General features: G+C 50.3%; 14 protein-coding genes across 14 annotated transcripts; 7 read left to right on the forward strand and 7 right to left on the reverse strand.

Moving 5' to 3' along the window:
* Positions 1-13,407: 13,407 nt before the first annotated feature.
* EsH8_XI_000083 (uncharacterized protein) lies at positions 13,408-15,890 on the forward strand (the record flags this gene model as incomplete). The annotated part of the gene is made up of 5 exons (XM_083273991.1): positions 13,408-13,565; positions 14,020-14,289; positions 14,385-14,773; positions 15,069-15,123; positions 15,602-15,890. 5 exons carry the CDS (start codon positions 13,408-13,410, stop codon positions 15,888-15,890), a joined length of 1,161 nt encoding a protein of 386 aa, XP_083120327.1.
* A 622-nt stretch (positions 15,891-16,512) lies between these two features.
* On the forward strand, positions 16,513-16,959 carry EsH8_XI_000084 (uncharacterized protein; the record flags this gene model as incomplete). Its single annotated transcript, XM_083273992.1, has 1 exon — positions 16,513-16,959. The coding sequence occupies one exon, from the start codon at positions 16,513-16,515 to the stop codon at positions 16,957-16,959; it is 447 nt and encodes a 148-aa protein (XP_083120328.1).
* A 564-nt stretch (positions 16,960-17,523) lies between these two features.
* Positions 17,524-18,469, reverse strand: EsH8_XI_000085 (uncharacterized protein; the record flags this gene model as incomplete). The annotated part of the gene is made up of 4 exons (XM_083273993.1): positions 17,524-17,528; positions 17,584-18,002; positions 18,070-18,203; positions 18,254-18,469. The coding sequence occupies 4 exons, from the start codon at positions 18,467-18,469 to the stop codon at positions 17,524-17,526; spliced, it is 774 nt and encodes a 257-aa protein (XP_083120329.1).
* Positions 18,470-19,039: 570 nt separating this feature from the next.
* EsH8_XI_000086 (uncharacterized protein) lies at positions 19,040-20,523 on the forward strand (the record flags this gene model as incomplete). The annotated part of the gene is made up of 5 exons (XM_083273994.1): positions 19,040-19,111; positions 19,209-19,556; positions 19,615-19,792; positions 19,867-20,117; positions 20,215-20,523. The coding sequence occupies 5 exons, from the start codon at positions 19,040-19,042 to the stop codon at positions 20,521-20,523; spliced, it is 1,158 nt and encodes a 385-aa protein (XP_083120330.1).
* Positions 20,524-21,946: 1,423 nt separating this feature from the next.
* On the forward strand, positions 21,947-22,575 carry EsH8_XI_000087 (uncharacterized protein; the record flags this gene model as incomplete). Its single annotated transcript, XM_083273995.1, has 2 exons — positions 21,947-22,289; positions 22,379-22,575. The coding sequence occupies 2 exons, from the start codon at positions 21,947-21,949 to the stop codon at positions 22,573-22,575; spliced, it is 540 nt and encodes a 179-aa protein (XP_083120331.1).
* A 295-nt stretch (positions 22,576-22,870) lies between these two features.
* EsH8_XI_000088 (uncharacterized protein) lies at positions 22,871-23,317 on the reverse strand (the record flags this gene model as incomplete). The annotated part of the gene is made up of 1 exon (XM_083273996.1): positions 22,871-23,317. One exon carries the CDS (start codon positions 23,315-23,317, stop codon positions 22,871-22,873), a length of 447 nt encoding a protein of 148 aa, XP_083120332.1.
* Positions 23,318-26,771: 3,454 nt separating this feature from the next.
* EsH8_XI_000089 (tyrosinase family protein) lies at positions 26,772-29,501 on the forward strand (the record flags this gene model as incomplete). The annotated part of the gene is made up of 8 exons (XM_083273997.1): positions 26,772-26,846; positions 26,976-27,394; positions 27,492-27,711; positions 27,761-27,817; positions 27,873-28,253; positions 28,331-28,479; positions 28,554-29,283; positions 29,346-29,501. 8 exons carry the CDS (start codon positions 26,772-26,774, stop codon positions 29,499-29,501), a joined length of 2,187 nt encoding a protein of 728 aa, XP_083120333.1.
* Positions 29,502-32,117: 2,616 nt separating this feature from the next.
* EsH8_XI_000090 (uncharacterized protein) lies at positions 32,118-33,334 on the reverse strand (the record flags this gene model as incomplete). The annotated part of the gene is made up of 2 exons (XM_083273998.1): positions 32,118-32,229; positions 32,280-33,334. The coding sequence occupies 2 exons, from the start codon at positions 33,332-33,334 to the stop codon at positions 32,118-32,120; spliced, it is 1,167 nt and encodes a 388-aa protein (XP_083120334.1).
* Positions 33,335-34,860: 1,526 nt separating this feature from the next.
* Positions 34,861-37,133, forward strand: EsH8_XI_000091 (uncharacterized protein; the record flags this gene model as incomplete). The annotated part of the gene is made up of 3 exons (XM_083273999.1): positions 34,861-35,535; positions 35,623-36,482; positions 36,563-37,133. The coding sequence occupies 3 exons, from the start codon at positions 34,861-34,863 to the stop codon at positions 37,131-37,133; spliced, it is 2,106 nt and encodes a 701-aa protein (XP_083120335.1).
* A 3,356-nt stretch (positions 37,134-40,489) lies between these two features.
* EsH8_XI_000092 (uncharacterized protein) lies at positions 40,490-45,603 on the reverse strand (the record flags this gene model as incomplete). Its single annotated transcript, XM_083274000.1, has 8 exons — positions 40,490-40,775; positions 40,831-41,653; positions 41,762-41,817; positions 43,505-43,899; positions 43,959-44,025; positions 44,085-44,245; positions 45,393-45,421; positions 45,486-45,603. 8 exons carry the CDS (start codon positions 45,601-45,603, stop codon positions 40,490-40,492), a joined length of 1,935 nt encoding a protein of 644 aa, XP_083120336.1.
* Positions 45,604-46,425: 822 nt separating this feature from the next.
* Positions 46,426-48,153, reverse strand: EsH8_XI_000093 (uncharacterized protein; the record flags this gene model as incomplete). Its single annotated transcript, XM_083274001.1, has 4 exons — positions 46,426-47,224; positions 47,323-47,429; positions 47,508-47,882; positions 47,989-48,153. 4 exons carry the CDS (start codon positions 48,151-48,153, stop codon positions 46,426-46,428), a joined length of 1,446 nt encoding a protein of 481 aa, XP_083120337.1.
* An 861-nt stretch (positions 48,154-49,014) lies between these two features.
* On the forward strand, positions 49,015-50,744 carry EsH8_XI_000094 (FAD-dependent oxidoreductase; the record flags this gene model as incomplete). Its single annotated transcript, XM_083274002.1, has 5 exons — positions 49,015-49,247; positions 49,446-49,672; positions 49,758-50,017; positions 50,108-50,415; positions 50,495-50,744. 5 exons carry the CDS (start codon positions 49,015-49,017, stop codon positions 50,742-50,744), a joined length of 1,278 nt encoding a protein of 425 aa, XP_083120338.1.
* A 679-nt stretch (positions 50,745-51,423) lies between these two features.
* EsH8_XI_000095 (uncharacterized protein) lies at positions 51,424-52,727 on the reverse strand (the record flags this gene model as incomplete). Its single annotated transcript, XM_083274003.1, has 3 exons — positions 51,424-51,737; positions 51,832-52,261; positions 52,344-52,727. 3 exons carry the CDS (start codon positions 52,725-52,727, stop codon positions 51,424-51,426), a joined length of 1,128 nt encoding a protein of 375 aa, XP_083120339.1.
* Positions 52,728-53,675: 948 nt separating this feature from the next.
* Positions 53,676-55,310, reverse strand: EsH8_XI_000096 (sulfurtransferase; the record flags this gene model as incomplete). The annotated part of the gene is made up of 2 exons (XM_083274004.1): positions 53,676-54,471; positions 55,126-55,310. The coding sequence occupies 2 exons, from the start codon at positions 55,308-55,310 to the stop codon at positions 53,676-53,678; spliced, it is 981 nt and encodes a 326-aa protein (XP_083120340.1).
* Between the last annotated feature and the right edge of the window lie 1,079 nt (positions 55,311-56,389).

Below are 56,389 nucleotides of genomic sequence, written 5' to 3' on the forward strand. Positions count from 1 at the left end.
AGTAACTGCTAGTTAAGCTTCGTGAAAACGAGGCAGACTTCACCAATGACTCAGCCCGTTAGTTACGGCCCATTAAGATCAAGCGTAGAACAGCCTGCTGTCTCGGCCTGACCCGGCTTATCAAGACAGATTCAGGAGAACAACTAAGTTAGATTGCCTTGTCTGAGAATATGACTGATGAATGGGGGAATGCTGGGCCTGCCAAATGTTGTAATGTTTTCTCACTTTCGCAAGGAAGATATATAAAGCAATGGAGTTCATCCGGAAGTGAGTGTGGCTGCCTACACCTTCCACATCACATACCTAAGAAGTAAAATTCACTGATTCGGTTATCAACATGCATCGGTTTACCATTCTGTGCGCCCTCGGCGCCGTCATTTCCCTAGCTTACGCTGGTGACTTCTCTAAGTCTTGCAGTAACATTTCATATCAAACAACATCCATAAGCGCTAGTTGCGACGACAGCTTTGGTGACTCTGATGGTACCAGTATCGACTTGACTGGATGTCTAGCAAATGTTGGCGGGAGACTTGTGGTAGGTGGCCCTGTTCCCTATTCAAGTTGCGTCTAGTTCGTACACTAATACCCTAGTTTCAGTGCCGACCATCCAGGTATGAACATGTCCCAGACAAGATGAAGAATTTACTGACAATAATGTTTCTCAGTCCTTCGTTCAAGTTCTGCGACTGTGGTCTTGCGGCTGACCGTAGCGTACTCAATTGTCAATGCACTGACAGCACGGGCACTAAGAAACCCACTTCTATCGATCTCGGTAAGTAGGACCAGCAGGCATGCTACTGCAATAATTGCCTAGATGCTGACATTTTTGACAAGACTCATGCTTGACCAACAATGATGGCGGCCTTCAATGCCCTTAAATAGAGTGTGTCACTGTTGGAATCGAAACCGGCATAATGACGGACTTCGTCCGAATAAATCCGGACCCGACAGGTCTCGGGCTAATCGGTGGCAATTGCCGACGCTACCTGCAATTACCCCGCCAGAGGCGCCCTGGCTCACCAGCCCTTATAGTAGTTAACTTTAGCGCAATATAACTACAATAACAACAAGAACCACACATTTTAGCAGGTACTCAACATTTGCGAAAGGATTTTTGTAGATAGATTTACTTAGCTGGCATTATCTAAAGCAAATTGAGTAGAATTTGACGCCAGAAAGGTTCGTTCTTAATGGAACAGTGTTCCCAGATCACCTCTTGACCTATCAAGCCGTTGTCGCGGGCTCGTGTGCTCAAACCGGCCTCCCATGACCCGGAGAAACCCTGACCATCTAAAGACTGCGGTAACTAACCCTAACCCGTAGCTCATAACCAAACCAAGGTCGGGAGTTGCCGCCAGTTTATTCAACCATACCCTCGGAACGCTATCAGCTACAGACACGGACGAGTTAGCGCTTTGCGGCCTTTTTCACGGGCTAGCCGCGGAAGTGTACGCTGAGAAACAAAGGTTTCATGATGGAGCTGTCATTGAAACGTTCCAACCACGATAGGATTTGTCTTGGAGGGTTGGACTCACATCGAAGTCTCTTGTAATTCGGCATCTTGTGCTTTGTGTTGAGCCAATATGACCCAACCCAATTCTGCAAGCTTTAGTCAGCCTACTAAACTGTGCCCCTTCCTTCGCCCCAAGCACATATGTCCTGTCATTTGTCCTCGACCGAGCGACATCCCGACTTTCTCAATCACCGTCTCACATGTCACTGAACCACAAAGCCATCATTTGAAAAGCATTCATCATGGGAAGAAGGGTGAACCCCCGCACCTTCGTCGAAGAGGCCCCAAGCCACGATGGCAGGCCCTACTGCGCGGCCTGGGAGATGACGGAAACGGACCCCGACACCCAGACGCCGCCGGACGCTTCCAACCGACCCAAGTGATCCATCCAGCTCTATGACACCACGCCCGAGGCCTATCGCATGGCGCTGTGCGCGGCGCACCACTGCACCGAGGTCGCCGCGCGACTTCTTCATCCCCCCGGCCTGTAGGACCGCCGCATCCTCCTAATCAACAAGCCCGATGCCGCTAGAGAGGCGAGTTCGCTGGAGAAGGACGAGAAGGACGACAACGACGGCGTTTTCCTTGTTGTGCTTTTCGGTCTGAAACCCGAGGCCGCGGCCGAGGGCCTATAGTGCTATAAGCAACTAACCTACCTACTATAATTACCTACCTACTACACCTACTACACCTATCTACCTACTACTACCCACCACTAAGAATGTAACACCTATATATCTTGTTAGTTAGGAACTCTACTCAACACTACACCCCTATAAAAGGTAGATCAAAATAGCCTAGCGAATAAGCTCTAGATAGTAAATCTAACCCTAATCTAACCCCAACCCTAACCAGGCCACGACAAACGTCTCCTAAGCCGAAAATACAGGGAGGGCTGTGGGCGTTGGAGGATCATCTTTCACAGGGCATTTCAGATACATTCTTTATTCGTGCCTAAGATAGTCTGGCAGATGGTCCCTCCAACCTATACCGTGTATCCGCCGGCATGCAGTAAGGAAACAACACAAGGACGGTTGCGAAAGCCTAATTCAACGTGTCGTTGCCAAAGACGCTAAAGCCCAGCCACTTCCTGCTGTTTTCCAGGACAGTTAATAAGACTAATGCCTCGACGATTCCATCTTAGCTTGCTTAAACTATTTCTTAAAAGCCGTTGCTTAGTAGATTGAACTGCAACTTGTGGCTATCCCCGCTACTGCTCTCAATGTCTCAACATTTGACCAGCTCAAGTCACCATATTTGCAGGCGCTTTAGCCGACCAGGTGCAGGGGGCTTTTGAAGCTCTCTGCCAAGGCATACAAGTCAGTAGGCAAAGTCGGTCAGATAGTACAACTGTCGCGGTGCTGGTGGTCAGATGACCGCAATGGCTGCCAGTGGCGGGGACGTTACGTGACTGAGAATTGGGCCAAAGGCTTGCCAGCCGGCTTAGGTCCGATTGATAAGTTTTGCTCTGCTTCACCTTGAAGTCTTTGCAAATGCTTCAATACAGCAGTGTGCCAATCTGGCCAGATTCGCCTCGTGAGACAACAAATGACCCACAAACGAAATTCGTAGCTGAAAATATTTGCAATATTTGTATGAAAGGGTTTTTCTTTTCTGCTTTGGGGTGCTAACGAGGTTGCCTTTAAAATCATTGCCTATTTAGATTTCTAGTAGTCCGGATTAGCACAACTCTTTCAGGCCGTGTATTGAGAAAGCAATCCATAGAGCCTAACCGCAAGCATTTATCCAGCGTAAAGCTGGGTTGTGTGAGTGATTGTTACTTTTGCACTGTAGACCTCAAATGTGTTGTTCTTTAGCACTTTTTTTTTCTTTTGCTACAACTAACCGAGCCAGTCATGCAGAAGGGCCTATGTCATGCCAGCAACAATGGAATTTTCAATTTATCCACTGTTTAAGTTTTCCTAAACTAAAAAACCGTTCAAGAAATTAATGATAATAATCGAGGTGTGTGTCGGATTACTCGGCCAGAATACAGGCAGACGGTTAGCAGCAGCGGAAGCTGGAGATTCCACCTCCAGGCTTCCAACAGCAACATCTTGACTGCTGCCACTGCTGCTGTCTTCCTACTTCCACTTCCATGTGCCCATTTACACTTTCTGAATATACCATGTATTGATGTTTGGCAAGCCCTTTATTCGTCTCACAGGAACCCGGGATATCCAGACCTGATACTTCTCAAGGGCAACGAGACTCACGCCGAGCCTCGCCCGCCTCGTAGATGCCCACATGTCCGTCAAGGACATGTTTGACCAACCGCTCTGGAAATGGTGTAAATTCGCTCGATGCTTATCTAACACCCCATTATGCGAGTCTGCCCATTTCAGAACTGTCGCATGCTCGAGGACACTCTATGTGGCGGAATAGTGTGAGGTAGACGGCTTGTCTTATTAACTATAGATTGGGGGCGAAGGTCTATTTGTACTTCGCCTGGGACCATTGCTGTGGGGCGAATTGGTCGGCCCGGATAAGTGGGTCTCTACGGCCGGCTGCGCAAGGCTGCCCGGAAGGGTTGCGGCATCACGACAAGGACTCAATCGACCACTGAATTAGGTAAGCTGTGGCTCGCTTAATGACGGAGCTGCATAACGAGCAAAATAGGTAGCAACGATGCACCCATGGGCAAGGAAGGTACCGACAACGGTGTACAGACAGACAGATAGACAGGCACCGTGGCATGCGCTGAATCTCCCTCCTCCATCCCTCCATTCATCCACCCATCGCCCATCGCCCTCTGCCCATCCTCATCCACCCGTCTGCTCCAATATCACCAGGTTCAACATGCCTCCACTCGTCACCCGCCCGATCAAGCCCGCGCCTGCAACCCAAGACTCTGCGTCACGCCTTCGTTTATGTTCACTACTCTAGACATAGGACTCGCGAGCAAGCCACCAGCAAATCCTAAAACCAATCCACGGGAGATCTGGCCCTTGTTCTTCTCAGCGGAATCAAGGAGAGCCCCGAGAGATATCTTTTTGGACGAAGTCTTGCATATTCCCTAAACGCTATGGTTAGGAAGGGAGTATCTGTCACACTTGTCTTGGATTGCTGTTTCTCAGCCAGTGTTTATCGGCATGATGGCCTAAATACCAGATTTCTCCCGTATAACACAGGCATAGGGGCGAGGAGTATTTCGGATCATGAAGAGCCTCTCAATGAGGAGATCGAAATTTCAGAGACTCACAACATATCCATGCTCCCAAACTGGCTTATAAAGCCAGAAAAGTACACTATACTTGCCGCTTGCGGTCCCTTGCAAGAAGCAAGAGAAATAAAGTGTGAGGATGGCAAGGTGTATAGGAAGCTGTCATACTTCCTCGCCCAAATCCTCAACGAGGATCGAGGTTTTGGCAGCAGGCAGAAAGACATCTACAAGCGCTTACAGGCCGAGTTCCATAATTCTCGGCAAACACAACACCCCGTCCTCTACGGTAGCGGAAGCCAGGTTTTATTCGGTAGCTCTTACATACGTAGTGATCCGACAATACCGAACGCCGCACTCTTCACAGCCATTTCAAAAGTAAGCGGCGGCTTCGAATTACAAGCCGGCGTTGCTCAGGGTATCAGCAATGGCGACCGCTTTACGCTGTATCCTGTGTGTTCCACAAAAAATACCGCGCAGGAAGTTCAATATATAGTTGCCACCGTTTCCAATGCCGGGGCGTTCTTATCGGATCTAGAGCAACCCTTTTTACAATTCAAATCCGTTCAAACGAGATAAACCGCCAGGGCACTCACACAACTTGCCCTCCGGAAATATCCCATCCGGCTTGCCTCCGCGGTTCCCGACTTAGGCGAATTACAGGTGCTGCTACAGAGACGGTCTTTAGAAGTCCTTGTCTGCAGGGGCCGTCAGGATTCCTTTTGGCAAGTCGACATAAACACTAATCATCAAGTACCTATATATGAAATTCGGAACACCGCCTAATAAAACTCAACCAACTTGCCGATTACGATGAAGTCTGGCACCAGCTTCAACCAGATGGTGGACATGTTGGAGCACCTCGTTCGGTTCCAACTCACCAAGGATCTAGGCAACCAAAGTCCAGAGAGTTCCTTTGAAGAGTCTTTCAACATTTCTATTATTGCCGATGGATTGAGCATAACGATTTCACATCCCATAACCATGCGGGACGGCTCCCTAGCAGAACTGGTTGTTGAAAATAAGGGGGCGAAAAACCTCTATGCTTTTATATATAACCTTGGTCCCCAGTGGCAGATAGAGAATGCATACCGGGCTACATACGCAGTTGCCAGTGTGCGGGATGGTAGTAGATTTTCAGGACACACTGTCAAAAGGAAGCTGAGAATGACAATTCCCACCCTAATGAAAGAAAGTGACACCGAACGTGCGACGATATCCTTGAAGTATTTGTTACTTCTCATCCCACGTCGTTTGAATCCTTGGAGCTGCCCAAACTGAACGAAATAGCTACTAGCCGAAATGAGGCTATTCAGTGGAGGCATCATGATGATTATATAAGGAAAGCTGGACTATGCGGAACTTTCCAATTCGTATTATGCTTCTAGATATATAATAAGTTAGGCATAGTAATAAGGGCGGCGATTAGGGTGCATAAGACATCTTCTATAACTAGAGTTAGATTAGGGTTAGATTGGCTATCTAGAGCTAATTCGCTAGGCTAGTTAAATCTAACTTATATAGTGGTGAAGTGTAATAGAAGTGTAGTGTAGAGTAGAGTTTTAACTAAAAAGATAACAGGAAAATAGGTGTAACAATCTAGTAGGTAGGTTACTTAGTTTTTATTTACTATTACACTACAAACGCTGTTTTCCTAATGTTTGATTAAGCGGGAAGGTCTAGATAATAATTACAATTGGGATGTTTTGCAACAGGGGCTTTAACGTCTTGCTGTACCTAGTGGTGGGAAAGATACCAGGCGAACAAAACAGAATCGAGACCCGATTTGTTAAAGTCAAGCAAGCGCATATCAAACCATCACGCTAACGTATGAACCCCCGGCGAAGTGTAAGACTTAGTATGGGTCTGAGGTTGACATCCTGTTGAACACTTTCCTAGTTGAGGTGAAAGTCGCAACTTACGGCGACGGACAGATGAAAACGACCGAATCTACGCTATTAGTATTGTGATTGTAATAAACCTAGCTAAACGTTAATTGATTACAAATGTAAGGCGACCAGGGAACAGGTGGCCTCTCAAACGATCCCGGCTTGTATATTTAAAGCCTAACGCGTCGGCAACGTGGAAAATCGCAGGCGAAACTTTCCACATTCGTCGTCGAAATTAATATGAGAAGCTATCGTAGGCTTGTTGAATGTTAGGACTCTTGCGTAGGGTCTTTCCTTAGGCCTAGACAGGCTATGTGACGGTTAGTCAGGTTGGCCAGAGAAATATGCATATATAAGTGAGTAGAACTTAATGTCTATTCGTACTAAAGAGTGGATGGATCACCACAGGTTTATGTTTATGGGTTGAATGCTATCCTACTAAGTCTTACAGAACTAGGACCAGGTGGAAATGACAGTCTGGCCTATTTTAGTATGGCCGGACCATGACTCGCACAGAAAGAAGCATGCATGGATCCTGTCAGATGGCATCAGACGATCGTGAACTCTGTTTTGTTGGACGGTAAGGGTAATTAGTCAGAGAGATAAGCATGCTTGTGCATTTAATGAACAGGAAAGACGTTTACTATGGTAGCCGAATTGTTGCGGCCCAACCTTTTGGGGTGCTGGCCGTCCTAACTATTTTACTGAACAGGGGACAATGATGCACCTGCATCATTACCGAAGCTTTTGCTTTGTGGTGAACAATCGCGGTCTGACAGACATTGTTCGATGATCAATGTCGATTCGATACAAGATCCTAGGGTTTCATTGATCAAAGAGCGATTGTTGTGCTTGATTGAGGGATTTTTCCACCACGGTCCAAACGGGGGGCTCTGGTCTTTCATCTACCGTTCTCATCGGTTCTTGCAGATCTTGTGATGATGCGAAGAAACCGTCTTTTACAGCCTTGTGTCCAGATACAGGCGTCAATATAACAATGATCATGAAGCACTGTTCTTTTTCTGTTTTCGGCTGGACAGACGTGTCAATAACACACTTCACTCGCTTAGCAGGCAATAAGCCAACGCGCTTAACAATGCTGGCGACCACGCTGTCGCCTGACGTCTTGGCACCACCCTGGCAAGCGATGCCTTGACATTTGGGCCGGGGATTCCGCCACAACCAAGAAACAGTCAGTGTACTCATCATGGGGGTTCTCAGACGGAGGTACTTAACGCCGAGGCACAGGCCGAACATCGGGGTCTGTTGGAATCCGTAATGTCTCCCGCGGTCCGCATGGCAAACAATGCTTATATCCGCCTCGACAACCTTGCAGTTGCTATTAGACTCTCTTCCCAGACTGAAGGAAGCAGACAGCCTAGTTTTAGGTCCCAACTCTGCTAGGCTGTCTTCTTGGATACGGAGAGAAAGAGCAAGCTGAGCCACACCGGCAAGGTTTGATAACATTCGATGGTGCCCTGGGCACATAGTAATACCGGAAAACAGAGAAGCCGACGCTCTAGCCCAGGAGGCTTACAAACAAATCCCAGAATCACAGCCACAGCCAACATTAGCACATTTGAAAAGGCAGTCTAGAGCAGTGGCCCTCCAAGCTTTCGCTGGAAGATGGACGTCACTCTTCCCTTGGCAGTATACCGACCTTGGGGCAGTCCATCATCCCAAGCCCCCCGAACTCTGCCTTTCTCGGTATCTGCTAGCAGCGTTCAAAGCAATCAATCAAGTTTGGCGTCAATTCTGAATGGCTAGTGAAGAAATAGATTCAGTTCTGATCGATCAAACTTGACTAAGTTAATTTATCGATTGATTTGAGGATAACGCTGTCTGCTAGGAACATTATGTGCAGCAAGATCCCATCATGAGACTTTGCAGCGTATCACGAAAGGTTTTCGCATCAGGACGCACTGCTCAACTGAAGTTGTGAAGACGCAAAATCGCAGTACATTTATATGTCTGCAAACGTAGCCGGAAGGCCACGACACGCTATCTTCCCAGCACATGACGAAAGCAAGCATTGATTTCTTTCAAGCTCTACACAGAGGGCCTCTCTTCTGTGTGAGTGCGTGGAGGCGACTAATTTCTTTCTTTTCTGAAACCTGCCTGACTTAGTGAACAAAAACGTTAGGTGAAGACAGTTCCTTGTAACAAATTTTAGATTAGTATAGACCGTGCCGACGCTAGCACGGCACATCTCTTGTTACACAGGACGTTTAATAAATCATCATTAGCATCATCATCAGGATGTTTGTAGCTCTTGTAGCTTGTTGGTTCGTAGCACCGAGGTGGATAACTCGCGTCGTGTCAAAAAAGTGTGTGAGTTGGCACTCGATGGGACAGAATTATTTCTTGGCGGCAACACTGGTCGAAATTTAGGCTTCTAAGCAATATATTTCAACCCAGCTTTCTGTGTCATTGTGTCTGTCATGGTATTAACGAACAGACTGACGCGCCGCGTAGCAACCTCTGCCTTAGTCTTCAAGATGCCCTCGGTTCGTGCGAATCGCTCATTTGGATCTTCCCTAACTTTTGACCACAAGACTGGCTTCTATCGATCAACTTGGGCCTCTAATGATTGTTAAGTATGTCATTCCTTTACTGCAAATGGCATGAGGAAACACAACCTGCTGGGTGGAGGTTTGAGAAACTGCACCCGGCCGCCTCACATACGAATGAATAGGAGCAACCGGCGGGGTTCTTGACAAAGCCATCACTAGTGCCTATTCTAAAAAGTTCCAAGCCACCTACATGTGTGAATTCGCACATATTGACGGCATTACAGAGCCCCGACAGGGTGAGGAGCAGTGTAGTGAGTCCGATCTTCATATCGAATGGTGTGCGCGAAACATGTCGCCACCGGAGTCTTGCTAAGTAGGAAACTATTGAGAAATACTTGAAGTAGTAAAGAACTCCGAGGATACTAACAAAGGGTTTAGTATGACGTGACGATGAACAATGCCTGCGTTTGCTGAAGAACAAGATGTGTGGAGGAGGAATTAAGAAACAGATATTAATACTGCTCAAAAGAGGCCAGCAAACAGCAAAGACTTGCATCTACTGAGAAACCCGAGTCGGAAGCGCCGAAAGGCCGCCAAGGATGTTACTGAGTCAACCAACCCCATAAACGACGCTTCCTCACTGCCTAAGCAAAATGGGGATTTGCTAGCACTCACAATTTAGATCATTAGGGGAAGTAAAGTAACTACTTCGTGTTCTACTACTCAACGAGTCAGTGTCCCTTGTTTGCCCGGCGCATGGAGATGACTACTGGTAACTCATCCATAGCATCCTTTTAAGTGACTTGCCGCTTTGCTGGAGCGTGCATAAAAAAACAGAAAGCCGCTTAAATCAAATCGCGAAGCCCTGTATGACAGTTATGAAAACGATAACAATTATTGCAGGTTGGTTTAGGTCATTACGTAACAGGAGGATATGTGGCTAGCACCTAAGGGCAACAGATAAACGGAATAGTTCTATTCCGTGGGATCAGCGTATCCAAGGGATAGGCTGAAGAATCCCTCGGCGTGTGTGGCTTGTAATCATGGGAAAAGAGCGATGGGCGAGACCACTGGAGATTCACGTTCCCAGAAAAAAGAGACGAGATCAGGTTGCTTGTAGTATGGACGAGCGTCTTGTGCCTCTGATGGTTGTAGGTACCTGTTTTATAGTGGAATATATAAATAATAAAAGCACTAAGTGACCCAAAGGTCCACCTCGTCCATCCACTGGAAACCCGTGTACAGAGCCCCCATTCAACTAGCATGTGTATGTATCTATGCTTGTATTTAACGCCATGGGGTCAAAGGCCGGCGCCTTTGCTGTTGACCTCCCGAGGGGTAATGTGGCGTGGAGAATAAGGAGGTCCCAATAGGTCCATAAAGTCCGTACACTCACGGTGTTACGACCTAACAAATTGAAGGCAGGATGGCTGATTTGTACAAGACAAGATGCGGGCGATACGGAGCTTGTATTGACAGGACATAGGGCCGGGTGGATAACTCCTCGGAATGGAAGAACTAGGAAAGGTCACATGCGGACACGACAACAAGACCACAGAATTTAAGGACATTCATTTCATTTAGATTACCTTCCATAGCTCTTTAGTAGTCAACTTGTGATTCATTCTCATATGACTCTCAATACCCGACATTAGGGCAAGCACTTGCTGAGTATACGATTGATCACCGTATCTTCTGACGCCTAAGATCTCTCAGTACGACTAACAGCACCACGACTAGTGTTCGAGTACCAACCTCAGCCCAGTTATCGGAAGACACCGCTGTCGGATATCTGACCATAACAGCTGCACTTTGATTTGGTCACCTACTTAACACGATTATCTCATTTGGGTCCGGAAAACCCCATTTCTGCCAAGGCGGGATGGAACTGTCAGATTGGATTATATTCTTGTGTTATCTTCTCTGAAACTATTGCTGTATCGAGGGCAAAGCGAAACTCGTTTTGGACGCTGAACACATTGTCGCCTGAGGTCTACATACAGGAGTCATCAGAAACAGGATTCCTGGGCGGGCAAATCGTTCTTTGCAGTGCCTTCTGCAGTCTGACACTCTCATCCAATTAACGGCATTGATGCAGCGGAGAAGTTGATTAGCCTTCAGCCGAAATAACCCGGTGTCATGGAAGGGCATTTAAGCGGGGCAGTTGACATTGCTGCCGGTGATAGTGCAACTCTGTCCTAGTTTTTGATGGCAAGAACCGGAGGTGCATTGTCGGATATCGTTTCCCTCAGCGCAGGCTCCAAGTTGGATACATTGCGCAGCCTAGTGGTAGATATACATTAGCAAACGTGTCAAGTTTTGAAAAGTATGAGACTTATAAAACTGCCTCTTACCTGGCTGGGAAACGCGAAAGCAAGAGCGATAGCAGCGACGAAGGTGAGGAGCTGCATCTTGGCTTCGTAAAAGTTGAAGACGGGTCTTTTAAAGCGATGGATGATGATTTTCTTGTTGAAGTGTAGAAAGCCTTATTGATATATTAATGACTTACTGGTCAAAGGAAGAAATGGTGTACTATTTATACTCGAGCCACGGCCTCTGTCATATCTTTAACTTCCGCTTTTACCAACACTTGATTTTCAATCAGAGAGTGCCGGCGTATCCTGTCAATACAGCATGCCATCAATCAACTCTAAAACATGAAATGAAAGAAGAATGTAGCCGATTATTGCCAGATTTATTCAATCTACAAGCTAGGACCGCTTAGTGGAGGCGATAAATACGAAAAGGACATTCAAAAGGAAATTCCGAGGGTGCTTAGTAAGAGTAAAACCTCTACACGGTCTTCGGGGTCAGGTAGCCTCCGTTGTAGTCATGAGTCAACGTACCCACTTTGCGATCACCCACCCATTGCGATTATGATTTCCACACCCATTTACACTGGAATCTTTCTTTACTTCTAAATAATACTAAATTTATATACTATATATAAATGAATAATATATATAAAACTAAAGTATTTAAAGTCTTACAAGTAGTATTTATTACTAAATAGTATATATATGTCAAAAAGCTTAGTTTTATTAGTATCTTACTAAAAACCTAATACTTTTATTACTAAAGACTCTTGGTAGCTGCCAAGTTATAAAGTGCTCTAAAAGCCTGTTTTTAGTGTAAATCGCGATTGGAAAAGGTGGGTGATCGGAAAGTGGGTATCCTGACTTACGTGTTCTCATCTCAAACACCTATAAACACAACAAGTTACGGCTTAACAAAACCTGTTTGTAACAAGAGTATGTTGGAAACAGGATAGGAGGTTTATTTTCACACGGCGATGACATTGACTCCCGTCGTCGCAGACCGTGGGAGATGAGATGCTACCACCTGAATTTTAAAGGGTTGATATTCCATCCTCGGTATGAAAAGCCTAATATATTGCATCTTTATATTAGTGTGCATTGCTATAATTCCACGGAAGGCATAGGGGCGTGGAGCCTTTGAAAAACAAAAGGCCTCTTCTCGGTAACTCCGTGACAAGTAGGTTCAGGGGGCTCTAACATAGTTTCAAAACAGCCTTTAGTTAGGTACTAGAGTGTATTAGGCTAATAGTGCATATTGATAAGCTTGAGTATACATTGACAGTATCTGTGACAGGGATACATACACCTATAAGAGAATGTTGTCACATATATTAAATTAACGCCTGTATCTAGATTAAAGGTCGTTTCGATGGCTTATTTGCACTAGTGCAATATGTAGAAACGCTGTCTTCCCACGACAGGTCAATTGACGTCTCACCTCACCTAACCCTCACCATCAAAAAGTCAAACCACCTTATACCCAAATAGAACAAATTATGCCCTCCTTCACCTAAGTTCAACTCAGCTGGAGAAGTTAGTAGGAGAGAAAGAAAAGGCGTTCAAGGCGGTACAGTAGGAGTAGGTTTACCAGCTGATGTTAGAGACAATAAGAATACTAAAGGCGTATTATAGATATACAATCTATTACAATGCTGATACAGAAGCGTATAATAAGGATTTCTAAGTCTATATAAGTGCATCACTACAATAGGCATATAATGTTTCAGCTGTAGTCAAGAACATATAGAGGAACTAGATGTTGCATTAAATAGGGTGGCCTATAGGGGCCACTAACAAGCATAAACGCAGGTTGTTCAAGAGGCTGTAGAGGGCCTTCCAAACAGTTTATAATGCACTGCCTAAGGGGTTCCTTCAGAACGACTTTCTAGTGGTGGACCAGGATCCTATACACTCAGTGTCGAATATGCCGAATGGAGGAAATGTCTATAATGACATGTAGGTGTAGGCCGTGGATCCGGAGTATCACGACGACGACAAAGAGGGCCAGGACACAATGAAAGAGCAAGAGGCAGCAGCATACCCAGGCTACATGCGCGTGCGGCTGCAACAGCTGGTCAACAATTTTTACGTGGCGCGGCGGTCGGACGAAGGCAACAACATGGTGCCTCTGGAGACGCTCTGGGTATGCGCGCAGAAGAGCTACCAGAGGGCGTATGTGTCGGTGCGAGAGGAAGACTTTCAGAAGTGGGTGCCCAATCGCAATGTGGGCAGTTGTTTGAGACAATGAGAGGAGAGGCATGGGAATGGGAAAAGTAGGGAACAGAATTGGTTACACAAGGTTCGCCAGTCTAGATCTGGGGGCCACGGGGATAGAAATCCGGTTGCTGGCCGCCGTGCTGGTGCTGGTAGTAGTCATGTTGAGGTCAGGGAGCGTCCACGCATCCGTGGTTGCGCACGTGGTGGCATAATAGCTGGACGCTTCGGCCACAGCTGTAAATTGCAAGCCGCCTCGCATGCGGACAGCGTGCACCGAGTGTCACGCATCAAAGGTGCCACCCGCCGACTTTAATGTTCCCCAACTCGACGGGCCAAGACGCAGCAGACCAGTCCAGGGACGTGGATGGAGACTCGGAATTTTTTGCTCTCCGGCCGCATCGGCCTCTAGCGATACGCCAAGTGCCCTTTTGCCCGAATCTATCGACCCCGTCAACACCCAGTTTCTGGCGGCGACGGGCTATAGCAGCTCCCTCAGCCTCGACGACTTTTCCGCCATGGCGCCGTCACAGCTCGACTTTTCGGCGGGGCCCGTGGAAAATTGCTGGGAGCCGGCCGGAGCGGAGCCGACGGTGATGGCGGAAGCTGCGGAGGCGGAGGCGGCGGCCCCATTCCCGAACGGTCCCACCGCAGCGGCAATGGCCCGACGCGAAGCCTGGGGGTCGGTCCGCAGCACGCTAACAGCGCCCCGTCTCATTCGGCGATCCCGGGCCTCCCAGACCATGCCGACAACGCCGCTGACGACGACGGTCGCAGGCGGCTGGCGCAGCTCATGTCGCTCTGCCGCAAAGCCCGCAAGCTCGAAGGCCAGCTCCAGTCCCGGCTCAGCACGCTGGACGAGATCATGAAGATGAACAAGACGTGCCTGGCCGAGATTGTCGACATGACGGGCGCCAAAAGGGAGGGGATGGGGGGCAAGGAGGGCGGCCGCATCTGCCGGTGCTCCCTCGCTATCATGGCCACCTGTCTCGACACCATGCTGACCCTCTTCGAGAACGTCCTCAAGGTGTCCTGGTTCAATTCCCGGCGCAGCCAGTCGTCGCCGCCCGGCGAGCCCTGCATGCCCAGCCTGCACTTTGGCGTATTCGAGGTCGACCCCGTGGAGCAGACCGCCATCGCGCGGAGGAGTCTGGCCTTACCGGGACGTCATGCGCATGCTGGCTGCCACCTTGAACAGCCACTCCAATGATATGTTTGACAGGCTCATGGGCCAATGGTGCCTGTCGCTGATGGCTAGAGTCGAGCGGCTACCCTTCGCGTTAGATGTCGAACAGAGAGTTCATCTGCGTTGATCTTCATGCCTGCGTTTCGTCTCTGCACCACTGGAACTCTGGAATAAAGTCTGGGCCGCTCCTCGGCGGCGGTCCCAACGGCGAGGCATCCCTGTTGGACTTTGGCTTCTCTCCCGTGTGCGGATTGGCCTTACAGTACTACACTCAGCCTTCTGCCGATACGTAGCTCACGGGCCGATCGGCGTCTTCGGATACATACATAGGTAGGTGTAGTTAAACAACTGCGCCGAGCGGACCGACAGGTAAGCCCGACGCAGGGTTGGACTGGACTGGGGTCTGTTGTGAACTTTCCTCTGCACCAACTTTACACAAGGTCACCGACAGCAAGTCATATTCGTCTTGAGGAACTACCAGAAACCTCAAAAGGCTTCTATTTTACTCTTACCTCTTCACAAAGGCTCAACCATTGTATCATCTGAGTGGCACCTTGTATGCCCGACAAACATCATGACCGGCACTCTGTTCATGGCAGCCATAGCAGTTGCATTACTACTTTTCTGGTACTTTACCACACCAACGTACTCATACAGCGAGCCGAAGCCGATCCCACATCGTATTACCATTCTTGGCCATGCTGTGAGCTTCTCTCGAGACCGTCAGACTTTGGTAGCACGATGCATGTAAGAGGTGACACCACCGGCTGGCTGTGCAACCTCCAAGCATACAATTCTTCCCCATAAGTGCTCAGAACAACAACGAGCTCTTCCCGTTGCTGATTGCTGGAATGAAACACTATGTTTTCAGCAAGTCGGTAGAATTAACTGGAGTCTTCAGAAACTCCAAGTCTCTTGACAGCGTGGGATTTCTGCGGCTCGTCATTAGGAACTTGTTTGGCATTAAGGCAACCAACGCTGAGGCGTTCGTGGCCGGCAGTGTCAAGCCCATCCTACACGACGTCAACTCGCTGTATTTGCTCCGCACAGAGAATAACGCCGTCACTGCGGCGACCTACTATGAGGAGGTCCGATAGGCTATGGGGCGTTTTGACAAGACACTCGCAGAGAGCGACACTAAACGGATCACCAGAGACGTCTTGCACATCATTGCAAAGTTTCAGAGCGAACCAACGACTAATGCGTACTTTGGAAAGATGGTCCTAGATGTTGATCCTCAGATCCTGGACGCTCTCAATGTGGGTTAGGGTCAACAAACACGGCTTTTGGTCCTTGCTGCTTGGCATCCCACAGTTCGTGTCCCCAAAACCATACAGAGCCCGTGACGGTATCGTCCAAACATTGAGGATACTCGTCGATGCCGTGGATGCGATAGACGGAGTTGCTTCACCATACATTGAGAGTCGCATTCGGCAGCTTCTGTCTCATGGCCTTTGTAGAGACAGTGTTGCCAAAGACGTCTTGGGCGTCTTCTCTAAGTATGTTGATTAGCACCGAGACCCTCTCCTCTCCAGACGCTTTGGCTTACCAAACTTGCAATGTCCACTCGAATTCAATGTCCACGGCATATTGTACACTGGTTGAACTCATGGAGCATCCAGAACTCATTCCTATCTTTCGCTCAGAACTCGAGGAAGCCGGTTATATGACAACATTACCGGCGGACCACGTTGGGATATTTCCCGAAAGGTTCCCCGGATGCAGTCCTTCCTTCATGAAGTCCTGCGCATCCATAACAACGGCATCGCATTCCGCGAGGTCCTGGAGGACACCACAATCGTGGCGGCAGGCCGGACGTGGCGGCTGAAGAAGGGCGCCGTGGTCAACCTGCCCAACTCTCTACTGTGTGCAACCGAGGATATTCATCCCGAACCCCACAAGTTCGTCGCAGAGAGGTTCCTGGACAAGCGCTTGGGGGGGCAGGGCGAGAACTTCACCAAGACGGTGAAGCCGTTTTGGGGCGGCGTCAGCTTTTGCACGGGCAGGGTGTTTGCCGAGAAGCAGATTCTTGCCTTTTTGGCTGTTTTGATAGAGCAGTACGACCTCCGAGTGTTGACCCCGGCATTCAAGACTACGCGAAACTCGGACATTGACGAGGTGCTGTGGTCTCCGCCCATCGAGATTGAGATGACGAAGAGAGCATGAAGCGATCTTGTTCGTCATACGTGAGGGGTAAGAGAAGTTAGACAAACAACAAGCAAGTGTCTTTTCTCTGCATCCAAGCCAAGTCTGAATCAATCTTGCCTGGTCCTTTGCGTCCCTGTAGATCTTGTTGCGCAGCGGTACTCACATGCACTTGGACATGTTGCGCAAATGACTACAACCAACCTTTTGCGTACTGTGAGCGTTTCAAATGACGACTCACCCGTTCCCAACTCCTGAATGACGGACGTCAAAGGCCACATATGGTCACGGACATGGGTCACTTGGATGCCAACTCCTGCTCAGCACCTACTTGACCCGTACAAGCTTCCGTCTTCAGGTACGACATTTAGATGAGGCGGAGCTTTCAGAGGCCGACCGGCTTTTGGCGTTGCACTTCCATTGCTAGCTATCATGACCCCAGTGTTCCATTTCAGTGCAAGAACGGATCTACAGTCACCACTGCCAGGAGGCTCAATCTACTCAACCTTGGCCAGATCCGCACCCAACTGAAAAACAAGGCCCCCAGCGGCCATTGTACCCATTTAAACTGCCTGGGCAACGGCCTTAAGCTGTGTCGCACAGTCACCCACAGTAAAGACTCCCGGGACCGTCGTTTCGCCAAACGGTGTGTCGTCGCAATGTCGCCCGTAGGGGTAAGCTTCAGACTCAGCTGCTCAGCAAATGGTCCCTTTGCCTGGCTGAGGGGCTGGTGCGCGATGAACCCTTCCTCAACGTTGTCTCTGTCCTCGAAATGGATGACGACTTGGGACTTGTGGCTGGTTCCTCGCTCGAATTTCGCAATCTTGCGATCCGCAACATGGATTCGACCACTAATGGCGTCTTTGTCCTGCTTCAAGAGTTCTTCGAGCTTGCCAGCCAGGTCGGCGTTTCCGTTTGTGTATAGGGTGACCTTGTCGGTAAGGCGTCGGGCCTGGAGGGGTAGATGAAGGGCGATGGGCGGGATTCCCGAGTGCGGCCCAACGCATAGGACTCCGGACGACGGCGACAGGCCACGGGCTTCGCATCCATCGTAGAAGAGGCACCTGTATCTGTGTTGAGATGCACAACTTAGTCTTGGATCGTTCTTTCCGGGCCGTGATTCGCACTTACATGCCGTATGCCCAACAGTCTGCAAAGCCCGGGATGTCAGGGAGCTTTTCTTCGGATCCGTGGGCCAAGACGAGCTTCCAGGCCGTCCACGAGCGACCCTCAGCATCAGTTGCTTGGAAATACCCGTCTTCTGTCTTCCGGACAGTCTTTATATCCACGTTCTCAAACTGGATTGTGTCGTAACGGGCCAGAGGTCTGCCTTGGCCTTGGCACGAAACGCACTCGGCGGCTGGTGATCCCACGTGGGAAAGTTGTGCATGTGCGATGCTCGCGCGTTTCGGAATGTCTCGTTAGTAAACACGACCGCGGTCCATAGTTGTCGCGCGAGGCCGGTGGCCGTGGCGAGACCGGAGGCGCCACCACCCACGATGATGACATCGAGAAGAGAAGAGTTCGACATGATCCTTGATGTGAGAATGAGCCGCTGTGTCGATGGATATATCATGAAAGCACAAACAGACGGTTTCGAAGGATGAATGAGACGATTGATGCCTGCTCTTGTAACGAAAACTTCAAGGATGTAACAAGACGGGCACACCAGGCGGGTTATACCACCGACGATGGCGATGGAAGCGCCCGAGTTGACGCGGGCGCCGAGAGGGAAATATGCGCACTTTGATGAAGCAAGCCCTGGCTCATGCAATGCAACGTGATTTCTGGATGGGGAAACGCATAGCCTAAAGGACATTGACCAACCTGCCTGGTACATCAAGTCGGCGTCCGTTGGTCGGAGGCCGACAACGAGACTTCGAACAAGACGCCGATTGGTTGTATTTGCTGCGTAAAATGCGAGTAACCAGGACGAGCTCCCTTTCTCTCTTTCGAGTCTTCTCCATTTTCTGTCTCCGTCTCACATCCCACTTCATGTTGTGATTTGGACCAGGCTGAGTCTACAAACAAACGATCGAGTTTAACATGCCCCTATCGCGCCGACCTCGTCCCGTGGACCAAAATCTCGACTCCGATTCAGATGAGCACCCCAACAGCCGAGAGGAAGGCCAAGAAAGCATCACAGCATTATGGCGGCGCCCCCGATATCCCCGTCCAGCCACCTAATCAAGACGGCGAGACTTTCGAACGCCTCTCGACCGACTCGACGCGCGGATAACCCCAAGGCCTGAGGCTCTGGGTCATCATAGCCTCGCTCTGCCTCAGTCTTTCTCGTCGCGTTGGATCAGACCATCATCGCAACCGTCTTGGGTGCCATCACCACCGAGTTCAGATCCGTCCGCGATATTGGATGGTATGGCGCCGCCTACCTACTCACCGCAACAGCGCTGCATTCTACATCAAGTATGTTTGTCCGCGGCCGGAAGCACCGTCAAGACCAGACATGGCTGACACATCTGTACTGTAGCTTGCCCATCGGCGGCGTGGCCCTGGCCTTCATCTTTCTCCTCCTCAAGACCAACCGCAAAAACAACCCCAGAGGTCTCGGTCTCCTCGGGCGAGTCTTGGAACTTGACCTCATCGGCGCATCCATGCTCGTATCGGCCGTCATCTGCCTTCTCCTGGCACTCTAATGGGGCAACACCCAGTTCCCAGATCATCGGGCTGTTTGTGGGCTCTGTGCTCAGGGCCATCATCTTCATCGGGATACAGATCAGGAAAGGCGACGCCGGTATGCTGCCGCCGCGCTTCTGTAAGTCCAAGGACGTCATGTGCGCAATGATCTTCTCGGTCCTAGTCGGGGCTGTGTTTTTCCCACTCATCTACTACCTATGTGAGTCCACGACCCCGTCGGAAACAATTTTTTGCTTGACGTTGATCTCTGGCTTAACCATGTCCTCTTTCCAGCCCTGTTCTTCCAGGGCGTACAGGGCGATACAGCCGTTCAGGCTGGCATTGGACTGCTGCCCCTGCTCCTTTCGTGTGTGGTCACGTCCATCGTCGGCGACGACCTCATTACGGCGTTTAGCTATTACAATCCCGTCATCCTCCCATCAATGGTCATGTTCACTGTCGGCTGTGGCCTCATCACCACCCTGAACCTCGACTTACCCACGCGTGAATGGCTGGGGTTCCAAGTGCTGGCGGGACTGGGCTTGGTAAGTACCTACCTGAAGCAATCAGTCCCCCCATGAGCCGCAGGTTGGACGAGGAAGGACATGGACGAACAGAAGAAGCTAATGCATCATATTGTAGGGCGCCGGATTCCAGGTCCCCGTTCTCGTTGTGCAGGCAACGCTCCCTCTCGAGGACGTGCCGGTGGCGAGCGCATGTGTCCAGCTCTTCCAGAGCCTCGGCGGTTCCATCTTCATCGCCGTTGCCCAGACGGTCTTCCAGAATGGCCTCATCCGCGGCATCGAGCGCGATACCCCGCGAATGGACGGCCAACTGTTCATCAACAGCGGTGCCAGCCAGATCCGCAGCATCCTCGCCCAGCTCGACCAGGAACAGGCACTCGATGCCGTGCTCAACGCGTACCTGATTCCGGCCTTTGCCAAGTTTTGAGGGCTGCCCTCTCGCCCTGTGACACCCCTAAGAGACCCACAACCTACTCCCCAGCAACTCTTGTTTGATCTCCGCGTTTCAAAGCCATCCAATTCGCAAAGGGCTCCCGCGCGAGAAGAGGGAAAGCAGTGCTGAGAGCGCACATCTCAACTCCTAACACACCTTAGTTTAATTCACCTAGTACCCTCTACATGCAAAATAGACAGCTTTCCCTTATGTTTAACGTCTAGAGCTTCTCTGAGACCTAACTATGTTTAATATACAAGCAGGTTGCTACGCAGGGCCTTGCCTGCTATTTGGATAAGAGAGTAAAGGTTAGAGGGACAATGATTACCGCGTAGTCTATTGAATGATAAGTAGCCAAGAGTAACGCCTTCAGGGGGTTTACTGTTCTAGCTGACCTAACAAAGAGCATTAACGTGATGCAATGCAAGGTTTATAGCCTGGTCAATAAGTAATAACAAACATAAGGGACAGAATACGATATAAGGGGCAAAGTAACATCCCATCCTTATACAATGCTCAGAAATACTTGTCTCTAGCACAGAGCACAAGTCACCCCCGGAAAAGGGTGTTATAAAGCTATATACTCTTTTCGAGCCATGATTCTCCCTCTCTCTTACCCTCCCTCCCCCCCCCCCCCTCTCTCTCACCCTTATCCTTGTTGCCTGCGTTCTCCCTCCCTCCCCTTTCCTCCTTCAATCACTACCTAAACCTTGGCCATCTAGTATACAGTCATAGCTCCCGGGTTTGTAGTTTTCCTATTTAATGAGGAGTTTAGTTGGTTAATCAGGAATCGCGGCGAAGACAGCCTGGTCTGTCGTCTGATGGCTGTGCATCAGGCAGGGAAAAGATAATTATCTCTCATTACACACTAGGTACTGTCATAGCTACCTAACTATTAGGACTAAAAGCCCGTGAATGTACATGGGGGCTGAAATCGCAGCTGTGGACGAATGCAACCTTGCTACCTTCGGATACAAAGGGATAGGCCGTTCAAGCCAGAATGTAGATTTCTGTGCCAGCTTACGAACTGTGCCACCAAGACGTCACATTCATTACAGAGACATAACACGGAGCTGTGTGTGTTGGCTGCAGGTGGGTAGCATTCTGTGCTTCTGAGTGAGGAGTGTTATGTACATGAACATAGGAATAAACACAAACAGATGCATATTGGTTGGACGCCAAGTTTTCAGCATGCCACAGGACAGCACCCCGAAAACATCTCGGATCCAATAAGCCTCAAGAATCCCCCCTCTAGTGGAAACCAATGGGTTTGTCCTTGCTGTATTTCTTCAATACATCAACCGTGTCGAGATAGCCGTCGTGATTCTGGGATAATTTACACCGAGCACCAACGGGATCTGATTTCATTTGATCAAACTTAGACGAAAGATCCCACCACAGAGCAACCGCCGCCAGAATGGGTCTCACGAGGCACATGACCCATTTCGACCGCGAGGAGCTGTATACGGACCTCGAGGCGCGCATCCTCTACCTCCACAGCTTCCTCGACTTCAGCAGCAGTACGTCAAATCCCCTCCCCCCCCCCCCCCCCCAGAACGACCTCATGGCCAAGTGGCACGTCCGAGACGGCGCTGAGTTCGCCGCCCCCGGCGACGAGCCCGAGATCGAGGGGGAAGGTTATCTGCACGGCCGCAAGGTCCTCGAGAGCGAGTCGGACGAGAACAAGGCCGATCCCGCTATCGCCACTGATGGGGGGCCCAGGTCGTCCTCGAAGTTGCCGCGGCCGAGCAGCGCCGACGGTAACCCTAATGACATACCACCCAAACGCCATCTCTACCCACGTCTCAAATATTGCGCAACCAACACTAAGTAGTTCGCTTCTGTACAGAGTTCTCAACTCTCTGCGGCCGCTCTCCCCTCCCCTCGCCAACCCTCACCTCCCCCATACCGGTCGCGATCCTCGTTAACGGACACATCCCGCCGGCTTACTTGTATGATTTCGACGAATATTTTAAGGGAAAGGTCTGCATTGCCGCGAGCGTTTACCAAGCATTGGAAAGAACCGACGGAAAGGTTTACGCTTGAGGCGTGGCCAATCCAGATGCAGACGCTTTGAAAGCAGAGGTCACGGGCATTTTCATTGGAGTGGGAAGAGGAATTTTCCAAAAACAAAGTTTCAATATTTAGTTTTGACTAATATCGAAATTACAACTTCAGGTTAGGCATCTACAATACATCTCTGTGGATAGACGTCCCCTCCAGATCGCCCGTCCAGCTACTTGCTTGTGATGTTACTCCCCTAGCATCGCCCTCAAATGACTAGTCACTCGATAACATGCTCCCGAAGCCCCCATGTTCACCAAAATAGATTGGTGAGTACTCAGTAGTAGCCGCCGCCGCCGCCGGAGGGAGCATTGCCCTTAGGGCTAGAACCACCGCCGCCGGAGGGAGCATTGCCCTTAGGGCTGGAACCACCGCCGCCGTAGGGAGCGTTGCCCTTGGGGGCATCACCCTTGGGTGTGGAAGCGGGGGCGCCAGGGATGGAGCCGCTCGCGCCGGCGCTCGGGACGGGCGCATCAGGAGTATAGCCGCCCGCGCCGCCTTTCGGGACGGGGGCGCCAGGGATGATGGAACCACCGGCTCCTCCAGACGGGGGAGCACCACTGCCTCCAGATGGGGATGAGCCGCCGCCGCCGTATCCAGCACGACCGGAACCGGAGCCGGAGCCGTAGTCGCGGGAGTTGATCTCGGCAAAGGTGTTCTTCATGGCGGGGTAGCCGAGAACAGGGGAGGCCAAGAGGGCGGCGATCAGGATGGAAACGCGCATGCTGCTGACGAGGCCGGTGACGTTGGGGAAAATAGAGTGAATAGTAGTAAATAAGCGAATATGTGTGTAAGCCAAAAAGCTCTAGGCCAGAGAGATGGTAATGATTGTTTTGGGGCAGAAAGAACGTGGAAGGGGAAGAGGATGGAGCGAGTGTGTCCTGGTGAAGCCAATATCCAGAGAGAAGAGGAATCTTTGGCTCATTATATGTACGACGACGATGGAGAATCGTCTCGAGGCTTTGGCGGCGGCGCGTACGTGACTGACCCTATACCAACCCGTCCGCCAATTTGGGGCCGAACCTGAAGCAGACTGTGAAGATTAGGAGCATCTCGTCCCGTCCATCGGCGCTTGGGGCACGTCCCCGAAATGTTTGCCGTATATTGTGTGTGTTGTGTTAATGCCGTTTCTCCTCTCCTTTTGCTCGACTGCTTATTTTCCAAGGACCCGGACAGGACGCTACCCTCGCTCACGCATATCGGAAAGCGATCTTGCCCTGGTCCGCCTCCAATCAAACTCTGTGTGATCAGAGCGAGCTAGTGGCTGACAGATCCTGTGGTGATGTGGTGAAGGAGGCATCGGCGGAGATGAGATTAAGGAGCTTTACACTAACATCGGACAGTAGACGACACTACCGGTTTTCTGCTAGTTTCGATTCTAGTTTCCTCTTTCCCCTTTCTCTCCTCGCTGTTCTCTCATATCTGGTTCTTGGGGCTCGTTGCCAAGAGCGTTTGCAGAGAAGGCCAGCAGTCTGAGAAGAATCCGAAAAGAGGTGGCTCGGGGTCCGTAACGTCTTCCATCCTGCATCGCCCCATCTGTGCAGCCCGCAAAGCATAGTACGGACTGCATTTCCAGACCGTGTGGGTGCAGGATTGACAGGTCTCAAGCTACAGCTTCTAGACAGCTTGGCGTCGACATCACGTCGAGTCTGAACTCTGGGGAGAACATGCCAAGGCCATGCTCCACGTCGAAATCCAATACCAAAAAGGAGAGACAGAGAAGGGGGAGAGGAACGTGCGTGCACCTTTTTTAGGAACTAAGGGAGATGGAGGGTCGTCGGGACACCACAGAAGCGGCCGAGCTTTGCCTTTCTCCGTTAGCGCGCCACAGCATCGCCTCCCCCTCAGACAACCTTCTGTAGCTAAAGTTCGATGAGCGTGAAGGAAATTCAGGTTATCTTACCCTAATAAAAAATGCACGGTTCGTGACATGTAGCAAACTGCCAGACCTCGGCGATGCTATCAGTCTTTGTTAGCTACGAGCCCATGGCCGGGATGCTGAGTGCGTCTATAGTAGAATTGGCTCTCTTAGCTATAGCCGTTGGACGGGTCAAAAGACAGTCCAACCGGGGCAACACCCCACATCCTCGTCTTCAGGATTCAAGCTCGGTTGACGTATGACAAGTCGGCTTTTAGAGCTTAGAGAGCAAACCATCTAGTCCCGTGCATCACGTCTAGGGAAGCGATCCAGAGCTCCTTCCTCCTAAGTGACACATACCATCATCGCCACCAGCCCGCAACGCTCTGATGGTTGTCGAAAGACGGGTCCGTTTAGTGCGGTGCGTGCGCACGCTCTCTGGCAGGCGACCTGATTCCGAGACGCGAGCTTGGGGTAGGGGACCAGTGGTTGCTTATCGATCTGAAGGGACCCGAGGATGTAGTCAGGCTCCGGGGTAGGAGACGCCCATAAGAAAAGTACATCTTGGTATCGGATTCTGAGTAATAAAGATCTTTTTACTGCGAATAGTATCTTTATGGACTATTTCAGGGGACGATATGGCAAAATGGTCTCGTATAAGACGTCTAGATAACGGAATAACCTTATCTAAGCCTTTATATCGAGGCCTATTTATGGAGTTCTTTTGAGGGATAAGTGCGGTATTTTGTAGTAGTTAGCTAGTCTTACGCTCACCTACTGCTTCTTTTGTTCAGAGTGAATGGACTATAAACATTAAGATCCGCAGACTGCTCCGCAGCCACCAACAACTTATCTATGCTACTATTCCTTCGACAAGTCCCGAATGCTCCGGTTCAATCAGACCGGCACGTCTGCTCAAGGTAGTCGCTTTATCAAAGACCGACAGTGCTCAGAATCTCTTCGAGGGGCATGGTATGGGGGCGTACCGGGCACGGTGGCTATGCTCGATCAACGTCGACTCTCGCGGTCGTATGGTTTACTTGTTGACTCATCTGCTGCTTAGGGTTGGTGACATGGAGCACAACTGGGGTGTTAGGTATCGTAGAAACTGTGCTCTGCGATTCACAGAGGCTTAGGAACTATCTCGATCAGCCGTACGTCCTGGTGCATTGGACGGGATTCTCGGTTATTGAAGATGAGAGTCGGTAGAGCGGGGGATAGTGACGCGGACGTGTCACGCCACGATCATAACAATCAAAGTGGAATGCATTCTAAAGGTATGTCTTTATTCTCACATTTTACAGGGATGGCTTTTGTATTGTAGAATAGTAACTGGTTGTTGTCGTTCCCAATATGTCGACATTATTAAATGTACTTGGTTACCAAATACAAGAGCCGTTTACATCAGCTTTATTTGTTTCAAGTATCGTGTACACAGGATAACACGTCCAAGCATCATTCAAAACGTACAAAAGATATATTCAACTTAAGTCATATACCGACCGATTGTGCCAATATGGATGTATAAGAGGTTAGGGTGAGGAACACAGACGAACGCTCCAATAAGCCTCACACTGCTACACATCATCACGCGTTTTTCACATTAAGCATCTCGTAACACTGCCGGGGACGTCCAGAAATTGACATATGCTCTAGGTGATATCATCCATCTATAAAATATCTGTTACATTAACTGCAATCCTCCATTCCTTCAACACGACATACAACGTAAACCTTGCCGGGCCTGTGGATGGCTTGAACACAATGGTGGGCTTGGGGCAAGTGCAGTGGTGCGAGGATAATGTCATCAGTCGTTTAAGAGCGGGTCGAGGTCATGATCTGAGGAGGGAAAATTAACAGAGACGGTTTTGGACGTACCTAAGAGTACTAGCGGCAGGCGAACATCCCTAATGAGTTAACCCGAAAATAAGATTCATGATATTTCGCCGTCGTCGCACACTAGCTTGCAGCCAAGTCAGTAGCGTCAGGGCGATACTAGTGTAGATGTAACAAACGGCTGCCGCCACAAGCTACAAGCACTGGGTCGAAAAGGCTTGTTTGCTCCTGAACTAATTTAACTAGTTAGATCCCTAGGATGCCGATCTTCAATTGAACCGCAATTATGCTGCCGAAGTTTCAGCTTGCCTTTCCTCTTCCACTGACTTTTTCTCAGTAGTGGCATAGCCCTCCCGGTATCCGGCCCTCTATATCGGTTGCTCATCTTGCTACACAAAGCCAGGGATTAAGCAGGCGCTTTTTCAAACCAGCTACCACAGCCTTGAACCTCGAGCCAAGTCGCTAGTTATACACCAGCATACAGATGTGCCGCTTAGGCGTAGATGATACTCCTCGCGAAAAGGAACAATGCTGGCTCAAGAAAATTATCGACAAACTAGTGATTACGCCGAACACTTATTACCCGCAAGGTATATTAGAGATGGAACCCGATAGGCAATGTTGAACAGAATTTTCATTCCGAAACATAAGAAGACAGTGTCAACTTCTGCAACATGGTTCTACTCAGCAAGTTGGCAGCCACTGTAGCAGTCTGTATCCTGCCCGCCCTCGCCGGGGCTCAACGTGGTGGACCGCCGCAGCCTCCAGGCCGTGGTCCTCTGCCCCATGGTCCGCCGTCTCCAAGACGCCCGCCTCCAGGGCCACCTGCCCGAGCTCCCAACCCGCTATCGCGGCTCCCTGTATCACAATCCTCAGCTTCGCCGTTGTCTTCACCTACTACACAAATCTCGCTGCAACGTACGTCGACAAGTGCACCGCAAAGGCCCCCTACAACCACCTCGTCTTCACCCCCCTCCGTCGTAGCTGTGTCATCGTCATCGTCCATATCCAGCAGGCAGGCACAGGTTTCCCCGTCGCCATCCGGGCCATATGCGATCACGGGTCTGAAAACAGGCATAGACAGCACGTCGGGCCAGCGACCGCTACGTCAGAACATCAATGATCTTCAGGCGTCAGGCGCACAATGGTAAGAACCTGCCACGCTGTCGCACAATGCAGTCTTGGTAAGCTCATCACACCGCAGGGATCTATACATTCTGGGCCTTGCCGCAATGCAAAGGGATGCGCCCGAGAACGACATGCTGTCGTACTTCCAGATTAGCGGTATACATATTACAAAAGCCCCGTTCCTGTCCGGAACCAGACTAATTGGATTCTTAGGTATCCACGGGCGACCCTACATCCCTTGGAACGGCGTTCAGGCAGTATCGGGCGGTTCCGGTGGCGGGTACTGCCCTCACGGTGTTAGTCTTCTCGTCATCTACGACGGTGGTCATAATACTAACCCATGAGGTCCTGCAGAACGTTCAGTTCCCTATGTGGCATCGTCCCTACGTTGCCCTATTCGAGGTTTGCACCCGTTCAACAAGCAATCTGAAAGTATATTTGGCTAAACTCCGCATAGCAAGTCCTCGGCGGCCACATTCAGGCCATCGCCGCCAACTACACCGGCAGTCGCGCGCAAGAGTACAAGACGGCAGCCGATAACTGGAGACATCCATACTGGGACTGGGCGGCCGACGGTGGTGCCCAACTTCCGTCAGTTGCGACGCAGGCGACCATCACTGTTAACGGGCCCGGCGGTCAGGTTCAGCTGGCTAACCCATTACTGGGGTACAAATGGCAGAGGTTCCCCTTGAACACAGCCTCGAACTACTTTCCAACGAGCGGCGACCGCAACTGCTGGCGTTTCCCCCAGACGACACGGTGGCCGGACGCGAACGGGAATAACAGGCCCAGCTTGGCTAATCAAGAGCTCGGTCAGGATGACTTGAAGGCGAGCACGGTAAGCGTCATGACTCTTGGCACCGCATTGGTACAGAAGCCCCAAGGAGCCAGTTTTCTCACTAATCATGCTCGTAGTATAATGTCTTTACTACCGCTAGAGACTACGAGACAATGGCCAGCACGGCCAGCTCTGGCAATAGCTTTGAGGACGTGCATAACTCCGTGCATTCGGCCATCTACGCGGTCATGGCTTACATAGAATATTCTGCATTTGATCCACTCTTGTAGGTTCCCCTCACACATATCGATGTGGTTGGTAATATGTCTGTCCCAAACTGACACGCGTCGCGCCGCCCAGCATGCTACACCATACCAACGTCGACCGCCTCATCGCCATGTGGCAGGCTATACATTACAGCAACAAGATGCAAACCCAGACCCTACGATCCAACGCTCTCTTTGCCACAGCAGCCAACACGCCAATAACCGCCGACAGCCCGCTCAAGCCGTTTTACCGGGACACGTCCGGCAACTTCCACACAGGCAGAACGGCCTCGGACCTCAAGAACTTTGGTTATTCGTATCCTGAGATCATCGACTGGAATCAAAGCCAGGACGCCCTGGCTCGTCAGGTGACGGTGTCTGTCAACCGGCTGTACGGCCCGGGTGGCACCAGCACAAAACTCAAGGCTCGCCGCAACCATTGTCGTTCCGGCTGCAACAAAAAAGATCAAACAAACTCCTATGCGTCGCCGCCCGCATCCGAGGCTAATGCCCCACACAAGACGTACACGGCCTTGGTTGACCTCGAGCGCAGCGAGCTGCCGTTGCCTTGCAGTGTCTACGTCTACGTGGACGGCGAGTTCGCCGGAAAGATAAGCGTCATGAGCATGCCGGCATCAGGAATGATGCATAGTACAGTGCCTCTTAACAAAGCATTAGAAAAGCTGGGTAAAACCATGGATATTACAGAACCCCAAGTCAACAACAGCAGTCCTGCAACAAACAGTACAGCCGCCCAGCAGCCGGCGGTTTCTTCGGAAGACAAAGAGATAATCCAGAAGAGGCTGTCTGTGGAAATCAAGAGCGTGAGTCCTTTCAAGTTTCGAACAGATTACAAGTTGCGTTGAATTCTAACATGTAATAACAGATCAATGGCACAATTTTCCCTGTCTCTTCAGCTCCCTCGCTCAAGATAAAAGTCGAGCTGCAGCATGTTTTGCCGCCCCTATCTGAGGACAGCCTGCCAACTATCACTCCCATTACCACAGGTCCTCTAGCTAAGCCTGTAGAGCATAGTACATAGTATCAACTTTTGGAAAGCAGGGTAGTTGTCACCTTATATAGATGTGTTGTCTAATAGTAGTAACGTACATGATAAGCGAGCTGGCCACCTAACCGCGACCATCTAAACTTGTGTAACAGACGCTGACAGTGACGCCGGTCGCAAGGACCTTTTGACTCTACGGTCAAACCAATTGACCCAAATGACCCAAAAGATCAATCAGTGCTTGCAATCGTGCAAGCCCTGCTGTCAACACTAGTTCATATTCCCTTGCGACGCACATCCTTCGGCTAGTGGAATTACACTATTACATCTTTGGTTAAAATAAGGTCCGGGCAAGACGGTCGCTCTATCCAGATGTCACAGATCAGCAGTTGAGGTTTAATCCCAGAATCACTTGGCTGAAGAGTACGGGAGAATATGATCGGTACGTTGCAGCTGTGGCTGATAAAATGGTCGGTCTCATTGATCCAATAGTCAAAAGGACGACGGTGCGAATACAGTCCCTTTCTCGCTGCGTGCAGTTCATGCTCCAAAGACAGACGCAGTGTGGGTATGCCTGTTTCTGGCCCGCCAACTCCAACTGTATTCTTGCGTTCTACTGTGAAGGCTATAAGTTCAAGGACCCTGTCATCTAGCGACTGCCAAACGCCATCGACAGCTTTTACTGTTGGAATCACAGGTTACCTGTACGGGAAGTAATCGAACGTAAACAAAAGGTCAAACTGGTACTGTATTCTGGTGGTTGTATATCTGTGTAGAAGAAGAAACTAGGTAGGTTGGCAGCAGCAGCAGCAGTAGTGAAGATATCGCTGTTGGCAGCCCGGAGGTTGGATCTGCGGGTTCCGCTGCCGCGGCCGGCTGCTGGCTGCTGCTAATTGCCTGCCTGTATTCTGGCTGAGTAATCCGACAGTTTGATTAGACTTTATGAAGCAAAGAGTTGATCAACGCGTAGTAGTGGTCGCAGTAACGTCAAAATCGCTTGGACCATCGAGAGAGGGGAACGGTGGCGGTAGAACGAGTTTTGGAATCACACTAAAGCCCGCAGAGGGGGGCCAACGGAGAGTCAGTGTTTGAATGACAGCCGGGGTGTCAGTTCGGCGGGCTCTCTAGATCCGGCAATTACCTTAGTTGACCAAAGCAACAGCTTTGAGAAAGAGAAGGCGTTCGTGACCCAGTTGGGCGTCCAGTTCAGTAAGGGTGGGAGCACCTCAGCAGCCGATTCGAAGTCTGTATCGAGACCCAGGCGCCGTCGCAAGCAACTCAGAGAATTGTCGACACGTTTAAAGATGGGATTTTCTGCTCGGCATAGGATATTCTGCGGATGGGACAGGCATGACGGAGGAGGGCATATGAATCGACTGGCGCTGCTCATTAGTATTGGCATACTTGAGATGGCGAGCAACGGAAAACGGCTATCATGGAATGGATGGGGCTGCCTCCTTGTGATGATCTTGGTGGATATAGACATGGTCAGGGGCATTGACGCGCCAGCACCAGTAGTCAGGACCGCCTGGGGTAGGGTCTTTGGGATATGCCGGGAAATACAATAGACTTTGTGGATGCTTGGACTGAGGAATCGTCATGACTGGCTGCTGGCAAACAGAGTAAAAAGAGAAGTTCGTCCAATAAAAACCATTGAACCACTGTTTGGAGCTGAAAATGGATTTTTATAGTGAAGGAGTTTTCAGGCGCAGAAGATACGCTACCGTCACCATAGAGGCGTGGGAGCAAAAACGGCGAGCTGAGAAAGGACAAATCGTGCCCAGGAAGTAGATTTAGCACCAGGGGCTCAAGGCAGGCAGGGCCCGCAGGCTAGTGGATAACTGAACGGCTTCAGCGGCGCAAAGATGCCGGTGGCAGAAATGGCACATGGTGCACCTTTTGTCCATGTTGAGCTCGGCCAAAGGTGAGGCTTGGGGGGGAGGCAGCCACGTTCGAAGTCGCTGTCGAGTCACCATCAGGAAAAAGCAGAGCGAGGGAATATACAGCATTCAATCTTGGGCCACGTTGAGAAGCACGATTTATCGGGGCCACTTCTAGTTAGTAAAAAGCGCTTTGAGAAGGCTACATGAATGCTTACTTTGAACGAATTGGGAGGGAGGCTGCGGATGGGCGTCCCATAGACCTTGGAAGTGAAGTGCCCAGTCATGGAGCTATCAACCAGTTAGTGGCTCTGGGCATCTCTATGCAAGTCAAGGTGGATGATTAAAACAAAACAAACGCTGGCCTTGGATCCTAGTCCTCATACCCAGGAGCAACAACTGTGTCACAGGCGTGTGCTGGACGCCCAGGGAATGCCCATTGCTGCAGTAAGAAGAGGCTTGGTTGTGCGGCTGGACCAAAGTAAAGTGCTGGGAGCTGGTCGGAACGGGGGGGGAGAAGAAGCTACGGTTTGGGGTATCTAGTCAAACATGAAAACGCCATGCCACTCATCCAGCCTCATCCATCCTTCCACAAAGAGGACCGTAATGAAATAAAAATACCGCATTGAATGAAACACAATGAACCGTCGCGCCCCAATCATGATGTCTGAAACCAACCACGCTAAGACAGCAGAGTTTCCAGATCTCGAATCGCAGGCATTGGGGAAGCCATGAGATTGCCGACCGACGTGTCAGACCCTCCACTTTCCCTTTAATCGGCCTGATTCATCTGTGCTTGGGACTCGTTGAAGTCGTTGGCCTCGGCAAGTGCTTCATCAAGTGCTGCACGCAGGTCTTCAAAGGTGATGATACTCTGACCACATCTGGAAAAGCGTTAGCAACCGTTTCTAGAAAATAATACAGATGAGCTCACCTCGGTGCACTATCTTCGCTGGCAGGTGGAAGGCGTACTAAGTCCTCAGGCACGCCATCAAGCGATGCTAAAAAGTCGGACGCAAAGATGTCGATGCCACCACCCAGTTGGGTTTCGGTGGACTTGTCGTAAAACGGCTGGCGGCGGACGACCCAGTATGGCTCGTCGCTATTCGTATTCGCGGCGAGGAGGCTGACGGTAGCATTTTCGGCTTTCGGGTACGAGACGTCGACGATGAGTACGACTCGAACGCGGCAGAGGGGTACGGCAGCACGCTTGATGTACTCCAGGGCCTTTTTCTCCACATCAGCCGTGGTTTGCGAAAAGGCAATCTCGGCGACAAAAGCCGGATAGCAGAACTTGAGCTCACGGAAGGAAATGTCGGGCTGTACGATTGAACCACGTGGGGTCTTGACGCGGGTGGTTCTGATGGACCTGACGCTGCGGATGCGCCCCCCGGTGGTGAGGTAGTTGGTCTCGGTAGCTGTCGCGTCCTCTGGTGTGGTGGCGGTGTCGGGGACGGTGGCGGGTGCCGTGAGAAGGGCCAGTATGTCGTTCTTGGCGCGGTCGACGAGACTTTCCGTTTCCCGCAAAATCATTGCGTGTTCGGCGGTTTCTGACATCTCAATGTAGCATTCCTCGGTCGCGGAGTCATAGCAGAAACGAAAAACGCCGACCTCGCGAATGTAGTCTTGGAACCGAACGAGGTTGGTGTCTCGAAGGTGAATGGCGATGGGGAGAGGGTCGATAGGGTTGGCGGCCTCGATGGCCGCAACAGCAGCGTTGTAGGAGCCGGGGTGGTCGATTGACCCGTCGTCTCCAGGGTCCTCGGAAACAAAGGAGGAGGAGAAGGATGAGGGTGACGAAGAGAGCGTATCGGCAGGAACTGTAGAGGTAGACGTGGGCGTGGACGAGGGGTGCCGAGCATGAGCCTCGATGGATTGAGCTTCCGGAACTGGCTGGTGCTCTTGCTTGCTGTCCCTTGTGGCCTGGTCCTCATCCTCCTGGCCCGGCTTGTGGACATGTTGCCTCGGTTTGATGAGACGGGACTCCATGGCTGGAGGTTCTCACGCTGTCGTACTTCTTAAGAGTTCTAGCTGCATCGGTAAATGGAGCGTTTGAGGTGGTTGAATGACTGGGAACCGTTGTAGCAGCGTAGCGGGGGAAGTGGTGGCAGTCGGGAAAATTGCAGTGCTTAAGAGCAGTACAAAGACAAAGAAAAAGAAAAACGAAGAAAGTCCAAGAATATTACGTAAGACAAAGAGACTTAGCGTACCATAAACCTGGGTTGACAAAAGAGTGCGCTTCCTTATGCACCTGAGTGACGTGGGTTTGTAAAGACGAAGTGAAGAATGGTGAAGTGAAGAACGGTGAAGGGAAGGGCAGGCGCAAGTCTTTCTTTGTGGCTTCTCGATAAGACATGCCTATGCCTGTTGGAGATTTGTGGCTGTATGTGATGATGTGTGGCTTGGCTTGTCGGGCCAATGGTATGTAACCAACTCAGCCAACACTTGCCTGACTTGGAAGCAACGTTCAGTCTCCATGTGCGCCTGCTGAGATGGAAGGCCGTGTGGTCCCAGGTAACCCCACACCCACCCCCCCACTGTGGCTCTTATGGGTCTTGTGGCGTAGTGGTTATGTCAGCAGAGTCTCGGGATATTTCAGTGTAGCAGCCAACTTATTACTTGGACTTGGAGACATGGAGCGCATTTACACTGTTTTCACCACTCAGCCCGTCGACGACAACAACAGTTGCACCCTTTTGATCCAATAAGAACCGACACCGCACCTTTGCAGGTTTTGACTTGTCGGTAGCCTGGATGACTACCTGAATAATTAATTAAGACCATGCCGATTTCCACCCATCGTCATCATCCGATCCAAAGCGGCTTGCTTGCTTCCAAACCCCCTCGTCTTGAGACGCAGGAAGCGTTCGAACTGCGATGGGAAACCCGACCGTTTCCAAGACTCGGCCGGACTCTTGCGCCGTACCTACCTTGAGAAGTATGAAGGGAAAGGTAATTGTCGCAGTTTGTTCCTTTTCATCATCCAAGGACAATGACTGAACCGTCATATTATGTCAGATGTGCTCCCAGCGGGGTGTAAGCGAATCGGCCACGCCAAAAGAAAGTGCGAGGCAAAGAAAGGAAGATGGAAAATGACCGGAAAGTTTGTTCGCATACGAGCCAATGGCTTCTCTTTCAGGGCCCCTCGTCTTGCCCTCCCTGGCCGCCGGCAAGCTGCATTGTTGAATTATCACACCAAACAAAACAAAACCACCACCGGAAAATCACCAAACAAAGATTTAGCCAACGGCAGCTCACCAAACAAACAAACAAACCCGAGAGACCTGACTTCCGACTAAAACCGAGCCGAGTGTCCTTGCCAATTGACTCGTTGGATCAGACCAGCCCACGTCTCTTGCGGACCAAAGGTCTGCTCTCTCTCCCAACCTGGGACCTCCTGCCGTCAGCAATCCTGCTCTCTACTCTCCATCACCCGCCTGCTGCGACTGGAACATGCCTACGTCAGACCACTTGTGTCCCGCCATCAGCCGCCATCACCACGGCCATTCAGCAACATGCCTCGTTCGCTACATCAACAACGCAGTCGCCGTATGACCCCGCCGCCGCCTACCGCTGTCGTGCATCCCGCCGACTGCTTCTCCGCCCTCCGCTTCTCGGTCAAACTACCTGGCCCTTCTTCTTTTCCCCTTCGCCAGGACGGCTTGTCTCGAGATGCCGACGCGAATTCGGAACTTGAAGCGGATAACGATACTGATGTCGATGCCGACGACGCTGGCCAGCTGCAGTCAGTTGAACTCTGCTTCCACTATGAATTCATTTCAACGCATGAGCCAATATCTCTACACTTTGACGCCTGTGGCGCCTCGTCCATCGTCCAGTACCGAGAATCCTCCCTCGTGGTTCCCACCCCTACCCCGCCGCGTTTTATACACGAGTTCCCTGCCATCCTGGATCTGACGGTTCCACCCTCGTCCCCAGACCCGGCCATCCAAGGGACGACAGCCGGCCGGGACGCCGCTCTTCATGTCGAAATGGTACCGGCCCGGGACAATATCTCGTCCTTTCTTTCCTCGCCGCTACTGCCGTCGTTCTATGGTCGTTCCCGCCGCCAATCCTCTTCTCCTATTGTTTTGTCTTCGACTCCTAGTCTGGGCCTCGCTCTCAGCCTAGCCTTCGGTCTCATTCTCGGTTTCCTCCTCGCTTCCCTTCTGTTCATGGTCACGAAGCCGGTAACAATTGTGCCGCCGACCTCGCTTCCTGGCCCTTAAAACACCTCCTATACCCTCCGCCATTTTGCCACGACCACCCCGCTTCAGATCCACCGCCGCATCCTAACGATTGACCGTCTCCGACTGTCCCTGATCGAGCCCCTCCAGGACCTCGTGGGCCACCATGCCGATGCCGACTTTTTTCGTCACTTCGACTCTCTTACACAAGACGTCTGCCTCAAGGCTCGCATACTCATATCCGCCCAAGCATCCAAAAGTCATACACGCGAAGATGTCCTCCTCACTTGCGACCACATTGGACAACGCACCATTCTCGCCCGCTCGCTCTGGAGCGACCTTGGAGCGCAGCTTCACAGCGAGCGGCAACGGATAGTCGAAAACCTCGGCTTCACGGCTCGCATGCTGCGCAACATGCACGACGCGCCCGAGTCTAACAACGTCACCGCTGTCTATCGCCTCACGCTTCTCAACGCTCAGCTGGCAAGCTGGATAGAATCCTGCCACCTCTGTCATCCACCGCCTCCAAGGCCCGTCGCGCCGCCGCCTCATGCCGCCCCCCCTTCCCTACGCGATGAAGTAGCCCACTATGCTTGCGACCCGGCCCTAGCGCCTTTGTTCGTCTCCGTCCATAACAACTCCAACGCCGTCGAGATCCAGTCACATCTCTTGCGCTGGGCCCTGGCACGATCGGAACGGCGACGGATGGCACTACGTCGCCCACTGATTGACTTGGACGGCAAACCGCTCTTCCCCAACAACCAGCACCCCTATGATGAGGCGGACGACGTCCAGGAGACCAGGCTTGACGACGAGAGCACCCTCCTGGCTCTGACACGGCACACCCTCGAGCTGTACGTCGCGCTCGATGAGCTACTCGCGCAGCTCGCCCAACACGTCCTTGGTAACGCTCTGCAGCAGCAGCATTTCCACGATGCCCTCGCCAGCCCGTCTACTCTACTCCCCGGTGGCTCTTGGGCTTTCTTGGAATCGCCTCTCCTCCCGGTCCGCAGCAGCCGGCAAGCAACAGCTGGGAAGCCGACTTTGAACACGCCATCCGGGACGGCGCGGCGCTGCTGGCCGACATAAGGGACACGTCGATCCTTCCGCACGCCCGCCGTCTCAGCCATGCCTCTGCGGGCATGGCCCGTGCCTGCGTTCTTCTGGGCGAGCTCGAAGCCCATATTGACGAGCTGCACCGCGCCGGCGGCCAGGCACCCCCGCGCGTCGCCGTTGCGGCGGGCACGCTACGTGACGGTACCGCACCGGCCCACGTAGTGCCCCCCACTGTTACTATAGACGTCGTCCACGCGCGCTACACGGCGGATGTTGACGGCGAGGTTTCGGCGCTAGAGGAGGCTTCTCTGGCGGCCGCGTCTTGGACCCTCCCCTCGCACCCAACCGCTCCTCCCTTGACGGAGGGGCTGCCTCTTCTTGTGCTAGGCGAGCAGGTTGCACCCCTCCCCAACGTCAAGCTCGAAGAAGACTCATTTGCGTTGGAGTACCGCCGTCAATTGGGAATTCTTGGAGACAGGCTTGGTTTCAAGAGCAAGGGGCCACGGAGCCCGGAGTGGGATCACGAGGGATTATCGGACGACTGAATCTGCGACGAGATGGGGGAAACTCGAAGGAAGAAAGGTTTCCCAGCGTTAACTAGCTAGAATTGTTGTACAACCGGCACACCTGCGACGCAACCAGAATCTCGGGCTGGCCAGACAACGAGACTTGATTGGTTCGCCAGGCTTGGTTGCCGAGTGTTAACAACCCAGCGACATCCGAGGAAAGGACATATATGCCATGCCAAACAACATGCCTACACCCCCTTTCTCCATCCCACGTTCCCATCCCCGCCCGACGGCATCCTCGCCTGATCTGCGCCCTTGCAACTTGCGCTGCGGCTGCTTGCCTCTTCACAGCTGGTTCTTGTTACCTGCGGTCCGCTGCCTTGGGTTGCGCCACACCCAAGACTACGTTCCACTGGCACCAAGCGGCCCAGACTGTATCCAAGGACTGAAGCGGCGACGGAGGCCTGGAGAAAGCCGATTGGTCCACACGAACACGGCGGGCACTGGAGTTTGGGTGGGCGAGTGCAGCCCTGGTATCAGGTTGGCTCAACAGGTAGCCGGGCGGACAAACCCAGCTTGACGCGAGCGAATCTCATGCCCTCCCCGGCCTCCCCTCTATTTCCCACCCCTCGACTCTCCAGACACCGCGCCTAGAATACGGTGTATGGAACGTTGGGAGCAAAGAAGAAGAAGAAGAAGGAGGAGGAGGAGGAGGAGGAGGGATATGACTCAAGCTCTTCAAGGGGGGTTATCTGCCAGGGGCCGCGTGAGAAAAATAATACGGCGATGCATCTCAGCCAGGGGCCGCTGGTTGAAAAGAGAGTTGGCCAGACCCTTTCTACTCCCACCGGCACCGGGGCTTCATTTGAAGCGAGGAAGAGAGATGTGGATGGGGATGAGGTAGTCGGCGTGAGCTCAGTGGTAGATGAAACTGAGGTTGTTTGGAGCCATGGCCAAGCGCGAAAGTTGGCACTGCAGGATGTTAGTTGTGAGGCCGAACGGAGGAAGAGTCTGAAGTGACGGTACCAGAGATGCAACCTGCTCATGGCTGTACGCAAAAATGAAGGGCCAGTTGGTGGCCGAGGGTTTGTTGTTGCCCCCCCCCCCCTCCGTATTCCGGTTGCCCCATGTTGGGTAGGCCATATGAACGTGGATGTGGATGTGGGTTGGAAGAATGGGGGGGGGAGAAGAAGGCCTCCTGAGCAGAGGAAGCGTTGGCCATTCTCACGACAGCATGACTCTTTGGTATTATGGCAAGAGTGCTGGACAGGTTGATGAGTTATGTTGAACTGACTGAGGGCATTTTCTCCCCCCCCCCTCCATCTTTATACTGCTGTGAAGACGTGTCGGAAGTTTCCTCTTTTAAGGCCGGCTCCCAATCACCGTCATCCCAACCACGTGTTTGCTTACCGTATATTGGGGTTTCTGGCCGGATGGAGAGGAGGATTGGGGGAGGGGGGGAGGGCGGAAGTCTAGCCTGTTGCCGCGCAGCTGAATAACGATGATGTCCCTGTTCTGCACGTCTCTCTGCACGTCTCCGTCCAGATCGACCAGCCTACACCGCCGTTTTGGCCGACAAGAGGAGAGTATACATGAGCCAGCCGTATGGGAAAATATGCATGAACAGGTGGGGAGGAGGGAGGGGACAGGCATGCGCATGCGTGCATGAACTGTCTGGGTATAGAAGGACGGACAAACAAACGAAGACAGTCGGCTATGGCTGGATGCGTGGTTGGGAGGACCAGGTGGCAGTGGAAGGTTGGTTGATGGATGGTTATGGTGCTGGAATATAAAAGCACGTCTGAATCAATCTGATGCGCTGGCAGCATCTGCAAGTGACAGAATGCACACTTTTTCTGTTGAGAATCTTGATGGTTATGGCCGCCAAAAAAGTGGGACAGAGGGGGGAATATCTATACAAGTGAACTTGGAGATACATAGGATCATCAATCAAGAAAAGTCACAGATATAAAGGATTAGGAGTAGCCCATCCAGCTACGTGTGTCGAGCTTGTATCTCGCCACGAGCCACCTGCGCCCGCGCCCCCGTCACCAATTGATGGTTCCATTTTAGCTGATGTTGGCGTTTTGTCGCAGTCGTTCCCAAGCTTGGGACGAGACGCCGCTGCTTCGCCCTCACAATGGTGGTAGTATATTGGCTTGATACAGACCGGGCGTTGAAGCCGCAATGCGTGTATGCCGGCATCATCCATCTGCCACGGAGATGGGGAGGTGACACTAGAGACTTTGGTGACGGTGTGGACCAGCCTCTTCAGTTGTATGGTGGCTTTCCAGTTTCCCAAGACACGTATTCATCTTCTCGACGCGTGGCTCCGTCCAAGTATGGCTGACGCACCACCAAACTGCCCTCTAGAGGACGCAAGCTCCTTTCAATCATGTTGATGACATTGAAGCCTCGCATGCCGCGCGGATGGCGCTGTCAAGATATAGCCGGTAAAGTGCAGGTTGATTATTGTCTCTTAGGCAAGGGTAGCGCGAAGGAGGACGAGGAGGAAGCGAGCCGGCGGCGAGACGTGCGGTGAAAGGACCGAGGTGGGATGATGGATCAGGTTTGGATGGGAAAAGGATGGACGGTGCCTCACTATTACTCGAAGGCGGGCAAGCTTCACGTCGGGCGGGCAAGCTTCACTTCGGGCGGGCAAGCTTCACTTCGGGCGGGCAAGATTCGGGTCGGGCAGGCAAGACTTAGGTCGGGCGGGCAAGACTTAGGTCGGGCAAGATTCAGTTCGCCCGGGCAACACCTATATATGAAGAGATGGCGAACATCCTGTCGCTGAAAGCAAGAGTCAGTGGCAATATCGGCAAGAAGAAAATCAGCAAGGAGCTATGGGCGCGGATGGTATACCGTTACCTCGAGGCGTGAGAGGCGGAAGACGCGATTCGCCAAGTGGTCAGTAATGCGGACCCGTACCACGAACTCCTGGAATCGCTTGAGTGGTCGAAAGACAATGAAGAACCCGAGGTAATTCCCGAGGTTGTGCTTTCATCCCCCGTCGAGCCTGGTGAAAGCTAAATACGGCTGGCCGAGGCGAGATCAGCCTTTGCCCCGACTGAGCGGGCCTCGCACCGCACTCATGCGCAGCTCTAGCTCAGATTCTGAGGGAAATCTCACAGCCATTTGTTGCCTAGTTTCTACAACAAACACTGCAAAGATAGGCTGCCCTTTCCTGGTTTATTCTTTTTTTGCTCTTTATTGCTTATTTTATTCTTAAAACCATTTCAAGGTCAGGTTCGGATTCACCAACTACCACCCCAATACCCTTCCACTAGCACTGAATAGGATAATGCACACCGTCATTCCAGCTTGCTATAATAAGTTAGAACTACTCAACACGGAGTGAAATACATATCCGGTCCCTTAATCCGTTGTAATCATCCTTCCACGTCATAATCCATCTGCTCTTCGTTATCCTGCTCGTCCTCATTAGCATCTCCCTGACTGTGGGCGCCAGCCATATTGAGGAGTGTTTGGATCGAAAGGCTTTGAGTAAGCGCCTTGGTTCCACCGGAAATCCTCAGGGGCTCCATGTTCTCGATGCGGGAGACAATCGTATTAGATCGGATGCCGGCCAATCGGCTGAACATGCCCTCGTCGAATTGGGCCACAATGTCTATCACCTGTCTGAAGGCCGAATAGTAGGCAACCATGGACCGGTGGCTGTTGGGAGTAAAGTTCAGTATTGAACGACAGCGACTAACGTGCAAATTCTTACTTAGTCTTGCCCGAGGGCATAAACATCAACGCTCCGCTGCCCCAGACATCGCTGAGGATGAAAGGAAGTTGTGCGTCCTTCATCCAGCTGGTAATTTGCGCTATAGGCACATTGACTATGTTGGCGATGACTGTCTTGATCACGGTGGCATTGCTCTTTCCTTTTCCGCGACGCTCTCCCAGGTTTTCATAAGCGCGAATAAGGTAAGACTTGGCTGGGTTCGAGCTCTTGGCATCCATGGCACGCAGGAGAGATTGATAATTCTTAATAATGTCCGCACGGAAGAGGTTGAGTCGCAGAGCTTCAACCTCAGTCGGGTGGCTGGCAGTGATGATCTGGCCGATGTTGAAAATCAAACCCTTGAGCTCCTTGGGCGCATCATCTTTAGCAACAAAAGCGCCGGTCTCGGCAAACTGATTGATGTTGCCGGCGCTCCTGATCACGGCTCGCAAGTTCTTGGCACAATTCTCAATGAAATTGACGAAAAAGAGTTTCGTCAGGTTATCCGCCGACTCAGCTAGAGAAACCGTTTTTTCCTGATTGCAGGATTTGATAGTGACATCAAAGGCCTCCAGCTTGTGGGCGACAAGCGAAGCAATCTCAGCAATCTTCCGGGGGTTGTAGGTATTGTCGATGTAGATTTTGATGCTTTGTTCCCTAACGCCGACGGAACCGGAATCGGGTTCGTCGTCGATGGTGTCGACATTGGAATCTTCTTCGTCTTCGGGGCCATGTAGAACTGGGATATCATGATTCTGACTTGCAACATTCGAAGCTAGGGCTGCGCCGAACTTTTCGATTGCCAATGCAGCGTGCCACACCGCTTGGGGTCGTCGTCTCTGCAAATCATCGTCCAACATCGAGGAGAGCTGTTGAAGAAGGAATCAATTCTCTGACACACTCTGGAACCGGTGTTCAGTTTGTCACGTACCTGACTTGGGATGTTCTTCACCCACTTCAATTCGGATACGGTTAGGGCCATTGGGCCTATGCGTGTGGCATCAGTTTCAGACATATCGGGTAACCTGGGCGCATGTGATGGGTTAGCGGGACGAAAAAAAACTTCCTCAATGGCATTGTATCGCGACTGACTTCGCCGGGGTTGACTTCGCGTGGGACGGCTACTACGTGCGGGCCGACTTCACCCCGGCCGATTTCACCCTGGCCGGCCGACCTTGCGTTGCATCCACTTGCCAGGGGTATATATGTCCACCTATCTATTGTATCTAGACTTTCTATAGTCAACCACATACTCCGATGTCTGCTCCCCTGCAACTGTGATCGTGACATATTAACAATTGAGAACACATGAAAGATGGGAGGATTTGAGAATGCTGCTACTGCTGGAATCACAGGTTACTTGTATGGGAGGTAATTGTGCGTAAGCAACGATGGTAATGAAAGGTCAAAACTGGTACTGTATTCTGGTGGTTGTATATCTGTGTGTAGAAGAGGAAAGTAGGGAGGTTGGCAGCAGCGGCAGCAGTGAAGATATCGCTGTTGGCAGCCCGGAGGTTGGATATCCGGGTTCCGCTGCCGCGGGCGTTGCCGCGGCCGGCTGCTGCTGCTGCTGGCCAGCTCCCTGTATTCTGGCTGAGTAATGCAACAGTTATAGTTAAGTTTAGTTATATGTCTTAATTTATTTACACATCTGCAACACTAAAGAATTGAAGCCTAACTGCAAATTAGTACCGAAACATCCAGTTCGTTTCTTAGATACAATCAGCGGAAGTAAAGAGGGACCATGCCTACCACTCTGTAACATCCAAATCCATGTACATATCGGTATCTACAGGTCGTTGCAGATTGTACCAAGTATTGTTCATAAATGACTGCATCCATGAAGACTGCTCTTGATGAGTATGAGGATCACCAGTAGATAAATCGCCTATGCCGCCATTGCCATCATAAAAGTTTGTGGCGAGTAATCTGGTGTCCTGTAAGTAATTAAATACCAATGTCGATAGTTTACAATAGCAGGGATTACAGCAACAAAAACCAACAACTTAAACTTACTCTTTCATGTATGAACTGGTAATCTCGCTAGAGATTTCAAGTCCTGGTAGTGATGTATATTTTTTCCCAGAAACCAAAGATGACGTCGTATTGAGAGGCAATTCCATATGCGTCTGAAGGGCTTCAAACAACCGGTGGACAAGGGAAGCACTCGCCCATAAGTGACTAAATCCGAACAGCATATGGAGACAGAGCGAATACTTTGCCCTCGCATCACGACGCACATTTAAATCTAGTGACTGTCCTTCTATCAGGAAAAAAATGTGACAATTAAAAAGTGAATGAGTCCTGTTGGTTATCATAAATAAGGCAAAGGCACAAACTAGTGAGGAGAAGTGTAAACATACAACTGGCCCGTAAACCTTAGAATGTGGCCGTGCGCATTGACATTGCGCATTATTTTGCTAACCATGGTAGCTGCCGCGATCCCGCGTGTTTGGCAATATATGTGCTCTGACTCGGCATGGTCATCTGTTGGCTTCGAAACGGACTTTTCACGGAACCGCAGCATGATGTTCGTGCTACAATCAATCATCAGCCGCGAGCCAAGGCATTCGCTTCTTACAACTCTTTTCCCTTTTGATAATGTACCTACAAATGAAGAATATGCAAGAATGCGGGCCAGAAAGAGTGGCCTCGAACATCATCGACGTCATACCTGACAATATCTGGTATGTTTTCATACCACTCGCGACTCATCGTGAGCCCCTTGTCATTGTAGTCGTCTGCGAAGGCCGTCTTCGTCGCCTGGACGCCTGCAGGAACCGAGTGAGGCCCCATCCTTTTCTCCCGCTCTGTAATCGTACCAGTATATTCTTGATGCAGCCGCTGGTTGACATAAAAGTCGCAGTGTATATAACGTTGAGCCTCCATCACTTTGATGAACTCGATCGAAAAGGTGACCTCTACAGGCGTGTAAGAAAATTTCCGAAGGTGGTGCGGGACTCCTGGCTCTTCATCGAAATCACCCGGTATCAGCGGATGGATATCAAAGTCGCAGGGGCGTAGCATCGTTGGTAGGCCATGGGCTACAGCGACGCCGATATCCCGTCCCTAATAGGCTGTAAGTAAGACACTTTGCGTACTCTTTGAGGCACAAGACTGCCACATACAACACAGGCCCACCAGATCCGCTTCCATAGGCCCCGTAGAATTGGGTCATTCTGCGGATACTGATCCCTGGGGATTCCCATTAGTTCTCTAATATTGTTCATCTCTCACGTAGCGGACCAACTCACCACCTGTGTAAACCAATGCTCTGCGCAGAGTTTATGGCATCTACGACACAGGCTCTCATGTTCCTACCGCCGTCATCCTTCTTGTCCCACCACCATGTGATGAGCAACAAGGCCTGGATGCATACCAGCTTGTTCTTCTCGTATCCGGTGTCGAGTAGCGCCTGTAATGTAGACGATTGAGATTAGAATTTTCACGTTCGGACATGGTGGTCTTTGTGAAAGACGTGCCTTGGTAGCTCTGTAGAATCTCTGTGCAGCCGAATGGTTTGTTCCTTTGCTGTCCAACAAGGCAGGATTCCGGCACGCTCGTGCACCCGCAGTAAAAACAGCAAAAAGTAGTAATCGGCTTTCCATACGCTGGTTGTAAAAAGCATCCAAAAACTTGATACGATTGATGACGGGCACTGTGGGATGCACTTCAGCAAAGAATGCGTTGATGAGCTCTTCTTGGAGATGTGGAACTGGTAAATCAAACGCTCCTTTTTTCCTTAAATACTGCAAATCGCCTTCATCGAGTGGTTTTATTTGTTCTTCGAGATCGACTGGAGATCCTGGCGTCGTATCAACTTTCAACGTGCGGGCACACGCAAAGTCGGCCAAGGCATAGAGGCCAGCCGATACATTGGCGGTTCCGTTCTCCAACATGTTGACGGCCTGAGCCCTCTCTAAGCCCGGTCCAAACGCCGGCGTATAAGAGTCAGGCATGCCTGCAGTATCTATGTCAAGTTGCTCTTGAAGTGGTAGTGTTGTACTGGGTTCCGGAAAATCAATCCTGGGTGAGATAATCGCGTCAGATCCTTGTGAAGGGGTGGAGTCGTTGCTCATGTTAGGTGATATCCCACTGGCAATTTCCACTTGAGATGTGTCGGTATTCTTATTTGATTCCAGGAGGCCTCTCGGCGAAGAATCAACCACTGATTCTGGACTCTCATATGATGCTGACATTGTTGGCTGGACGAGGGGTAGCTGGGCCATCCCTTGAACACTCGCGGCAGCGTGCCTGCAATCAGCATAACTCTTTGTCAGTTGTGGAGTAGAATTGGTATAACTAAAGGCATGAAGGTACAAACTGTAATGTACTACTTAGTGGAGCATTTGTTTGGGCACGGGAGGTTCGAATTCTTCTGGTTCTCTTGTCGACGTGGCGACTGTTAAAGAATTATTAGTTGGGGGGAGGATGTCGACAATCCGGTGCTGAGAAGCTCTCACCGGCAAGTTTCACCTGAAGCCAAGCAGTTCTGAGGTATATTCAGTCAATGGGGCAAACAATTAGATGCAAGGCTGGGATGCTAATAGGATACTTCATACCTCGCATGATCGACTACCTGGTTGGTTACCTGCACCATTGGTCAGACAGTTATTCAATCAATGTTAATTTTTTAATTTTTTTTAGCTACTTACTGGTACGACACTTTACTTTTCGTTCGTGGCACCTCGCACATGCCGGTTGCTGCTTCTTGGTGATGGATACAGCGTCCACCTGGATCAAATTGGCCTCGAAATGGTCTGTAAGATCCATGGTGTTTATCTGAGATTACCGTTGTTGGCTATTGCAAATCTGCTGGTCTTGACGCTGCTAGTTAGCATTAATTGTATCATGACAACGTACTCTGCGAAGTCGATGGGATTTCGACTATCCAAAGTCTTTGCCGTAGTCAACCGACAACGGCGAGTGCTTTCGGCATTTGTATCCACTATCGCGCGATCATCTCTGTGGGGAGCTCTGATAACGTTTCGCCCCAAACCACTGGTGGAAAGTTGGTTTTGGGACTTGGCTTGCACGCAGATAGCCAAGAAAATATCTGACCAATGACTTCTGTTCGATTTAAAGTCCCTAGCTAGGTCGTATCAATCCTCATAATCTCCATAGTTCTGTCATTAGCGTTATTGCTATCGTTGTATTACAAGTTCACTGGAACGGGTCTCCTAGTCGCATCCGTGAAGATGTCTCCGTGATAGTTTCAAGCCAGATCAGTGGCTAGCATATACGCACGCTCAGCTAGTAGTATTTTCAAGTTCCTAAATAGACCGCGCTTTGCATAGTATTCCTAAGTCCAGCAGGTTCAGAAGCAAGTTCCCTGGTTTGAGACTTACGGTAGGGGAAACATGGTATAGGGACGCGAGTATGGCAATTATTTAGCTTTCCATGAAACAAAGGAATAATCGTATATTTACATTTTAAATCCATGTTCATGTATAATTATATTAATACACATTTATTTTTCAATCCCTAGCGTTTGAGCAACCTCTTTCCCACTTAATTAGGATCACATAATAGTTTCAAACGCCTTCAGTCCCAAACTCTTTCTCTTCATTTGGCACTACAAGCCATGAAATATATCTAATATACGTATAAATTGGTGACATCGCTCTCCTGAGATTTAATCTTTCTGTTCTCGCGTTGGAGATCCCATCTAATAATCCAGACGCAAGCGATGACTGCAATAGAAAAAGCAGCACTGGAAGACATTGCAATGACAAAGCGTGGCGAGTCCCAATCCGGCCAAAGGTAGGATGAGTACACAAAGGCAATATTGCCGATGCTGTTGACCAAAGCCAACCCGACAGCGCGCTTCTCGTCGGTCTGGCCTATAACGGAGGCGGTCCAAGCCAGGCTGATATTGTTGACGCCGTAGGTTGAACCGACAAAGACACAGAATGCCAAATAGCGGGCGGCCACGTTGGTTGTGGTCGCTCCGATAATGAAGCCGATGATGGAGACAATCTTGTGGGCGGTGATGTGCCAGGTCCGCTCGTTGAACCGCCCAGACGAATATGAGGCCAGCAGATTAGTGATGATAGCGAGGAAATACGGAGGGGTAACTAGAACGAGAGTGATGGTTGAACTGAAACCGAGTGTCTTGATAGCAGTGGGTAGGAAGTTCTTGAAGTTGGCCGCAGCGGCGTGAAACTGCTGTAGAAAGGCGAAGATCCAGACTCTTCGGTCAACGACGGCCTCTCGCAGGCCGGTCCATATCGTGGTATTCTGACGCTTCTGGGTTGTGTCTAGGAGGATGCGGCTGTGAGCGAGTTGACGCTCCTCAATCGAAAGCCAAGGGGTGTCGAGCGGAGAGTTGGGGAGGAGGAAGAATGCAAGCACGCTAACGAAGATGGTAATAACACCCTGAATGAGAAAGAGCCTGCGTGGACGATATGAGCTGAGAGATCAACATAATGGATAAAGACAAAGAATTAAGCCAAGCAAGTTAAAAAGGGTTGAGAGCTGAATGTAACTAACCATCTCCAGCCCTCCATTCCCCGCGTACCGTGGAGTCCATTGAAGATCCCGGCTGCAATCAAACCACCAGTAACAGAGGCAATAGTATTCCCCGTCCAGAGCCACGCCTAGTAAAACCGCTGTTAGCAGTCATACAGATCCATGGCAACTCTTTTGGGTAGCAGGGTGAGGGGCAAAAGCTTTACCATTCTCGTCGCCATTTCCCTGCGAGTGTAAAACAAGCTGATGAGGTACTGGGCGCCGGGGTAGAAAGGCGCCTCAGCAATACCAAGCAGGAAGCGGCAGACGACTAAGCCATGGTAGTTTTTGACAATGCAGTTGAGCGTGGTAATGAGAGCCCACACCAGCATCCAGCCAGACATCCACCAGGATGGCTTAACGCGGCTGAGCATCATGTTGGAAGGCACGACACCAACAATCAGACCAACATAAGTGACGGATACGCAAGTGTTGTATTCAAACCCTTTAAGGCCCAAGTCGGTAGACAGCGTATTGATTTTGCCGTTGGCAAGGGCGTTGCGATCCAGGGCGCTCATGCAGTACATTAGAGCAAGGATCGGCTAAATCACGAAATCCCACATCAATACAACCAACTCAAGTCTTTCTTCAGAGAGTGGAGCAACTGCGGCATGGCGGTGCGAAGAAGGTGAACAGTGCTACACGTACCATCATATAGACATCGACCTTGCGGACCAGTGCAATCTCTTGGGGGTCGGTCTTCACCGCCGCGCCAAATCTGTCGCGTTCAACGGATGACACGACATCCTGCTCATTTAAAGTAGATGTGTCATTCTCAACCTGGGATTGCTTCTCTGTACCTGTGGCAGCCATTGTGAGAGTTAACTCGGCAGCGTACTGAAATTCGAAAAGGACGCAACGTTAAGTTCCTTCGACAAAAAGGAGTACAGTTGCGAGCGCAGATTCTCAATCGCAGATCCATGTTCTCAGTCGCAAGCTTTAAGGCATATACCATCGCGGAAGGATTCGTGTTATCATTACCACTCTATCACGTCAATCCACCACAACATTGCTAATACATCAAGCAATTACTTTTGGCTTAGCAATGTTGACAGCTCAAAATTGCCCACGCATGGCTGTAGATTTCGGCAGTATCTAAAACATTTCAGTCCACCTTTCACCTTTCCACGTCCAGACTTAGATCGCGGTGTTGCCCGAATCAGTAACGCCGAGATTAGGCGGGGTCTAACTTGTACCAACCAAACACGAGCAACAAGTACGCTACTCCCATAGTGCGCCAGTGAAGACCCACCAGCCGGCTGGGGTGGGAAGACGCAGTTCAATCGCCGAGTCACGACAGTAGCTTCACATCCGCTGTTTTCTAACTTGTTATCGGGTTTGGTAACCAGAAGGGGATGAGCGTGTCTCAGCTCCAAATCAGCTCGAATATGTGACATTATAAGTTACTATCGCCGATTGGGGCCCAGCTAAGGCGTGCCATCCAGACACATCATCGTAGTGCGTGCCGTCCCTACATTTTGTGGATTGACATATATAGTTATGTCAGCCATTGCACTTATCAGTCCTGCCAGTGTGCCGAATATTGCACTTTTCTGGGTAAGATTCTCTTTGTCTTTATGGGTGTGGATTCTCTTGCGCTAACGAAGAACATTATTAGTGTTTTGTATACTTTTGCAGTAGTACGCGCGGTCTATCCTGAAAACTGAGTCGACTATGACCTCAACAAACTTACGGGTTGCTATTGTTGGCGCAGGACCTGGCGGACTTGCAACAGCCATTGCGTTATCAGCAGTACCCAATGTTGAGGTGACGGTTTATGAGCAAGCCACAAAGCTTCGAGAAATTGGATCAGGAATTACGATTGGCCTGAATGGGTGGAGGGTGCTGGAGCTTCTGGGTGCAGCAGATGCTGTCACCGGCCATCGAAGAATTATTATTGATCACCGGTATGCTCCAGTCAACAAAAGCCATGCAGCTGACTGCACGTACTTGCGAAAACAAACTATATTCTTGCTCTTTTTGCAAGCAAGAAGTTTATGAGACGCAACCGTGTGCTAATATTTCATTTTCCTATGTAGAGATGGCTCCAATGGAGAGTTACTGGGGGCAACTGTCAATTCGTTTCCTCCCCGCTACCACCCTAGACGTGTAAGGAGAACACGGCTTCAATCGGCACTCCTTGATCGGGTTCCAGAAGGCATCATCCAGCTGGGAAAGCGCCTCAAGTCACTAGATGATCTCAAAGACGGGGGTGTTGGCCTAAAGTTTGAGGATGGTACCAGCGTGACTGCCGACATGCTCGTGGGTGCGGATGGTATTAGATCTGTCACTCGCGAAAAGATCTTTCCAGATCACAAGACGACGTTCACAGGTGAGTACTGAGGTGATTAAAATTATTTCAGTCTGTATTTAGGTTGCACCATCCAAATATCAAACCATATTTACCAAATGATTAGGTACAACTTACTGGCGCACACTCATCCCATGGGAGAAGGTGGCTACTCTCCCGCAGCTCAACGACAAAACCACATGGTTCCATAGTCCTGTGGGATTCGTCATGACCACACCAGTTGATGACCCTACAGAGGTTGACAGAGAGTCGGGACGATTGTTCGAGGTGTCCGTCAGAAAATGGGCTGATCCGAATTCAATCGAGGACAAGATATTTGCGTGGGGCGTCGACGCTACCAACAAGAAGATTCTATCCAATCTGACGGTAAGGCTCCCACCCCTGCTCCGTCATCATGGAGGCAGACGTAAACCAGAAGCAGGGCATGTAACTGATGCGGAAACGGCAAAATGACAGGAGTATGGACCTATTGTACAAGATGTATTAAACCGGGTTCCAGAGGGTGTGTGGAGAGAGTACTCCGCCTTTGCAGGTCCTCGATTGGAGTCCCTCACCGGCTGGAACAAGGTGGTCTTACTGGGTGATGCAAGCCATCCGCTTTCCGGTGCCTTCGGCTCCGGTGCTGCTTTTGCCATGGAAGACGGCTGGCTCCTCGCCAGAGCTGTCGAGCACAGCCGCAAGACTGGTGACCGCCCAACACCGGAGTTGATCGCTGAGATTCTTGAAATCTTTGACTCGATCAGATCTCCATACTATTCTCGAATGTGCGTATATGAACCTTGACCAAAAGTCTTTCCTTTCCTTCCTAGTTCCAGTTATACGGTACCTGACATATTTTCATAGGTACGATTTCTTCGACCGGGAAGCAGCCAAATCTGTCGGGGCCAAAAGAAACGCGGCAGCCGCCAATATCAGTGAATGGGAAGCCCAGCTCAGAGTAACAATAAATGGGATGATTGGCGAAGGGCAGCCGTGGATTTACCTCAACGATATCAAGGAAGTATGGGCTAAGTATCTAAGAGGAGAAGTGGGTGATGCTGTTGTGCCCCCTCCGATTTTCCCAGATTCAGAGTCTTCATGGAAAGCTTTCTAAGTCATCGCATGGGCACGAGTTTTCATCATTAAAGTTAGACCACCATCTGTAGCCTGATATCCTCTCAAAATACATAACCCGCACGTTGGCTTTTATACTTTGCAGAACCATCTCCCTTCAGACAGGTATTCATTAGCTTTTCCAAGTTGTGACTTTTACCAATGAATCTTTCGATCAATTACATGGCTGATCTATGCTACTGTTGGATTACATTGCCAGAATACGGCAAGGTAGTCAGCGTTAGAAGCCGGTCGCGGCAGCGGAGCCCGGAGATTCCTCCTCCGGGCTGCCAGGAGCAATTTCTTCACTACTGCTGCTGCCACCAACATTTCTACTTTCACTTCTATATCAACAGACACAAGAATACAGCATTGATATCTGTTGGTATCACAGGATACCCGTACGGGTGGAAGATCAATCGAAGAGCAAAACTGGTACTGCATTCTGTAGTTGTAGATGTGTAGAAGAAAAGAGAGGCAGCCAGCGGAAGCAGCAGTTATGAAGATATCGCCGTTGGTAGCCCGGAGGTAGAATCTCCGGGCCCGACTGCTGCCGCTTCCCGTGGCCTGACCGCCTGCCCGTATTATGGCTGGGTAATCCAACCTATTCATCTCCCTCAGCAGCTCCCTTGTGACTACTCTAGGGTAGGTGTCAGTGCATAAAAGCCCCGTAACACCATCTACTGATGCTCCACCTTAATCTCCAGTCCCTTTAGCTTGAATGAGTTGGCCTCGTCGTCTCGCTTATTCCACACTTTCCTATGGTGCACGTCCTTGACACGAGCACGCACCCATTCGGTACCAGTTGGCACTGACCCCTTTCGTTCCTCGTCTTCCTTAGTATAAAGTCCCAGACGTTTCAACACAGGAGAAGGAACGGTTTGCATGGGAACATCATCACCCGGTCGGCTGAAGTAAAGTAAGCCAAGGCGACTGATGTGCAACTGGTCCTTGGGAGGAGCGACGACGCGGTGGATGGTGGACTTGATGAAACCTGTTTTTCAAATAGAAGATTAGAGAAATTAGTGGGTTACTTCCTGTGTATTGAAAGGATTGGCGAGGACTCTAGCTCGCGTGTTGGTTCTTACCGTTTGTGAGAAAGGTCAAGGTGTCTCCAGCATTGCAAACAATGCCACCCTCAACGGGCGTGATATACTTCCAAGGGCCTTCCTGTGTCTTGATTTGAAGCCCCGCCACGTTCTGAGAGAGGAGCAGACTGATGCTGCCAAAGTCAGTGTGGCCGCTGTTGAAGTAACCCAAAGCCCTGTCCCACTCGTCTTGAGTTCTGCGGTTGTATATCATGTAGCGAAGGTGGTCGTCCGAAACCTTGTCGTAATCGTGCGCCTCAGCAAGGTAGTTCTCAGGCAGCTCGAGGATAATTGCGATGAGTACAAAGAGCTTGCGCGCCACCTGCTCCCATACTTTACGGTGAAAGCGGCTGATTTCTTCCCAATTCTCCTTGACCACCTGGTGCTTAGGTACGTCTGCCCACTTGGGAATGTCTTTGTGGATGTTGAGCTATGCATGGTAAAATACGATGATCAGCAGCTGCCATCCACTAATATCAGGCTCTGGGGCTCAACTAAGAAGCTAAACATACCGCTTCAACATTTTGCTTGACACCAGTTTCGCCAATCCAAGCCTTATTTTCCCTGTAACCAAAATATTCACCTTTCGCAAAGTCACAAGGGAAGAATCGCTTCTCTTCCAAGGGCTGCTTGAAGAACGCATTGCCGATGCTGAATTGTCGCAGGACCTCGACGTCGTCGAGGCCCGTGTTGGTCACAACCCAAAAGCCAGTCTTAGTAACGGCATCGTAAAGTTCCTTGGCCAACTGCTCCTTGCCACCGGGCTCGTCGAAGCGCGAGAGGTCGATGGTTGCCAGAGGCGCCCAATCGAGCTTTTCGGCTGTAGGTGCTGGACGGGTCCATTTCTCCACAGTAACTTTTGCCTGAGGCTGAGTATCGTTTGCACTGGGAGCCATGACGGTTTGTTTATGTTTGGAATTTCTCTTTGCTCCTCTTCGGTTCTTAATATAGCAATTATGGATTGGTGGTGAACTTGAAGTACTTGGAATGACTACTTAACCTTGATTCGAAACAGTTGAACACATTCCAGTTATTTAACTAATACCTGAAAACGGATACGTCGCGTTTCCCATGGCAGATCACGGCATTGAACTTTTAATGCGGCAACTTAGTAAAAAAAAGTGGCGTGGCATTGGAATGCTCCTGTCGGCGTTGTTCAATGCTGTCGGTGATGGGGGCATTCGCCTCGGCGATTGCGTGATATCTTCGGTGATGAAGTGATTGATGGTATCCGTACCCACCATCAGTTCCACATAAAGTGCATCTCTACTGTAATCCACCTATAGCTTCTTGACATCTCGCAGCATTGCTAATTAGGATATCATCAGATTGTCTAGTTCATTATGAGATTTTAATGTGCACTGAGACCCTCATCATTCGAACCAGTACATAATCAGCTTCCGGAAATATTCAGTATTATGTATAAGGCGACAAGCAACAGAATCCAACTCCTTTACGCAATACATGAGGTTGTTGCAATGCATGGGTAAGAGCGTGCGTCAATGCGTTGTAGGGTTGATGCGTGAGCGGTCTCCAGTTAAAGCATTAAGAGTTTGTAGACTGCAAAGTTCTCATTCTTGTAAAATTGAAACATAGCAGTGTTCAGAATACAAAAGGATTAGAATTGATGGGTTGCTCCGGACTGTAAAATGTCCATTCGGGACTTTAAAATTATAAAGCTGAGTGACCCTGCTTTCAACGAAAGCACATAGGCCCCAATGCATCCGTTAAGCGGACTTCTCAATTAACCCTCCGGCGGCATTCTCGCGTTGCGCCCATTCGCTTCTTAGTTAATTAGCGAACAGACAATATGAATTAACGAACAAAGCACTTGATTTAACAACTTACAACCAGCTTCCATCATAGAGTTTCCGGTCCCTCTCCATTATATAGTCGGCCGCATCTAAAGCAGCATCAATCACAGCAGCAGTTACTCCACTCCCGCAGGTAGTTATAACAGGTCTAGCTGGATCAATATTCTTAGCTTCAAATACCTTTCTCAGTTGCTCAGCTGAGAGGAAAGCCTTGGTTCTGGGGTCCAATACATCGGTGATAGGTACATTTATGGATCCAGGTATGTGCCCAGACGACAGTCCGACTCGTGGCTCCAGGGTCGTGCCTGCCCAACGCCCATATGGTCTTGCATCTAGTATCTGAGGCGTACGGCCCCGGCTATACTGGTCAATAGGGACGGTATCGAGCTGCTTATGTGCAAGGGCAGCCTCCTTGACCTGGTCAAAGTTGACGACCCTGCTTTTGTTCAGCTCTGGAGTTGTATATGGACTGACGGTAGGAGCGACAGCTGGAGCAGCTTCTACCTTGTCAGCGTGCAGGAATCCTTCAGATTCAACTGGATAGCCCTGCTCAACCCAGCGCCTAAAGTTGTTAAGCACATGGACTTTAGCATGGCCAAAGACTTTGAATGTCCAGGCAGCTCGCGGAGCGCTTGTAATGCCGAGCTCATAGGTATCATACACCACAACGGTATCGTCCTTGGTGATACCCAGAGAAGTCATCGCAGATGCAAACTGCCCCGCGTCCGGGAGCGTGTGGGGTATGCTACTCGTCTTATCTGCTACCTCATCAAGATCGAAGAAGCGCGCGCCAGGAATTCGCCGTTCTCGAAACGTATCAATCCCTCTTCGGCTATCTCCAGGAGGAAAACTGCATAAGGGATTTGTGGTGAGACGAATGATTTTCTCTTTAAGCATTATGTGAGATGCGCACTTGGAATGTTACTTTACCTAGCAGCTGAGAGCGGGATTATGCGAGATGAGGTGAGTGTCGCGGATGTTTCATATATTTGCAGAGCTTCGTGTAGCTCTTCTGGTGATACCAGATATGAAGTGAAATGTCTTCTGGGTTCCATCGTGAATGCCATTAAAGAAGTAAAATGCGAGTCAAGGATGATGTAGGGGCCTAAAGTTCATTGATTTAGGAATACAAACTTCAGAAGAAAACCCTTTCAAAAATCAAAGAAGTAAGACCAAACTGAGCTACATAATTTGCAGCGCAAAGGCTCTCTACATGTTGAAAGCATGAACAAATCATAATACGTTCTTACCCTTTTGTAAATCTAGTATTCCAATAATGTAGTCTTGGTCTTCTCGACTAAAACGGTAACACCGAAACCTATAGTTACATTGTATAATGTAGCTCTAAGATATTTATTTTCTGCTTTGTAATAGGATAACACCATGTGACTAGGTATTTCGTGCTGGTCTGACCTGATTGCGTAATATACCCAAGACCCTCTTCTAGCTGGATATTCTTTATGTTGGTATTGCAAGATACCCGTACGGGTGGAAGACGAGGCCACCTAAGGGCCAACCGTTGCTGCGGCCAAGGGTCGTCGCAAGACTGATGTAGGAGCGGTACGCAGCAAAGTCACGGCGCGGAACCGAAGCTGTAATAATGATAGACGCCATGGTCATGACGCCGGCGCCGCCGATGCCGCTCAGCGCCCGCGCGAGCACCATGTGCGTCAGCGTACGGCTGAGCGCACACAGCACACTGCCCACCGAGAGAATACCGCACGCGAGCAGCAGTATATGCTTGCGGCCGAAAATGTCGCTCAGCCGGCCGTACAGCGGCTGAGTCGAGCACACGCCCAACGTGTACGCGGTCACGAGCCACCAGACGCCCTGTGGGCCGCCGAGCCCCGACGCAATCTAGGGCGCCGGTAGTAAAACTTAAGCCTAATTATATTAACTACTTAAAGTTATATTTATACGTTTAAATTAATTACTTAGCTTTATTAAACCTTAATTAATAGGTTCTTCTTAATAAAATCTAGACCTAGTTCTTTCTTTTTAATAGTCTCTTTACCAACTTTTATCTAGAGAATCTTTTAAGTAAATTTCTTTAGTTATTAATACATTAGTAGAGAACATAAAGTAGCCTAAACCTATATCTATTTAATAAAGTAGTCTTCTTAAGCTTTTAAGAGCTTCTATATATCTGTAAAAGTAGTATCCTTAGGCTAGACTTTTTAGATTCTATACTATAAAGTAGACTATAAAATACTAAATACTCTATTTATAAATAGCCTTGTAGATACTCTATCTATTAGTAATAGTACCTTAAAAACTTAGTTAACATTATTTATAGTATATTACAGTATTATAAGGTAAGTAATAGAATAGGGCGGGGTTCAACCCACGCGGCCCATGCAGACATGTAGACAGCAGGGCTACTTTACCCCTAACTGCATCACCATCCTGTCTTTTCCTTAGTTATCAGCAGGTATTTAGACCTAATTAGAGCAGATTAAGCCTAATCAGACATCAGCATACACTATTATATTAATACTCCTTTCTTTACGTAATCTAGAGATCTTCTATAAATTCACTTGTGCGTGTGTGCAACTGTAGTAGAGGTGACTACTAAGCAACAAGGCAAACTCTCAACCCTCCCCGTACAGCCTAGAAAGTGTAATTATCTGCTTAGAATAGGCCTAATTAGGCCTATCTCTAACAGACAATTAACACTTCTGTTGCTCTACAGACGGGAAGTTACTCTATAGTAGGCGGAACCTAGAGTGTATAGTAGTTGCTAG

The sequence above is a fragment of the Colletotrichum jinshuiense genome, chromosome 11, assembly GCF_051148585.1.
Source record: "Colletotrichum jinshuiense chromosome 11, complete sequence".
Classification (NCBI taxonomy): domain Eukaryota; kingdom Fungi; phylum Ascomycota; class Sordariomycetes; order Glomerellales; family Glomerellaceae; genus Colletotrichum; species Colletotrichum jinshuiense.